At 39.1% G+C, this 72,089-nt stretch overlaps 2 protein-coding genes across 12 annotated transcripts in view; both read right to left on the minus strand.

The window, feature by feature from the left end:
- Positions 1 to 16,938: 16,938 nt before the first annotated feature.
- On the minus strand, positions 16,939 to 36,209 carry mdfic (MyoD family inhibitor domain containing). The gene is made up of 5 exons (XM_079622145.1): positions 35,766 to 36,209; positions 35,343 to 35,500; positions 33,361 to 33,495; positions 22,963 to 23,256; positions 16,939 to 18,937 (listed from the first exon to the last, which is right to left on the minus strand). Exons 2-5 carry the CDS (start codon positions 35,431 to 35,433, stop codon positions 18,687 to 18,689), a joined length of 771 nt encoding a protein of 256 aa, XP_079478271.1. The 5' UTR covers positions 35,434 to 35,500; positions 35,766 to 36,209; the 3' UTR covers positions 16,939 to 18,686.
- Positions 36,210 to 59,702: 23,493 nt separating this feature from the next.
- Positions 59,703 to 72,089, minus strand: part of foxp2 (forkhead box P2) — a 101,975-nt gene continuing 89,588 nt past the window's right edge. For 6 of the 11 annotated variants that reach the window (XM_079622316.1, XM_079622310.1, XM_079622312.1 and 3 more), the window contains 8 exons: positions 71,941 to 72,089; positions 71,355 to 71,431; positions 71,125 to 71,226; positions 68,968 to 69,089; positions 68,796 to 68,865; positions 67,975 to 68,186; positions 67,580 to 67,609; positions 59,703 to 62,941 (listed from right to left, as the gene is read on the minus strand). The exon at positions 71,941 to 72,089 is cut by the window's right edge and continues 62 nt beyond it. In XM_079622316.1, coding sequence (XP_079478442.1) covers positions 62,797 to 62,941; positions 67,580 to 67,609; positions 67,975 to 68,186; positions 68,796 to 68,865; positions 68,968 to 69,089; positions 71,125 to 71,226; positions 71,355 to 71,431; positions 71,941 to 72,089 — 907 coding nt within the window. In that variant the 3' untranslated portion in view covers positions 59,703 to 62,796. The remainder of the gene's footprint in view (positions 62,942 to 67,579; positions 67,610 to 67,974; positions 68,187 to 68,795; positions 68,866 to 68,967; positions 69,090 to 71,124; positions 71,227 to 71,354; positions 71,432 to 71,940) is intronic. The other 5 variants (XM_079622308.1, XM_079622314.1, XM_079622313.1 and 2 more) reach the window with 1 other exon arrangement.

Below are 72,089 nucleotides of genomic sequence, written 5' to 3' on the forward strand. Positions count from 1 at the left end.
ACGTGCGGTGCGGTCCTCTGCGGACTGTGCTCGGCTCCTTGGGTTCAGGGTGAAGCCAACGGGAGCTCTCCGGTTCTCGCGTAATGGGAGGTGACAGTGAAACGAAGGGGGGAGATGGTGGGGAAAAATTTGGAACCAAGCGCAAAAGAACCTGATCCAGAACCCGGCAAAGTCACCCAAAAACATTTGAGAGCACAGCAGCCGTTTCTGCACGGCTGTCGTGCACGTTTTATCCCAGACTGCATCTGTCTTACATAAGCCGTATGCTATATATATTGCCTGACGGGGCAACTCCCTCTTTTCCCCGCCGTATACCCTCGACAGAGCCATCCAACATCAACATCCCCTCTCCGAATAGGAGCGCCGAGCCTCCTCTGGTCCTCGGAGTATTGCGGTGGAGTAAATCTCCACACACTGGGCACTATTCTTCTAGAAAGGGCTTCAGGGTGAGGAATTTGGACACAGCCACAATGGCTTCATTATTCTTCTGTTGCCTGGCCCACTGAGAGTCTAAAACAGCTCTCTCCAGACTGCTGTCAGCCTTCCCCGTCTGCCTCGACAGACACAGAGAGAGCGAGAGAGAGAAAAGGGAGGGAAAGAGAGCAAGCACACTGATATGACGGCATGTCCGAGACACAAACATTTTGACTTGGGAAAAAAAAAAACGAGAATCAAACCAGGAAGTCTCAGCAGAGGGCCAGTGTTTGACAACTAGGTCACCTAAAGGTTTGCTGGCATATCTCTGCTTAGTGTTTTCCATTAATAAAACCAAAGAATATTAAAGCTTCGACTGAAAACTACAGCATCAACTATCTCTGAGTTTTTTGGCGCTGTGGGAATTGCTTCGGTTGAGGAGCCGTGGTTGTGATTTCAGCGATACGGTCATGTGTGGCCTCGGCGGTCGTATTGAACTGGAATCTACTGAACCTCGGCGAATCTGAAATAGCCGCCCGTCTTTGATTGCTTTGTGGCGTGTGGTCTCATATCTCACCGTATCATGAGCTCCTTCAGCCTAGGATCAAACGTGAAACACCAGGCTAGGCCACAAACTGAGAACTGCATAAACTCGCCTGTGTTAAAGGTAGACCTGCACACCTTCTCTTCTATTTCAGTGTGTACCTTTTCTTTTCTTTTTTTTATGGCTGTCACCTTTGACAATAAGCCATGGCACTGCAGTGATCAGAGACATTAGCGCACAAGTTGCACCTAAATGTAAATTTGTGCCATCAAATTGCAAACAAATAAAACTAATCACATTTTTTCCCTTCGTTCTCTCATTCTATGCTATATTAAGTCCCACGGGGTGTTTGAATTTAAAGCAAGCATGAAATCCAAACCCTTCAAGGAGATTAAATTCAGAATCAAGCAGCCCATGTAAATGCTGTGACAACAGGGGGCTCCGTGCAATTAGTATGCTGGCTACTGCTAGTGCAATTAGGCAAACCAGACAGCAAGAGCTGGGGGCCGGGGACATCGAGGAAGGCCTGTATTTACATTTTATTCAAGAAGACACAAGCGTGTGTATCCGAACAAGAGGAATACATGTTCCTGTCTTAACTTCATACACTGTATTTTTGCGCATTTTTTTCTTGGTTTATTTTTTGTTGCTATGGGGACATTTGTCAGTAAACAAGCCCAGACAGAGACTGTTGGGAGAAAGACCCATTTACAGGAATCTCTCAGGTGGATCCATCAAGGTGGCAAGCTGTTGCATGAGGAACACAGTGGAAGGACCACCTAGAGGAATAAAATGCTCTCATTTGAGGGTACATTACATAAACAAGCATGACAGGCAAATTCTGTCCCAATGGAGATGCATGCAAACACTTTAGATGCAAGCAAGAGTTAAAATTAACATCTGTAAACAAAACCTGAATTCAGTGGGATGCAGAACGTAAGATGAAAAGTACTTGAACTACTAAAAGAAAATGAAATGCAGCGGGAGAAATGCATTACATTTTTCAAAAGTGACAGTAAAGACATTTATAATGCTAAAAAAAGTTTTCTATTTCAAATAAATGCTGTTCTTCGTTTCTATTCATCGAAGACTGATAGATAATTTCTTGAGCACCAAATCAGCATATTTCTAAAGAATCATGTGACACTGAAGACTGGCTGCTGAAAATCTAGCTTTATATTTTGTTTATGTTTACTAACAGTTATACATGTATGTGATTGTTTATAAATATTTGTACATTAACATTAAGAGATATTAAAATACATAAAGTTTGTTTTTTTCTTTTGTCATTGTACCTTTTCTTTTGTCGTTGAACATGTTGATTAGAAATATACAATAAAAACAGAGGCTATGGGCCTGATATGTGATCACTCACTTGAGATGTTGTGTTTGGGGAATATAATACCATCTGACTTTTTCATTGGTTATTCGCAAGTTTGAAATTAAATGAGCTTTTGTACACATGTAATCTTTAAACCCTGATGAAAACATGTGTGCCGAAACATGTTGGCAAAATAAAGAGCAATATCTTTTCAGCTCTATTTTGATCTCTCCATTTTGCAAGTGTTGCTGGTATTGTCCCAACATTCGAAAATGGACTTTGCCATCACATATATTCATGTAAAAACTGTTATTTTAAATGACTGTTTTTAATGTATTTTTGATCAAATAAATGCAGCCTTGTTGAGCAGAAGAGACTTTTAAAAATGGCATCGACCCTAAACTTTTGAAAGGCAGTGCACAGCGTGATCAATCCGCTAAACATCTGCAAAAAAAAGAAAGAAAGCCAAACAGGTTTGGTGTGACATAAGAGCGAGTGACAATTTTGAACTAACCAGGGTTTGAAACGAACACCCACCAACACGACAAATGCGGGTAAAAATCAACTGTGGCGGGCAACACTGTAAAATCACGAACCAATTTGGCGTGTTACTTATTATGTTACTCACTTTGCTGTTCTTGTAGTCAAATCTGCACAGATTTAGTGCAAATACTCGTGAGTCCTCATGATATATTAAATACAGCATATTGCACAGAATCTGCTCATATCTGGCTTACTTGAACACACACGTGTTCATATGCACGCTTGTTCGTTTGCATTAAAGCAATAGTGAAGATTAAAAAGCATTTGGTGAACAGAAAAGACATTATTTACCAACATCCTGCATGTTTTTGATGTTCTTTGTACTGTATTGGTCTGTCCTCCTAAAACACAGTTATGGGGAAAAGGATGAAGAGAGGAGATGCTGGATGACAGGATTTTGTTTGAATAAGAAATATGAAATCCAAATTGTATAATATATATATATATATATGTATCTCTAAGCTGTGATGCAGTTCATCTGGTTCATTTCTCTTTTTTTCCGGCTAGTAGAAGTTCTGAATGGCCGGTAACTTAAAAATTTAGTAGCCAAATTGGCAGGTGAGTGAAAAAGTTCAATTCAAACCCTGGAGCTAACACTTTAAAAACATACAATTGTGTGGAGATTCGAATCTGGAATGGAGAACAATACTTTTTTTTTTTCCTGGGTTGTCGGTCGATTGATCCCTGATAGGTTAAAACTCTTGGCTCCGTTTTGTTATCACATTCATGCATCTTGCCAGTGTGTTTACGTGTCATATTGATGTGGACAGCTGCCACGAGCGATAGTTCCAGTACGATGTGCCGAACCCAGACTGCTGATTTTGGAGAGCTCTGTGATCTCCCATTGGGTTGAGTGTCTTTAGCCCAAGGGCTTAAACTCATCTCACACTCCCAAAGCCCAACTCTGGACACATGACTACCTGTCAGGGGAGAGGCAATTGGGCTGCTCGACTGCAGCTGGGGTCCAGTACACACACACACACACAGTCATTTAATGGAGCATGGCAAGGTGATGGCAGACTTCTCCTGCATGTCTAACCCTTGCTGCTCATTTTCTCCCTCAGTCAGTCTGGTGGGACTTATTGGACATCTATTATAATGTGGTATAGACGCCACCATACACACAGCATAGCGAGACTGGAGATTCAAACACTGTGGTGAATATTATGCTTTACTCACATAGACTTTAGTCAGAGCAGATGCCATATTCAATTCGACAAATTAAAATGAGGCTTTAGGATAAAAGTACAGCTTGTTCAATGTGACGTACCGTTCAGCCAAAAACACTGAAAACACTTTCCACAAATTTCCAGTGGTCATAAACTCTGGAAAAAAGGTTGCGTGAATTAAACAGGATCTAAGACCTTAAGACAACATGACATAATAAACAGACCATACATCTGTCCATCACAACCTCATTTTCATTTTTGATATGACATCTACTGGAAGGAAAATATTTAATATACATATAGTTTGATCAAGATAAAGGATGACAACTTTTAAGAAACTAAAATCAGTGTTTTGATTTGTCTAATATGCTTTTAGTTACTTCATAATATGTACTACCATCCACTTTACTATTATTTCAAACATGGACAATAGCAATAGTGTGTAGATGTGGTAGTGAAAAAGAGACTAAATTCAAATATTTCTTCAATTACAGTGCAGGCCCATTACTCATCCACAGCTCCTCTACAAACTGCCGTTGCAGGGAGAAAAAGTAAAGAGGATGAACGCAGGTTCCTGTTGCATGTGGTTCTCTCTTCCTCTCTCTTCTCTCTATTGGTACTTCCTCCTTTTTAGGAGCACATGGGCGGCAGCAGAGAAAACTTAAAAAAAACTGAAACTGAAGCAACCACAAAACAACATCTGTGCAGAAAACTGCAATAATATATTTTAAACTTTGGTACAATAGACATCTTATTAGCAGTAACATGCTTTAGTAGTGGTACTGTATTAGATAATACTTTTGCTTTTATGGTAATACCATGGTACTTTTTAGCCAGGGTACATACATTAAACTAAAAAAAAATCTGCAATAACAGGGCTATTTTCTCTTCAAATTAGATAACATATGCTCAATGACTCATGTGGCTCATAATCATGTTTTTCTTGGCAGTTATTCTAGGTCACTGAAAATGCACTGATCACAATGGGAAAAATACAGGAAGCGTTGGAACGGGTCCAATTTGCACATGTGCAAATGCAAAGAATTAATCACGGAGTTGGTCTATAGAAATCTTAAGAGGAAGAGTCACTGACCTTTGCAGGACGTACTTCTGATCCCTGATCATACAGAGATAAGAAAGACATTTAATGCAGCATGTGTCCTGGTTTATGCTATTGTGCTCAGGTGGTGGTTTGACAGAGATGGGACTTCAATTCTGTATAATAATAATAATGCTGCACTTAAGAACAAGTGACGTTAAAGAAATGATTATTGTCGAGGTGAATCACAGCACAGTTTAGAGCCGCTGCTGAAGACACCTTACAATCTAAATATATTTCAGAATTATATCATTGAAAATGAACCATATTTTGAAACTTTTACACAGATTTGTTTGAAAAAAATATATACAGTATAAATAAATAATATAAAATGAATAGGTTTTCAAACCAAAATAAATTTCAAACATTATTTTCAGGACAAATTAAGAATAATTAATTATGTATTATAAATTCTCAATACCGTAATACAGACATGCATTTAAAAATATAAGAATAAAGTAGTAAAATTATATAATATAATTAATATTACACACACACACATACCGGTATATACATTTCCTCCAGGACAATAAAGAATTAATCTTGATACGTACGTACGTGTGTGTGTGTGTGTGTGTGTGTGTGTGTGTGTGTGTGTGTGTGTGTGTGTGTGTTACATAAAATATGATAAATAATATTAATAATAATTTCTATGCCTAATTGTGAAAATAAATACATTCAAATATTTAAATATAAATATATATAATTCTTATAGAAATAAATACCAATATGGATATACATAATATAGAGACATACATCAAATATTATGGGTTCAAATATACAAAAGTGGCCATTTGTGGGGGGTTTTCTTTTTCTGAAGAACAGTGGGCAGTTTATGTAACTGCTCAGAGCAAACAAGGGACTCATGAACTATCGCAAAAATAAAAATTGAATAATAAATAAATAGTTGTTGATTAAGAAACAAGCGTATGTAAAATTGTATTGGGTCATTTAGATAAATTCAGCTATTATTTTGTATAGTGGACGTCATGTGAAATAGATTGTTCAGAACAGTACTAATTAAAAAGTCTTTTTTTTATGATCCCTAAAACATTTAGCAGATTCTACATTTGTTCAGTACCATGGAACTAAATATAATATTACATCACATTATTATCTGATGCCATTCACGGTACCTCCTTGACATTCTTCTCGACTGCAAATTTCAATAGAGCTACATAACAGATCTAGAAGAAGAAAAAAATCCAGATGAATGAAGACAGCGAGAGAAAGGTAGAGATGGAGCTTGTGCCATGAAACTCATGTGGGTCCATAAACATTAAGGCCATGGAATGGAAAAGAGCATATTTGAGTGTAAACTGATGATCATATTAAAGCTCTGTGGGCTCACTCTGCGGCCGTTACTGCTTTAAAACACGGACTTCCACGTTTTACAGAGGGGGTTTTCTACTCGAGGTTTGGCTGCTCAGAGTGGTCTTTGGACAACGGCCCCTCGCTGGCACGGACAGACACTCGGCACAGACCAGGATGTTTCAATTACAGTCCACGTGAGCGAGGGAATTCAGTACCACTGCCAAAAATGACAAAACAGACGCAAAAGCGAAGCAAAGAATGCGGCAAACTGCAAAACTGGTAGACATATTGCTCGAAAGCAAAGAGGCAAAAGCTATTTTCATCTGCAATATCACAGAAAGCAGTGAAACAAAAGGCTTCACTAACAAAGCTTTCCATAGAGACTTGACACTGGTGTTAGTATCTATTTACATACTGAGAATGCGCTTGCAGCAATTTGCATAATGTTTTTCTGTAGCCGAGTGCTCAGGGGAGCTGCATTGTAACATATTGGTGCTTAATGAACTCTGAAAAAATTGATTTTCCACAGAGTAAATTAAGAAATGCATTATAGCTGTTAAAGCAATCTTGGGGGAAATCTGAGACTTCCACGGCAAAAGTATGCTTAGAAAGTAATAAATTACACGTTACACTTATTTGCTTTAATTCATGCTAATTTCACCCAATTAATGTATCACAGAATCTTTGTGCGCTGTCACAAGAGATTTAATTATTTATCCAGGGATTTTGTTTTTCTTCTTGTATGTTTGGTGCATACGTGTGAAAGCGTCTACCTCACAGCACGCATATTCGTTGAAGTGTTTATGCTAATAAATGTCTGATGTATTTGCACTGCTGTCTTAATGACTGTGTTTACTTTATACCCTGATACTCTGTTATATTTATTGAAGCTTTAAGCGTGGCTGTGTTCCAAATCACACTAATAGTATGTACTTCTCTGATGAATATAGTAAGACAATGCAACAGTAGTGAGACATAATAAACTCCCTCGTCACATTCTGTTTGAGTTCAAGCATTAAAATTTAGCTAACCCGAGTCATTTAACTTGTAGGTTTAGAAGTCAACACTAAAGCAGCTTTCCCACTTTGCATCCATAATATGACATATTTCAGACAAAATAGGCATTCAACAAGGAAGAAAAAAAAAAACTCAGGAACTGTGGCCTCTTTTATTCTTTCATCTGAAAGAATCGAAACAGAACAATTATGCTATAAAACCTCTTTAATAACTCAAAGAGCTGTGAGTAACATAAGAAACTGCACATACAGAAAATAATCTGGTTTGACATAATATGATTATGAGATGCACTAAGTCTTATTTTGCATAGCACGTGAACTGGGATGCATCGTATCTCATGCACTTCAGAAAATGTCTTTGTGTGCTGAAAAAGAAAGAGAGAGCAAAATTGAGTAGGGAATCCCCTCCTGAAAATCCCACAAAACAGCATGGCTGGCCTACAGGCGGCTTCTGAATCCCTGTATGTCGCTGTGATTTTCAGAGTGCAAGTCTAAAACAGAGTGTGTCTGTGTCCAGGCCACAGCGCACTTCCCGTGAACGGCATGGACAGGAGATCTGCCTTCCTTCCTTTTCACTCTGGCACATGCTGATGAGTCACTGTTTACAGTCTTTTCAGATCTGCTGCCCTCAAAGCAACCTTCCTGACAGGACTTTTCCATTCACTCAGAATCCGAGCATGTCGAAGCCTGACACTGTGAAGCCGAACAAACCCTTTTTACAATCTAAGGTTAAACTCTTCTTCTTCTGGGGCATGTCACCATGAAATCAAAGCTAGCAGTCTATAAACACACTCACACACAATTTGCTTGCGACTCACTAAAAGTCCTACATTAGGCATGGACAGTTTCAAACACTACACAAGCCAGTTTTGATGTCCTAAAGGCATCGATACACATCATTAAATTCCACAAATTCTGTTGCACATGCTGGAAAACATTTCTTTTGAATTAGAGCTTTGTTTACCGCCTAGGCTATAGTGAACAAAAACCTTTTTTACAGTCTACTTTAATGCACTACTTACAGTAGGAGTCTTAGCAGTGCATGCAAACCAAACCATTCCTGCATCCGAAATAGAGTAGGTACTACATTTGATTCGAAACTTACTTTGCAACTGTTAAAAAGAATGTTCTATATGGCTGAAATTCAGACGTACTACATCCGCCATGGTCATGTGACCCAAGGCGTTCACTTCTATACACAAACGGGATGGTAGTGTCCATCGCATGCACACTTCAGAATCTTGCCGGAAGTAGAGGTCATCCAGGTATGTTTCGCCTACTGTTTTATGAATACATACTGCTCGGCTCACATACTGTATTTTATGTATTTGTATCTCTGACTTGAAAAATATTGAACTAAATAGCTTTTATAAAAATATAACTTTTCAACTAAATGCATTTTTTCATACATTTGGGACATGGGCATGTTTTTCTTGAACATCATGGGATACATTTGATACATTGATGCTTTATTTGAAAATAGTTGTTGCAATATTTAGATTTTGTGTTAAAAAAAAAAATTTTGGGCCAAATGACCATTTTTCTTTCTTGAAAACATGGGATGGAAATGCTGCTAATATTATATATATATATTTCACTGCTATTCAAAAATATACATTACATTAAGAACATGTAAACAAAGCTAACTCCTGATGGATATAATCAAGCAAGTTCCTACTTTTTGTCATTGCATATCCTTTTTCTCTCTGAATTATAACATTATGGAAAATGGGTTACAAAAGCAGTTCTATTAGGACAAACAAAAACAATTGGCCCACAATTGACACACAGTAGCACTGTCAAAGAGTTTTTAGTTGCAGACTAAATGAAGGATAAAAAAGAAGCTCTGCCCAACATCCCCCTTCCCTAGCGACTACTTCAATTTCTGCGGCAGCTGTGACTGTCCCATTCTCCTCGTATTGATATTAAAAAGCTCCTGTGCTGCTGGTTTTTCCAGTAAATTAGAGAAAACAAAATCTCCTGATTAGTCAATTAAGTGGCACATTAGTCTGGGACTTCATTAAAAGATAGGGCAGCCTCTTTAAGGATATGCTACAATGTGTATGGAATGTTTAAACAGGAAATTGAACAAATGGAGCTTGTTAAAACTCGCTTGAGTCACTTGACATCTTACACGACTGCAACTACGGCTTCACAAATAGAATGTCAGGCGGCGGCGCTTCCCAGATCTCGCTATGCTAATCTGGGACGGGCGAGAAGTAGTGCCACGCAACACCAGCTGGCACAACAAGATGTAAACACTCATGAAATCACAGGCTTAGCGGCCCGAAGAGCTGACGCAAGCACACTAGGTGCAGACGTGCATGGTCAGGCACATAGGTAACCCTGCTTGGATTGCACTTTAAAAGATTGAGGGAACCTGAAGACATAATATAGGGAAGAAAAATCACAAATGAGATCTCTTTGAAATCACAATAGTTTATCTTAGACAGTAATGAAAGCAAATGGTGATTTTATTGCTCAAATCTCAGATGATTCTGCTCTAGGTTAATGGTTAGAGAGTCGGACTTGTAACCCGAAGGTCTCAGGTTCGATTCTCAATACCGGCAGGAAATGACTGAAGTGCTCGAGTAAGGCAACAACTGTAACCTCCAATCGCTCCCACTGCTCTGGGTGTGTCCACAGTTTGCAGTGTGTGTGTGTTTACTACTCATAAAGTGTGCGCACTAACTTGGATGGGTTAAATGCAGAAGACAAATTCAGAGTATGGGTTACCGCTTGGCATTCATGTCACTTCACTTCTTAACAATGGTCTCAAACTGTAGTCAAATTTGCTAAGACACAAAAGTGTGCAATCAAAATTCAGATCTCAATTTAAACAAACATTTCTCAAATTTCTCGCAATCCACAATAAAAGCTATAGTTATTACCTTGTCTCATTTCATCTAATTTCTTTTCAGAAACATCTGAGAAGTAGGAGACTAACAGTAAGTCTCTGTTTGCTCTGCATTTCATTTCTCTCCAGGAAAAACAAGATACTGAAGTTGTTACTTAAAAAGTTTCCTGTAAGCAACACCAATTTAGCTTTTAATTATTACTGCATGTCAACAATTGCATCATTTTCTTCCTCTTAAAACTTAGGGGAGACATCTAAGACCAATTTGATATTAAAACATAACTAAAATCCTATGATAAAGCAACCACTGAATAATAAAATGTCCCTCTGGGTAGACGTATAACTGCTCATTGACTTCCTCAGCAGTTGTGAAAATAATAATAGCAATCAGGTATGTCGCGTCATCTTCAGGAAATGGCGACAGTAAATTCACAGAAGATGGTCCAGTCGCGGCGCTACCAAATTCATATCCGTAATTTAAGAGACGAGAAAAAGGCGGATATTTCCTTTTGAGGTGGAATAAATTATGCATCATTTCATTCCAAAGAGAGGTAATATTATACTGGCTTTGTCTGTCCTACTTCATAAATCCTGAGCTTTAAAACACTCACGAATGCACGCACACCAACACGATCCCTTTCACGCTAACACACACACACAAAAGACACAATTTTTGCCAGTGCCCTGAGATTTAGGAGCCGGTACACTAAAACATCACAGTTCACTGGCTGCGTTGCCGTCTCAGCGTCACATTCTATCCAGAACAATGCGACAGCTGACAGCTTGCACAGAGATTCATCACGCTAAGCAGAATTATTTCTGCCACGTGCTAATTTATTAACAACCTGTGCATGCTCTAATGTAGTAAATTTGCATATACATTTTTAACCTGGAAGCAAGATCATGAATATTCCTCAGGCAGAGGAGTATTTCTCTTTGTTAGTCACTTTCGATTCTTAGAAGAGGAACTGAGATGGGGAAAGAGAAGCCACAATTGCTCCAATCTTGTGCAAGGCACGTTTCCTTCCAGGGCAGTATTCCAGTCCTTCCTTAACCTTTTACTCAGAACACAGCAGAATCTGACATTAAACCTTTTATGCTGCAATTTACTGCATCCACATGCGTTTGACCTGAAATAACATAATAATGCAAGAAATATCTCATATTCAGTAATGCAGAAGTACTGAGAGCACAGTGGAATGAAGATGGAGATTATTTGAATGAATGAACAAGTCTAGGTCGGGGTGGCGGATTTACAAGAAAGACCACAGGATGTGCAGCTATTATAAGAGGTGGTTACATGGCGTCGGGGCACAAGCCCTGCGAGAGAAGGCTGCAGGTGCACATTTCACACACCTGTGATGTTTCCCTGTATTCCCTTGCGTTACCCAGGGATGCAACGATCAGATGCAGGCATAAACACCACGCGGCGGCTGCAATGCAACAAATCCTACCTGTCAGACTGACAGGTTGCCTCTATATTGTGAATAAACAAGTATAACAGAGACATAAACAGGTGTAGCTATTGTCTGAGGAGCCTGACAAACAAATCAAGAGCATATGTAATGGTGTAATTACAGCAGCAAACAGATTTAATCGGTTTAATTATCTAACCTTGTTCTGACTGATGATGTATAGCGCATCCGAAGAAAAGAAAAAAAACGAGATGAATTAGTGTTGGTTGCTCATCATTGATGTAAAAACTGTTAAGCTGATCAAAGAGTGGAAGCTGTTTTGTTGGTTTATTTAAAGAATACCATTCAAATATGAAAGGTTTGTTTGCCGTTCTACAAATGATAGCCTCTCGTGTCATTCAAACAAACTTAATGAGAAGAGGCTTCTAATATTACCTCATGAAAACATGTCCAGGCCCCAGATCCACTCCTAAAGCAAAAAACAACAATAATAAATAAACAATGTATTTTTTATACATTTATTTATTAACATTTTTAAAACAAAAAAACATATGTATATATATTTTTTCTACTTTCATTTTAATTTTAGTTAAAATATTAGTCATTTAGTTATGTTTTTTGTAATTCTTTAGGTTTTCAGTTGTTTCTTAATGTCTATATAGTTATTAATTTTAGTTATTTTAGTACATGTACAAATTAGTACAAGTTAAACTAAATAAAAAAAGATAAATGTTATTTAAAACCAAAAAAACATGTTTTGTTTATGGTTTTAGTTTGACTTTCTGTTAACTATAATAAACCTGATATAGGGTAATTATAGCAATGAGAACCTTGGAGAAAGTCATCATGAAAAATACACAACGTAAAAATCTTCATGGTTCTAAAATAGGCTTTTTTATTTATTTTTTATACAATTTCTTTTCTCAGTTCATTTGGGGGTTAAATACAGGTTTCGTGAGATTCATACTTATAATTTTTTGATGTCAGTGCCAAAATAACATCAGATCTTCACACTGAAAAGCTTCAGTAAATATGCTTTGACATGCCACTGACTCTACCACAAGATATCAGACTGAAAAAACAAAGTGATTAAACGGTTTATCTTTCATAAACCATGCCTGCCACGGCTGATTGACAAAACCATAAATAGCAAAGTACGCTGCAAGTTCAGACGTATATTTAAAAGGCCAGAAGAAAACCGATAGCATGTTTTTTTCTTAACGTAATTACCGCCAAACGCTGTGGATTGTAGCAGCGGTTGAATCGCGACACACAAGCTCAAAGCATCATGGTAAACAAAACAGCCAATCATGGAGAATGACTACGGGCTATTGAGGCCTTTCATTTAAGTGATGTTAAGAGCAAACAATCAACTCCCAGCTTTGGTTCCTACAACACATCCATATCAAAGAATGACAAGTAGCAAAGGTGACATCTAATTTATAGCTCAAGGTCTGCGGACAAGCAAATAAACAGGCATTTCCGGACCACGCGTCAAACTCAATTTGCCTCTCCCATGGTTCAATGCATTTAGGGGGCGCAGAAAAAAAGAAAGTTGAAGGTGCAGAACTTTAATGCCTTACTAATAGGCTAGACAAGCCCAGTCATTTACGTTCACAGGGAACCCACAGGCAATCCCATAGTCTTGATACACGGTTGAAAAAGTTGCACAAATGCGTATGAAAAGTTAAGACATATGTTCAAAATACGTCTCAATGTGTCTCTTTCATTTTAAATCCAAAGCCGGTGTTGTCAGCGTTCGACTTCAAAAAGGCGAACCGTAGAAACTTTGAACCACTCCGTGCCCCGTCTGTGGCTGTGGGCTTGTTTTCCTGATCTCGCTAACTACCGCTTGCTGTCGTTACATTGCTGTTGCTTCGCCTGCAGGTAAAGAGAGATTAAACAGCATGCGGTGCCCTTGTAAAGCAGCAAAGGTTTTATGGAGGGGGTCTTTAAATATTTAAGGTGTGAGTACAATGAGGCAGAGCTGAAATACAAAATACAAACCTGCAAATCATTTACATTTCATTCGCTGTGTCTATTTTACACTTAATACAATTTTTTAAGAACAAAATTCCAAAAAGGAAGATAAATGCACAATATGACAAGCTGTTTGCCGTGAGGTGATTGTCGTAGGTTAGAAAATAGATGCTTTTTCCCCCACATCATATCTGGAATAATAATAATACACAAAAGAATTAGAATAAACCATCTCCCGCTACATAAAATAGTAGCTTTTCATGTTGCCATTTTTTGCCACTTCTCAGCTGTATTTCAGTAAACAACCACTTTGATCAGCAAATTCAAGATCTAAATCTTGAGCAAAATTATAAGAAAACAAAAATACTGAATGCAAAACATCCCCAGCCAATGTCACAGTCAATTAAGTGTGGCTAGGTAATGAGGCCATTTGCATTGTAAAGCATCCCCCATGTGTTAGGGTTTTAATGGGGACAGGACCTGAGGAGATTAATTGAGAGTGACATTTCTTGAACTCTATTTTTCCCCCTCCGTGTCTTCCACGTCTTGCCTTTGCTTACCTGACTGACAGATCTACCTTTCAAACTCAAATATCTGAAAGACTGTCCACTCAAACCCCTCATTGACTCTGATGTTTAAAAAGGGCAGGATGGTACATTATGCATATGGCTCTGGCGATGAACAGAAGTGCTTGACTTCAAGACAAGGGGTGGATTTGGTCCACAAAGTGCCTGTGAACATTAAGGAAATGGAAAACATCAGAAGAATGATGCACTGCCGTGGATCTACAGTCCTTATGTCATTATTAGCACTTAAGAAGCCATAACGTTGGGTTAGCTGAGGGCCAGGTGCCAGTAATTATCATCTTCAAAGGGGATAAAATTCATATTATACTTTTGTATATTTTCAACTGTCTTTAGTGTGTAATGTTGCTGTTTGAGCATGAAAAATGTCTGCAAAGTTACAAAGCTCAAAGTCACTCCAAAGAGAGTTATTTTCTTTATCAGTGCGCAGTTTCTGAACTTCCTGAAACGCCGCGATTGTAGTCTTGAGTTTTCTTCTGGTATCACACACACACACACGTCACAATATTACACATTTAAATAATTCCCGCCCACGACATACGCGAAGAAAAGGGATGAGGCCTAGTTGAGTTAATAGCGTGTTGAAACTCGTGGTTATGGTAAGTGATGTGACATTTCCCAAACACACTCAAAACTGTTGACCAATCACAACACACTCATCCAACCGACCAATCAGAGCACAATGTGCTTTTCAGAAGGATGGGACTTCATAGAAACAGAAACTAAACAGAGATGCTGCAATGTAAAATATGTGAACATTCAAGCATGAAAACCTGTTTTAGTAAACCCTAAAAACAAAATCAAGACTGTAAAAAAGGGCATAATAGATCCCCATTATCTTTGTTCTTTATCATTCAATATCATAATACACACTTGCACAAATCAAACCGCATATTTGTGTCCTCTTATGATGCAAGCACGATGCAACTAGAACTTTGAATATGCGCTACATAAGGTGGCAGGTAAAAGCAGATAGTCATTTTCCACTATCTAAGGTGGGGGTGGTGGTCACGGGTCTCTAATGACTTATTTAATATTGCAAGAGAAATGACCCAGGGTCCAAGAAGCGCTACGTCTCTCCAGCCTGAAAACAGAAACAATGGAGCAACCTTAATTGTGACATTACAAGCAGTGGCACAGCGAGGAACAGAGGGGGTTTGATTAAAAGGAGAAGAGGTGGGTGACTTTGTGAAAAGGTCACTGCACACTTACCTGGACTTCTCAACTCCCCCTCTTACTGAACAAGAAAAAAAGTGGAAGAATATGGAGAAAGAAAAGAGAAAAAAAATCTCCCATGTGATTAGAGACGACTTCCAATATTTCCAGCAATGCCATTAGTGAAATAAGATGGTAATTTTCAGGCAGGCGGTATCTGGGCAGAAACCGACAGAAGGAAGTGAGAAGGGGGGGCCGCAGGTTGTGGGTGGGAACAGAAGGCAGCACAGGTGGGGTGGTGTCGAGGTTAATTGAGAGGTTAACAGGGACAAAGGTTTGTCAAAGGTCAGGGAAGACCACCATCCAGAGGGAAAGGCACAGGTTCCTCCTGACTTATGCATGTTCCTGATGTAGCGGCACAAATGGGAGATTGTTTAGAGAATGAGTTTTATCAAAGGCAGATTTCAATATCTAGAAACCAAGGTGGCTGATGGCTATTATAATAATAAAATATATAAAATATATACTACGGTTTAAAAGTTTGGAGCCAGTAAGATTTCATTTAAGAAATACTTTCATTCAAAAAGGACAAATTAAACTGATCTATATATAAAATCTTACTAAAATAAATGCTGTTCTTTTAAACTTTCATCAAATAATCCTGATTTTTTTTTCTACGTTTTTCACAGAAATATTAAGTTTTCAACATTGATAATAAAAATTAATTTTGTTGACCACCAAATCAGCATTAGAATGATGAACCTGAAAACTGGAGTAATGGCTGCTGAAAATTCAGCTTTGCCATCACTTGAATAAATTATTTTTGAAATTCTATTTAAAACAGAAAACTGTAATGATATTTCACAATATTATGGTTTACCTGCATTTTTGATCAGAGAGACAGAGACTTCTTTCAAAAACATTTAAAAAATCTTACCAAATTGAACAGAATTAACAGTAGCGTAAATATAAACAAATGCACACAAATTAAATGGTAGCAAAAGGGATGGTTATTTTTACTCAAAACTTATTCAAAATTATCCAAGAAAAGTTTAATTGCAAATAATGATGGTATATTATATTACTGACGAAAGGGAAACAATTCTGTAAATTGACAAAAGGGCACAAAGTCACATCTTTTGGAAGCATTATCAGTCACCTTCCAAAACTCCTCAGCCAATTTAATAGAACGTACAACTCCTCCAACCTTTAATTCAGTGTGACATACCGTCCTGAATCTATCACAAACCTTCAAAATCTCTCTGGAGACATTACAATTTGATACGCCGACTATGATGCTAACGATTTACATTATATCCATCTCTGAACCTTGTACAGGTGAGTCAATTACCGCATGCCTGAATGCGATGGGAAACAGCCCAGCTGCACTGATGCATGTCATGCACCTGATAAACATTCAGACCACGGGCGGCTTTCTGAGAAAAAAAAAAAAGAAAAACGTGTAGACGATTTTCAGTGAATAATCACACAATTCTGCATCACAAAACAGGTACAGATGTCTTAGTCTCCAGTTTAAGATTTTATTTTTAGAAAATTGTAATGTTGATGGTCCACTAACAAAACAACGCTTGGTACATAATGCAGATAGATATTTAAAAAGTGATTTGAGGACAAAGAAGAAACATAAAACCACCAAACTGTGCTGAATACAGTATGCTGGACAGATAAAAATGCTAAGCTCTATTCACATTCCTTTAATAAAAAAATAACAATAATCATGGAACCTGCATTTTTAATTGTGGAAAGCATGATTTTTATAGACTATTACATCTTTGTCTGGTCCTCTGACATTGCAATTACCGTAGCAACAGATTTGCAATAAAAAAAATTGTTTCAAAAAATTATCATCTCAATCTTTTTTAACTACCGTAGTTAGTTCTTTTTCTCTGAGATTTTACACCAATGTATTTATGTCAATGTATATATTTTTTATCAATGTATTTGTGCATTGTCATTCAAATTCATTTGAAAATCTCAAGAAAATGACTTGAGTTGTAGTTTGCATACTATTAAAAAGCCTTTACAGTAACAACAAACTTCTATAGTATCTTAAGTCAACTATAATTTTTCCAGATTTTCAGTGTTAAAGAGCCAGTCCTAGTCAGTTTGGTCTTAAAGTGGGTCTCGTCAAAAGACAGTCCTTCTGGAGAGGTAAAGTCTGTAGAGGTAAAGTTGTTTGTTTTGAAGCGGGTTCAGTTGAATGTTTCAGGTCAGTTCTGTCACACTATGTGTTTCTGAAGTGCAGTTTGGCAAGACTGTCGTAAGTAGTTTTGACGAGATGAGTCAGATGAATCACATACACACGACGTACCGAAGGCTTTACGCACTTTGAACAAAAAACAACCGTGTTAATGTTATGATGCTAACATAAGCTTACGTAATGCCGACAAATGCCAGCTTTGTACAATTCACAAGAAGGTCTCAGGCAATGCAATCTGAACTACACTTTTCAATAATGTGTTCAGTTTTCACCGAAGTACTAAAGCAAAAAGATGCTTTTATAGAGTATCTTTAGCAGAGGCTTAATAAAAGAAAAACAAAGTCAAGTTTACACGTAATTCGCAAGATGCATAAAGTGAATTTCTGCACACTATTTGGTGTATCCAGTTCTTTTGTGCATCTTTATAGCACCAGCAAGCTTACTGCTACTGTTGTTTCAAGAACTTAGGGACATTTAATTAAATGAGCTACAGTAGACACAGTTTAAATAAAGACTTACAAAATTGGCTATCATTTAAACAGCCCTCTCTGTTTTTCAGAAACAGTTCAAAATAAGAATTCCACTTAACACCCACAAAGGCTTGACCTCTGACAGTGTGAAAGCTCTGTTTCCACTCAAATTACAGCGATGTGCAGTGCGACCTCAAGTCATGTGATGTCTACGGTTTTAATTTAAAATTATAAAGTGTGAAATGTCTTTGGAAACAAAAGAATCAATGTTCAAAACCTCTGCAAAGAGATGAAATTGTTAAAACAGTCAATAGAACAAGCTCTGATACATTAAAGCATTGAATATAAAGCGCTGAATATGCTTTTGTGTACTTTTAGTCTACGAGGATATGTGAAGTACATAATGTATTTTTGTCCTTTTGTATGACCTTTATGGTCATTTTGAGCTCAGGAACAGATTTTTCACAAGTGTGAAAAGAACACACTCAGTAGCTCTCATTCACACACGCACACACACACACGCACACACACACTCACTCCTGCTCAACATCTGTCCTGGCTGTCGCCTGCATGCATCTGGGCTTTTATGTTGGGAAACAGATTCCGCAGCACTCCATGCAGATCTCCAGGCAGTCCGAGGACTCACAGCACGCATCCATAATGCCACAGTCCATGTCACAGGGGCAGTTGCAGTCATCTCCCAGGTCGTCTCCGCAGCAGCAGCAGCAACAGGCTTCTGACGTGCAGGTGCCGCACGAGGCCTGAGCCACCACCATATTGCACAGAGTGACAAATTCACAAAACAGGCAGGCCAGGATGCAGTGGACACAGCAGTCTGCTCTCAGAGAGTTGCAGCAGGCAGAACAAAACAAAACAAAAACATCGAATAAACATACACAATTATTTTGAAGTATTTAAAGTAGTGTCACCTTTCTTCAGTGATCATTTTTGCCATTTTGTTTTCATTTTGCCAGTGGCTCAAACATTACGCACTACATTTTTTAAATCAAATGTAGGCTTAAAAACTAAATTTAGCTTAATATGAAATATATAAAAATAATAGAAACAAACTTTTAAATATTTATATAGTCTGTCTGTATTGTTTTTTGTTTTTTTTTGCTTGTTTTGATCATACTGGCTGACAAGACTAGCGTAGATTTGTCTATATGCGTGTGTGTGTGTGTGTGTGTGTGTGTGTGTGTGTGTGTGTGTGTGTGCAAGACGGTGGTTCAGCAGCGGTGAGAGCAAAAGAGGAATCAGAGAAATTCAAAAGGAACAAATTCCACTTTTGGGTTGATTAGTAGCTTTGTGAATAATGGGGTTATTATCATGCAAAAGCACAGGGTCGGTCACGTAAAGCTGATTAACAGCGTCCAACATTTTCACCAGCAAATTGGCGTGTTAATGCTGTCGTTTCTCTTATCTCTGATTAACATTTAACCTTCCTCTCGCAGGTGCGCCACATACGATGCCAAATTACAGTTGTTTAAGGTGACATGGATACACAGTTTTACAGAAGCATTGACAGGACAACAGGTAATCTGTAATCTATATTGATATCTATACATCCCTCTCCCTTTACTCATATATAGCAAAATAAATTATATTAAAAATAAAATTATTTGTCAGACTACTGTTCAGCCATCAGTTGAGATATTTCCATGCACAAACAAACAGGTTACTTTGGTATTTATTCTGGTAGATAATTGACTTATCAAGAGCTGAATCCTCAAATCGCTTAGTAGAGTGATTGCACTACAACTCATATTTAATGAATGGTATACAACCAAACTACAGTGTGCTAATAGATACAAGGCATACAAAAGCTATTACAAAAAAAAAATGCAACTATAACAAACAGCACCAACGTGAAAAGAGAACATCTTTCACTCAAACTAAGCTTCAATAATCGGCACGGCGCTCACACTGTGCTCCTGCATAAACAGTGCCGTAGAGAATAACAGTGAACCCCTACCAGCCGGACGTGCCGCTCGGACCTCTAATCAACTGCATTGGAGAAATCACTGCAATGTGGTGTGTATCGTTATCAGTTTAAAATGTGAATTTGCATGGCTTTCATCAGTCCAGGGTGAGCTGTCAGAGAGATTGCTGGGTTTGATTGGGGCTCTGGTGGTGGTGGTGGGGGGGGGGGAGCAAGGACGAGGCCTGAAGACCACTGGATGTTCATGTTTGTTTGATCAAAGTGATTTTTTTGTAGGCGGTGGAGCTGACCAGCGGTGGTGCTGTGCAGCCTGGACAGTGTTTGAACATGAAACAAGTTTGCATGCAGGCCCACCAAAGGCTTAAAACATCAGCTTTCTGAAAGGTCAAACGGGCATACTTTTAGATTTCGCCTGTGCCGACTACATCATCTACATCAACTGTTTGCTTAATTCATCTGCTTAAAGTACTCTTATACAATACATGCTTATCAAAAACACATACTTGCTACTTGATTACCAATTCATTTAATAATGATTTGATTTGGGGCATCCTATTAAACAAGTGAGAAAAATTACACGTGTCCACACGGATTCTTTCGCTCTATTTTTCTTGCCCTTTTTTTAACTAACAATTTCTTTCTAGAAACGGGTTTAAAAGCAACAGTACATAATGAATTCCCTTGGATGTATAATTTATCAGCAGCGATTAGTGTGAATCTTAAGGAATGAGAGTCTGTGTAATGTACACAGGAGACAGGCTGCCTTATCTCAGCCGCAAAACCGGCATCGCCCCAATGAGAGGGTTCATGTTTAATGTCAGCCCGAGCGAGTATGCCCAGATTTCGCGAGGCCAAAAACAGCCCCAGCGCCTTGGAGGAAATAGTTTGAGACATCTGGAAAACTCCAAAGGCTAACATCAAAAAGAAAGGCAGCGTGACATAAAACAAGTGAGCGGTGCAAGAACGTTCAAATGAAGAAAGACTGACTGCTGCATGGGTTGTACATGGCGGCTTTAGAGACCAAATGAGAGGGAGATAAAAAAATAAAATAAAAAGTTGGCATTGAGCAGTTAATTTGCAGTCAATAAGGAAGTGAGTGCTGTAAACTTTCTCAAAGAGAACTCTGGATACGCTGGGGAAGCTGCAAAGACGGGGAAAACATGGCATTACGATGCACTGCTAATGACCGCGCTAGCTTTCTGCGTACATCCCGCAGCCTTAATTGAATTTGTCAGAGGGATTTTAGACTACTGCGTACTTGCAACACAACACAATCACAAACACGCCATCACTCAAGGTCCTAACCCACCCGCAACTGAACAAAAGATCTCTCAATTAGTTGATTTTCTGCTGGGGTTGCTGTTATCGCAGCTTGCGACGGCAGCCAAGAACACGAGGAATCGCAATCCCCTGAGCAGAGATCTTGTAAAGCTTTATTCTTCAGCTTCCCAGGCTGTTTAGAGGCTAATTTCACAGGCAAACAGATTATGGTAATCCGTGTAAACATTAAAACACAACAGCTTGCTGTTTTCCAGGGGGAAATTACTACTTGAGAGAGAACATATTGATTCAAAACACAGTTCTACAAATAACACACGCACTCACACAAGCTGTAATGAGACAGACTTATTGAACTGTTCACGCAGTCCCCCACCCCCTCCTCTCCAATTAAGATGTGAAAACTATGACGCCTTTTAAGATACATATTTCCGTTAAATCCGTAGGGAGATGATAGTGTTTGTTACATGCACTTCGTAGTAGGCACCTACTCGCAAATCACCTGAGTGATAAATCTAATCTAAAACTTTCCAGTGTTCGCATTGAAAATGTTTGCATTCTTTCCTGACTTTTCACACACAGGATCAAGTGTCCCTAATAAGTGCGGGCCTAACCTTTGTGCAAATAAATCGTAAAATAAAACTAACAAACCAAGCAAATAAATAAATCCTGCATGCAAGGCTGTATTATTAAAATTATTATTTATAAATCCATAAAAAACGTTTCCATAGTACAAGAAAGTCCCCTCTTACTTAAACCAACAATTGTAGCAACAGCAAACACCAATGATGTACTTTGAATAGAGCATTACATTTTTAACCAATAAATGAATAAAAAATAAAATAATATAATATATATATCAAGTTCTAACTTCCTGTTTCCAAACTACTTGAAGCCATTTCATGAAAACACATTTGGGCCAAGTCACTTGTGGAATCCCACCAAGTTGTGAATGATAATTCCCAAATTATCCCTTCTAATTTAGCTAAATGCCATGGCATGATGTATGAAACATACAAAACATACAAACTGCTTTACAGAGAATCTGAAGCTCTCAGCAGGTGCAAGACTTTGCTTGATTTAAAAGGGTTACGGTATCAGACAAGCATGATTGAACATCACGCTGTAAAGAAAACGCAATACATGAGCCAGGAAAGTGGCGCTGGTACACAGAAGCAAGGCAGAGAGCCGGTCTTAATGAGAGGACACTGTGAGAGAGGCTAGCGATAGCCCCTGCTGAGGTGGGGTTGACACATGGCAGACCCCCGCTTTCCGCAGTCTTGTTAAAAGGTCACACCTTGGTGACCATTACTAATGCACCAGCGATCTCCTTCATTACTGCCCTCTCCTTACCATCACACCTGACAATGTGCAAGCTGCTTTTTTCAGATCGGCCTTCTGTTTTTCCTTCCCATTTGCGAGACAATACAACACCACAGAAATAAAGAGAACAATCTAGTTGGGAGTTATGAAAGATGAAATAAAGCAGTGCATTTACAGGACACAGAACAGAAAAGTCTCAGATTAGTTGCGGTTAAGCGGAGGGAGGGGAAGACCAGAGATTCACAAGAGCAGAGGAAATCTGCAAGCACATACGAGTTTGTGTGCGAGTGTATATTTGCGTGTGAGATGTCATGTACCCTCTGGAGTAGAGCCGGGTTTATGGGAACCCGTCGAGCTGCTTTTGCTCCTTCTGCTGCTGTTGCTGTTGACCGACAGGCTAGAGCGAAGCTTTCTCTGCACACGGTGTGAGACAGGCGATGGGTGTTTCTTGGGCTCGGAGGTGTGGCCGGCGGAGGGCGGTTGTGTGACCCCGCGGGGCGTGCCATGGCCATTACTTAGCACTGTGTGCAGACCGTTCTGCTGCCTGCCAGCCTCTCCATCAATGGCATTGTGCAGGGATGTTGCTGGCTGGGGCAGAGGCTGAGGTTGAGCTACACAGAGAGAGAGACAGACAGAATTTTTTGATCAGAAAGACTTCAATGTGTCTGGATGTTATTACTGACCCAAATGACATAACCTTTATAGCATTTATTCTAATGTAAAATGCAAAACAGGAAAAGTTTTAATTGAGTACATTTTCAAGTAAGAAAAAAACCAGGAAATGTGCATTTAGCAAATATTCACCCAATTTTAAACTTCAAGTTTACACAACAGTTTTGCATCATTCCCTGTAAAAATAGAAATAAAGATTCTGGCTCCTATTCCAATTCCAGTTAACGATTATGGTTTATTAATCATCCAATTATCAATATTTTTAAGTAATTTTAAGGAAGAAAGAATTAGGGGGCGGGATGCAAATCACCCGTTCACATTTAAGCTGGCTCAGACTACTACAGGCGTTTTTTGGGCAATTTATCCCTATTTACCCCTCCCGGCAAACTGAGGAAAAAAATCTTCTCCAGGACCTTGGTTGGCCACGATGTTTGGCACTAATGTGAGGCGCTTCCAGATCAAATCTTAAACCTCCCGATCTGCTCACAGACACATCGGGGGCTGCCCCGATAATAACAAACATGTTTGATATTTAGGATTCTAAACCGGGATGATTATGACTACGATTACATCAGTACTTTCACAATAGCCAATGAGAAACAAGTTTGCAAGGAGATGGAGGTGAAACAAGCTGCTTTATGGCTCTGTTGGACAGCAGAGGTGGCTTGTGGAAGAGTTACTGCCTGTATAAATGTGTCTTATGGGCAAAGAGAAGACCTGGGGAGAAATCATGTCCGTTTTGAACATACTGGGTAAGTGTAGAAAACTGCTAGCGCTATAAACTAACATGCTGACGGTGTTGCACAACAACGGTAAACATTTTATCCCTTGAGCGTGATGCAACCAGATTTCATAATCGGTAAAGATTTTAAAACTCCTGTAGTCTGAGCCCAGATTTAGTGCATCAAGGAACCGGGTTTGAATAAGAACCACTTCACAATTCCCAACCCTAACCCCCTGTGATCCATAACCTGAATACAGTCTACCTCAAACCTAGGCCCACGTAAGACAGAAACCCAGTAATTGCGGTCTTCATACAAGTAACAAACGTGAGGAGGTGGTCATGGCCTGAACCGAGAGGCTCTATATGATGCAACAGTAGTGATGGCAAAGTGAGCAAGTGACACTAGTGTGCATTCAGCTCTGCTGGGAGTTTTATTGTACTTTCTTTCAGGATATGCGCCTCATGTTTATTGGGCTCCTTTGAATTATTCATAATTTTCCTGCATTTTTAGAAATATATATATATATTTATTTACCTTATTCTTGCTTTGTGCAGAGATCTCTGCATTTTGTCTGGTGAGCTGTAAGGTACAGAGCCTGAATTTCCCAATGAAATCCCAGTGAAATTAGTTCTCTTAATTACTTTGTTCTTTTGGTGGGAGGTCCACACTGACTGTGCCATTATTGTTAACAAGAGAAGAAATCCAGCCCACCTCTTTATAACATCATATCACCCTGGGAGGATGCTGACGCGAATGTAAAATTACAACAATTAAAAACAGGCCATGGCCAATTCTCAAACACATGTAAGGAGTCGACAGGATACTTCATTGGCTACCTTTGTTTAATTATGATCAAATTGTTTTGAGCAAATTTGACTATCCATATATCCCACAAATTGTGCAAAGCTCAGGGCTGGTGACTAGAAGGTTGCTTGTCAGTGATCTTATTGTTAAGTAAAACTATTTAAAAACAGTTTTTGTTCATTGAAATGAAGCTGAAATAAAGTAAAATATAAATGTTAAATGGAAAAACTTCAACTGAAAATTATTTTAGTTAGTTAGGCAACATTTCTAGTTTTCGTATAGTCAAGTACTAAAATGACTAAAACTGATATAAAAATAAATATACACTAAACAAAAAGCGCATTAAAATGAATAAAACCAACTAAAATACAAACTGAAAGAATAAAATGTTGATGCAATACTCTTGAGCGCAAGTAGTGGAAGTTCAAAACAAGTAGCCTAGTTTATGCAGCTCAGTTTCAATAATGTTCTGATGTTACTCCAGGAGTCACTACTCCATGAATTTACTGTAAGATGCTTTAGATAACTGATTTTTTTGCACATCAACAGGCTTCAAGGTCACAAAATCCTCAAAACAAAAGCTTTCCATTGTCACTGCCTGCCTTACGCACAGGGAAAGTTGAGCTTTTAAAATGTATAAAAGCAACAGCAGTTAGAAGAAAGCAATAATTTATTAACTGATGTTTGTACATCAGGATAGCCCACCCAGAGCAGCCTGGTGTTAAGTGTCTTGCTCTAGGGCACAACGGTGATGGTTTATGGATCCCCCCCTTGAAGTGTTTTGAACCAGACCTGATCTTTAACCACAACACTACATTTGCCTTCTGCTTCACCACACAGCCTCAAAAGCAGCCCAGTCAAGAAACAGGTTGCACATGCATCTTGCAATACATTGCTAGAACGGCAAAACAGAGAATGTTGCGGGCATTTGGTGCACACTGATAGGATCGCACGGGCCCGACGAAAGCCCAAAGGCCAACGCAACCCAGAAGAAAAGTTACCCCTCCATAAAATATAAATGTTGCTTTCAACCCAAGGCATGATAGGTGATAAAAATTGAATAGCGTAAAAACAAGCATTGTCTCGCAAACGGTGATTGTACACAAGCTGACAGGTCGCATTAAAACACCATGTTATGGTGCGGAATGGAAGGAGGGGGGAAAGAAAACAGTTAAAATTGGTCTTCTAACCGCTCTGCTTCCAACATATCAACAACTGTTGAGAGTGTACATTTGTAGTTGAATAATACATGGTATTCCTCTACACACGCTGTCAAACACATCACAGGCAAACAGGGGGTGAGTGCTTCTTGACTGTCTAAGCAGCATCCCAATTTGGTCCCCTGGATCTGACAGCCTCAAATATCCTGGGAGCATTTTTAAAAGGCCAGTGTTTGATGGATTCATGAAGAACACACAAATATAATTGCCATTTGTCACCGCACGTTCGGCGCACGCCCCACGCGGGGACGGCGGGCTGGGACGCCCAGGAGAGACGCCGTGCCACCGTGGAGTCGCTCTCTATGTAAAACTGTGGATAAACACCCCTTTGCCTCGGTGTCACAGAAAATAGCTCCGCTGGAAGAATTCGAAATTGTACCCCAAAGACATGGAAGCAGAGCATGGCGGACCTCCCAAGAACGAATATGTATGAACGTCAATGGCATGGAGCGGCATAAACAAGACGGCGAAAATTCGGTCAAGCAGGAGAGATGTCGGAAAGGAGGTGAGACGGGGCAGGATATTCTCTCATTTGCGCTGATCTCTATGGAGACCGAAAGGTAGAGAGAGAGGTAGAAAGAGAGAGAAAGAAAAGTAGGTCCCTGTATTTTTGCGGCTCGAGGCCTTTTAATATTTCATCCTGAGAGTGGAGCTGTTTGCTGTGCCCCATTAGGACGCCCATCAAACGGAACATACATTAATTCACTTGTCAACTCATGTCATCCAGCTAAACAGCCCCATCCATTTCTTATCATCATCTGCTAATGGCGAACAATCATTACCTGTGCAAAAGAGTTGGCCGGTTGAAAATATGTATTTTCAATAAAGTAATGTACAAAAATAAATTGTGGTGATGGTGAAAAACCACTATCTTAAGTTAAAATGGTCAAGTTAGTGGACATTTCTCTTTAAACGGCTTGATCTTTTGTAGGTTTACTTGATATAGGGGAAAAGTTACATAGATTACGTTTTAATACAAATGATAAAATCTGTGGACAGCTCATTTTGAACCTACATACACAGTATGAGTAATATATATATTATAAATAAAATAAAAATGTATTTATTAACAAAAATTAATATATTAAAATTATCAGTAATATTACTATGAATAAAAGATAAAGCAAAAAAAAAATTAAGACAGAAAAAAAAAATAATAATTTAAAATCCCCCCAAAAAGATTTAAAAATAATTCAGGCTAGGGTTGCTGCATTAGAATTTGTTTAGCTTTGTGTATATAATATGAATGCAACACAAATAACTGTTTAATGCTCCATGGGCCAGTCTCTCTGATTGAAATGCTAATTTGCAAATGTGCACTGGCCTACCAGGAGAGTTCCCACCATCTCCCAAAACAGCCCGGGGTGGCATTTCTCCTAACAAACACCTATGGTAAGCTTACACCTTTCAATCCAAAGCAATACTCTTTCAGTTGAAATGATGTCCCCGTATTTATAGAAACAAAACCATGGGAATTTGGTTGGAGGGGAGGAAGTAGAATGAATATTATTAAAAAAGGGCTGTGACAGAAAAAAAAAACTTCAGCATTTTAAAAATCGTTTACTGCTTGACCTTCCGACTCAGTGGCAAGGTCTTACTTCCCAAGAAGAGAAGTAAAGAATTAAAATTTTCACTTGGGTGATCTATTGCCTGAGCTTGATCTATTATGTACATAAAATGAATCTGAACCTACCAAATAAAGTGTAAAACGAAAGGTGTCTGGTACACCCAGAACTTTCTTGATATTGTCTTATGTATATTTTTTAGTTATCTTATTTAAACTTTTGTCCAATTGTGTCTTTAATACATTTATTTGAGACTACAGTGTGTCTTGAGCACAGTAATTGCCCTGTTCTTTGAAGCCGCCCCAAATGTCACATGCCAGAACTATTTTAACTCCATTACAGCACCTCCTCCGGTTTGCTGGCACCCTACAATATCTAATTTCTGAGAGACACCGTAGCTCACATCTTATTTTATACTCATTTCTAGCAGAAGATGAATAGGTAGTCACTATTACTCAGCTTTTTTTGTGCTACAGCACACTTTTAATTCTTTCTGACAATCATTTAAATTTGGCTGTTCGAATGAAACCTGCCGTAGAGATGTGACACCTGAGAAGGCGTTTAATATTCCAGGGCTACCCTCTTTCGCAGTCATTCACTGTCTGTCCCGCTCTCACTCGGCTATTCTTTTACTCCATCTCTCTGTAACAATGACAAGCCGAGCCAGGCGTCTGGGATTTACTAATTTCAAATTTAGTAATTTGGCTGCTGATTGAGTGGAAAAAAATAACCCCTTCGGACCTTGTTCTGCTTAATTACATTTTATAAGGCAGCCGGCAACTCCAAAGACAAGGAGAGAGATTGTGAAGGCTTAAGCTTTTCATCTATTATACTCCTATTTCAAATCTACATTTGCATTATGTGGCATGCTAGCCATCAAAATCATTAAAACCCACCAGAAAACCTTATGATAGTGTGGAGCAGACACAATCCATCTGAAGTGGGGATATGCTAAACTACATATTTTTAAATTGATCCTAATCGATTAACTAATATCACGGATGTTTTGCATTAAGTTGGTTTTGGATTACCCTGACTCTAATTAGACATTTCAACATAGAAACATATCAAAAAAACACTTAAAAAAAAAAGTTTGATCTACATAACCTGGATAAACTATTCAAAATGACCAATTAGTCAACCACTGTGAACATACTAACAATGAAGGTATTTTTTGTTTCCATTTAGATGCATGAATTTGGCAGACTCTTTTATCCAAAACAACTAATCTCTGAAAATAGGACCTATGAAGTTGCCGTTGCTAGCACAATGCTCTTCTGAATGAGCTACAGGAGCTTGTGGTTGTTGCTGCTAAAGTAGGCCGAAACTGCAGTTTTCATACTTTCACCTCGTTTCGAAACCTGAAACAACATTCAAGCAATCCATATCTGCACCTCCTTCCCTTCCATCAGTTTCCATCACGGTGGAATGGAAGAATCCCATAAACGCAGAAGTTCTACACAAACGCGGTTATAAAACGCACATCTTGCACAGATTTAGCCGTTTTACACAGCTACCACATTTTCTCGAAAGATCAATTATGACGTGACTCAGACCGAGCCTAAGGGAGCTGCCAGACTTCATACGTCGAGTGCTCCACCCTCCCTCCCGACAACTGCAAACAAAAAAACCCAGCAACACAGATGTGAGGAGTCTGGCGGTGTATTTTCTGTTTCAGTTACATCGGTGACTCAATGATTCCACCAATCTGAGAAAAAAACAATCAAGCACATAAAAATTATCCTTGCATAAGGATCAAGAGGCAGCAGGCATCTCTTGGAGACCTTACAGAGGGACTCCAGGGGCAGCAACTAAAGCCAGCCAGGAGAGTTTATTAAAAATATATATATCTATGGACAAGGTTCCTTTATTTGCTCCGTTTCAATCTCAGCATTAACTGCACTAATGTGACAGCTGTGGGTCACTGGACTCTGTCTTCGGAGAGCCAATCAAGACCTTAAGCCCGGGAATCAGGCTTAAGGACAGGGGTGCTCGTCTGTTTCTGAGAGGCTTTTTAAAGGGAGATGGCCATATCGATTTTAGCCGTGGCAGGGAGCACTGTCTGAATGGAGTCAGTCGGTGGCTCCCCGGTCACCCCCCAGTGATCAGAGGCCTGACGGAATGACCTAGCAGAGGTGCGGTGAACCTGCAAACATGCAGGGCAGGATGGGAGCACATCACCAGAGATCACTGTAATAGAAAAGGGGTTTAACCTTAATGTTGAAGCCAAAACCCTGTTAGAGGGCCAGTAATCCCTCCCGCTCAACTCTCATTTCAAGTGCTTTTCTGGCTGGAAAAGGCAGCGTTGTGTTGGGGTTGCTGCAGCGGGAGCGTTCACGCTCTCGAAGACGCAGCGCTGTGCCGTTAATCAAAGCGTGGGCCTCAAATCTACATCTTATTAACAGACAGACTCCACTTTCCAATCTATTATTCCTTGCATAGTTCAAACCCCAGCGCCGTTTCCCATAATGCCCACCCTGCGAAAGAAATAACACAGAGATGATAGTCAATGAGTACAATCAGAAATGCTAATGGTGTGCTAAACCTATAGCTCACAGATGTGTAGATCACCTCTTATCTGAGGTAATTTAAATAAATTTTACACTCATAAATCTGCAGAGCTCCAAAAGGGCTTCGGCACTTTGCGAGGACGCTAATTGAAATGCTGGGAATTTTTACATATGAAATATGTCTACACCAAGACAATGAGGAAATAATTAGCACAGAGGTAGAATCACAATGGCCATTTTAATCAACCCCTGCGCTAGCATTTCACCCTATTTATTCCAGTTTTGATTCCATGACCCACGGCTAAGTAATCACTTGAAAATTACTCCCGTGTTCTAATGGGCTCTTGCTTCGGAGGAACACGTGTTCTGAAAAATTAGCATCTTGAATCAATCAACTCTTTCCGCCCCAAAATGATCGAAAAAAAGGCACTCTTCAAAAGTGAATGCAGGTGAAATGCATGTGTGCTCTCTTAGAAGCAATGATTTGATTTTGAGGATTAACAGCAAAGCTAAATTATGAACGTCAACAATAAATACCTGATCCTGAACCTAATGTAACCCCTGAGTGAGAGCACAAAAATTCCAGACATAACGCCAAGGCGTTGTCATCGTACAGAATGATATACATAAAAAATGACTGACATTCAAGTGAATTTTTCAGTGATTAAACACCTCTTGATCATTACAACATTACCCTGAAATTCTTACAGGCCAGAACAAGTTTTTCTGTCGTTCAGCTGTGAGTATCGCCACATCCCACACATATGAGACTCAATGTGTAATGCGTTTGTTCTTTGTGTCTCTACTGGACTGTCTTTTTTGCAGCCTAATAGAGAAGTATGCGATTAAAAATGACACCGATAACTCAAGCAGAGTATATTCAACCATAGTCCATTTTTATCTCCACATGCAAGTCAACGGACAGTGCTGAATAAGTGCGATTCATCTTTAGACAGTGAATTCTGCTAGCAAATTAAAATGGAAATATGATAATAAGAAATAAAAAAAGATAAACTGTTGTAAAGTGGCCAGTCAAGTTGATTTCCTATCGATTTCCCGCTCTAGACTCTAAATATCACATCATACTTCCCAATCCAATTAGTGCACTGCCTTACAGCCCTGCTCTATCCATACTTGGCCAGACAGCCCCTTGTACTAGACATGTTATAGTCGCATATTCTGGAGCCTTATGCAGATATCCAATCACTTATAATTATTTTAGATGTAAAACAAGTCAAACGTGGACCAAGCTACTCGGGTTCGGTAAGATTTTTTAAGTCTTTTATGCTCACCAAGTCTGCATTTATTTGAACAAAAAGTACTGTTGTGAAATATTAATAGAGTTTAAAATAACCGTTTTCTATTTTAATATATTTTTGAAATATAACTTATTTTGTGCTGGTAAATCAGAGATTTCAGCCTTACTGATGAGGTTCATGTTGTAAACACACACTTCCGGGTTCTATACGTCAGAACGCTGGCTCAGTATTGGCCGGCTCCTGCATAAGCACCACACACGTGTCATAGTGCTCACGGGAACAGCGTTGTTGACTGACAAGGAAGAGAAGAAATTGTTGAATAAAGTCGTTATTTTTGTGCACAAAAAGTATTCTCGTCGCTGTAGTCACATGGACAAACGATGTCTTTACTACCTTTCTGGGTCTTGAAAGTGGTTATGACGTTGCTGTCAGAAAGCTCTCGGATTTCATCAAAAATATCTTAATTTGTTTTCTGAAGATGAACGAATGTCTTAATGGTTTGGAAAGACATGAGGGTGAGCAGCCTAAATAATGACAGAATTGAAATTTTTGGGTGAACTAACCCTTTAATTTGAAATAGAAATGTAACATTATAATAAATGTCTTTACTGTTACTTTTGATCAATTGAATGTGTTCTAGCTGAATAAATGTATTAAATAAAAAGTTGATAGGGGAGAATTCTTTTGTGGCAAACTTGCATCTTCCGTGGAACGAGTTTCTTGCACGGTCCACCAGATTTCTACACAAAGAGACTGTGGGAAGTGGGTGTGTCAGGACTTTTTCCCCCTCCAAGAACAAGTGGTGAGAATTTTCCAAACACATCCTTTGTTTAAAATCTTTGTTTCCCTAATTATTTCCAACCGACCTAGTAGTGATGAGTGAGATTTTCCATCACTCCTCATGCATTTGACATCATTTGCCTAAAACAATGCCCTGACTTAGTTCAACAACTGAGCTGATCCACCATTGATCTCACATGCAGAGGAACAACCTCCAAGATGTTATCAAGCTCAACATTTTTAGGGTACACAAACCCACATGAGCAGAACAAGAAAAGTCTCTATGATGCAACTCCATGCTTTACTAGGTAAGAGAGATACTATTTCAGTACATTCTAGTGCTCAGCCGTGATTTCCAGATCCAGGCCAACCAAGGCCAAACCTCAATGGGATATCCTTGCTCACTAAGCTTTCAAGACTTTGGCAGGAGAACAACTGAAAGTAACAACTTCACTGCAACAGAAAGACGCTGGTTCAAATCCAGAACATTTTCTTTTAATCAACACTTCACTAAAACTAATGTTTAAGACTCCGTGCTACTGCACCTATAGCATTATCTTACCAATGAAAATAACAGAGCAAAGCGCTTACTGTGTATAGATTACGCATTATCATAATCTCAAATCAAAGCTACACCCAAAGGCAAAGAATATCAGCGCAGCAGTAAATAATGAAATCAATTATCATCACAGTAAACGTTTTAAAATCACATCAGTGTTTTCCAGATGTAAGCTTCAGTTTTCAGTAGCGCAGAACTGTAGAAAATGCTGACAAAGGTTGATGTCAGTTGATAATCCAAATGAGATTGGATCACAAACGCTTTGAAGTTTATGGTAAAGTATAGACTGGTAACAAATGAAATGCTTTATATGGAAACAGATCAGTTTCACATATACATCACTGACTGATAAAAAAAAAAAAAGGTTCAAGACTAGATATTTCTGATTGGATAAAACTGTTAAGAAAACCGTTTTTTTCTGTCGACATGGCATCTGCTACACTGCATTGGTTTTGAAAGTGAAAGCTATGAATCATACTCATTCGAGTGAAGACGAAACTCGCAGGCAACATTTGCCAAAAATAAGCAAAAACAACAGTTACTTGAGTCTAGCCAATGAAGTCAAGCATGTTTGACTAACATGTGTTTGTAGACATGACTAACACATTTGTCAGCACTTACTTCTAACAAGACCATCATGGGTGTGGTTCTCCCCTGTCATGTGACCCTGCTCGTCTGAAGTGTGATCTCCTGGTATCGGAGTTCGGGATGTTTCCGTAGCATCTGAGGATTCATCAGAGCAGCGGTTGCATTTATCTGAAGAAAAAAAAACAAAAAAAAACAAAGAACAAAACAAAACAGTCATATTTTAAATCTCTGAGTTGTGCATTACTTCATAGCTGCCAGAAGCCAAGCATGCAAAAGGCCAATATTGACTCGTCTAAGCCTCAAGAATAGAAAGACGAGCTCTAATTTGCCAGATAAAACAGATTCCTTTGGTGAACAGTTGCAAAAGCGTGTGGGCGGATCAGGTAGGCCCAGGCCAGAACTCTGGATCTCATTTTCTCGATTCTGCTCCCGGGTACACAACACCTGCCAAGGTTTTTACAGCTATAAAGAGCGCATTCATCTAAATTGGAAAATGGATGTGGGCAAAACCTGCCTGATAGGCATACAAAGAGATAGGCAACCTTTAAACGCTGCACTTAAACTTATTCAGCTCCCAATTCCATAGAGTAAACGAGACGGTATGCTTCTCCGATTCATGCTATTTGTGGCGGCCCTCGATGTGGCCGCACACGTACAGAGGCAGCAGGCAACTGCTCATTTATTTAGTATTGTCAAAGCAGTTCTGTTGCACAAACCTGTACTTTTCCATCACTCGCGTGCATTCTGGGAAAAAAGCATGTGACTCAGCAAACAGAAGCTTGTTTTCACTTTTGGTGAGCATAGACTGTTTGGTTTAGTTAGGTTTTTTTTTTTTTCTACAAGCCCTCGTTACAGCGTATTATGGGACAAGATCAATACAATACAGTAGCTCTAGATACAGAGATTGATATCACTTCATCTGGGCTTGAGGCTGATGAATGGAAACCCTTTATTCCAGCCATGACTCCTCAAATGCACATACAGTACCAGCAGCCTTGTGATGCATCGCTGTATTTAGTGATTACAGTTTGAAATAAATTGCTCTATTCTCTAAGCATACACAGTCCCCGGGGAGGGAAATCCAGTCTTAACGGAGAGACTTTGAAGGCCCTACAAAAATCCATTTGTCACCGGAGCCTGTGATTGCTTACTTTGTCCTACTTTGCCATTTTTTGACAGTGCTATAATGATGCTTGGTATAAATAGGATGGTTAACGGTTCAGTGCCTAAGAAAAAAAAGAAGAAGAGGGGGGCCAAGCTTATTTTACATGTGATAATCTCACAAGCAACTAGAAAGTTAATTAAAAACTATAATTGGCAGTGGTTCCTGCTAATAGTTACCAAGGCGCTCCTTCAATCTTTATTGGAAAATAATGAAAACATTATCATGCCTACTGGCGCAACATACATTTGGGGAATCTGTTTGCTAGTTGTCATTTATGCAAGTCAGTTACTGGTGGGACACCAGGTAAAAATCAAATGAGTCAACATTATTAATGATTGTCAATAACGTCATTCAGCAAATATTTGTAATTGCCTGAAATAATCACAGTGGATGTGGTCAAGAGATTTAAAATGTTAAAAAATAATTAAAGAAAACTGCTCTAAAGATTTTAAATGCAGCAAACATAACAGTTATTTGCTACATTCAAAATCAGTGTCACGTTTTTGCAGATGATCTGTCACAGTTTTAAGTAAAGTGCAATGACTAACGTTAACTGTTTTTCAAAGACCTAAAATTCTCAAAATTAATTGTTTAAAAGGCACACACCAGCAATACTGTCAGTCATGGCATCAATATAAATAAAAACTCAAGTGTGAAGCTTCTATGTTGCTTTATTGTGCAAAAACTCCCACTTTTTTTCATAGACCATCCGACTACTACTAGCCTACTAGCCAATACAAACATAAATCACCATTTTATGCTATTAAAAAAACGCATCAAATACTTTAGTCAGTGCATCCATGGTATACAACTGAATCTGAATCTCACAAATAGAAAATCAAACTCTTACCTCTTTTTGACAGAAGTTGGTTTGTCTCCTCATGAAGCTGCTTCTTTGGCCCTTCAGGCCCCTCCGGAGGTAAAATAGTCTCCGAGGACATGAGCCAGATGTTTAGATACTAAACACACCCAAAAACAACACTGCCCTCACGCAATTAGCCCTCAAACCTGTAAGATAACAACAAACTATTATAATATCAATCGCTGATTCACTGCGTCAAAGTAAACAAACGCGACCAATATCTTTCCTATGGACTGACGTCATCCGGCGAAATGTCGTTAAACTCGCGGTGGAAAGTTTTTCTTAGGTTTGTTCTTCTCAAACGAAATTAAAAATGTCGCAAACACACTCCTAAACATCTTATCAACTTGTTAAGTCAATATTATTTGTTTGCCAAGCATGTAAGAGATCATTTCAAAGTTTGTTGATTACCTTTCACACATGTCAACTGAGAAACTCCTTTATTCGCATCCTTTCTTCAGGCAAAACCGGCGTGCCGTTTGGAAAAGTTTCCTTAAACCCTGCTTAGAATCAAAACTCCGTAAAAACTATCTGATACCTCCCCAAAATAGTACAAAAAATCCCTGCAAGCAGACGCTGGGTAATGAGTTTGTGCGCGAGAGTCCCGCGCGCTCGAGCTCCTGCTCCTGGAGAAACTTTGAGCTGAAACATTTTCATCACATCCGGATTCCGATGATCACAACCAGCTGCATTCATACATTCAGATGTTCCAGCGAGGCTGTGTGAATTGTTCGTGAAGTGAGACTGTTTATAAAAGAGTATGTGTGTCAGACATGCAGGGGTGTTGTTTACTTAGCGATCTGAAGGAGCATGTCAGATTGACTTCTGTTGTTCCCAAAAATGTGCTTTTGAAAGCGTCAGTTGTTGATGTAGCCTATATTTATAAGATTAAAACTTCTTGATTTCTTTTTTTTCTTTTTTGGCTATTAAAAATATTGCAGCCTCGGCAATTGATTGCCTGATATCAAATAAATAAATAGGCCTACTGTACATGTAGCCTACATCATATTGTGTCTCTTCAGAAAATTTGTACTAAACTGCTCAATTCATGATTCGTTTTACAATCTCTTTATGAACGTTTTAAAGCGTCAAGGTAGTTGCGTAGTTGTCAATGGAATTTTATTTTTATTTTTGGGTGAACTATAATAAAAAGTTTTCCCTTAACCATAAAACACAAGACAATGCAATGCATAATCAAAAAAATTTCATACTGTGTAGGCTATTTTCTGTGAACTCTTCTTTGAGTGTAGATGTATTAAAGATATAGGGTAGCCTACTGTTAATATTTACCATACAAGGAATCCTTTTCACAACTGAAAAGGGTCAGAAATTGCTCAGTCTATTATTAGACTAGAAAACTTTACAATAAAAGAAGCGATTTATGCATTTAAAAAGGCAAGCTATATGGACAGGATTTTATTCACATATAAATTCATCAACTCACACATCAGTTAAACGGAAGCTCAAGCATGTTCGCTTTAAGTGTGAGAACCAATGAGGTTAATTTTTATGTGTTACGCAGCACGTTTGCGCTTCCACAAGAACCAATGAGGTTCATTCTCGTGTTACGCAGCATGTTTGAGATTCCTCAAGAACCAATGAGGTTCATTTTCATGCTACGCAGCACTTTTAGCTTCCACAAGAGGTTTGTTCTTGTGCGTCTAGCAGGTTCGATTGAATTTCTGTTTATGTTCTCTGATCAATGTTTATGTGGATAAAAGCCTAAATTCAATCTGATCTCTTCAGAATTGTTTTACTAAATCGCCCAATTCATATGGATTTGTTAAATACTTTCTGTTGTGATTGCATCAATGCTTACTCAGTGTCTTTAAAACCTTTACATTCTCAGCTGTCTAAAATCTGCACGCATACATACACAAAGAGCCCTCCACTGATTCAGTCCATTCTCGGTGTGGCCTTGCTGGTGGATAAAGCCTATGAGCATGGAAGTGATTGATGTGAAATATGCCCTCCTCATTGACTGGGTGAACTCCATTTTCTGCTCCTAATACAGAAATCACTCCAGGTCTGTGGCATAATGATTTACGATGAATCTGTGTCAATGTTGAACTCACAAACCCCACCTAATCCATCTTGCAAAGACCCTCCTCGCTGTGAAGAAATGCTGCATTCTCCATTTATAAGTGTTGAATCTATTACCCCACTGATTGGTAATAACTTTCGGCCTTTGCGCCCCTTAGACAGTGATTACTCGGATACTGATGCTCTTTGAGACCCGGCACCAAAGGTAAAACTCAGTATCAGCAGGGCTTAGTTGACCCAGCTTGCTTTCAATCACTTTAAAAGTTACAACTATTTTTAAGGAATAGTTGACTGGAAAATGCTGTCATTATGTAAACCAAGAAAGTATTCAATTTGACTTATAAGCCATATAATCGTGTGAGAAACAGAAGATGAATGTGAAATCGTTATTTCCTTACAATATTCTCCAAATCTAAGTTATAAGGACTACTTTCATAATCTTTCATGATGGAAAAGTGCACCGTACTGCCATGAGACATGATTAAATAATGGCAGAATTTTATTTTTTGGGTGCGAACAATTCCTTTAATATATAAAAAGAATGTTTCCATGAAGAACCTTTAACATCCATGGAGGCTTTCCATTGCACAAAAGGTTATTTATAGTGGAAAAAGGTTCTTTAGATTATTAAAATGTTCTTCACACTTCTTTTGGGAACCAAGAATGATTCTTCTGTGGCATTTACTGTGAAAACTACCTTTTGGAACCTAGTTTCCTGAGAGCCAAAATCAGACATTCCCATTTGAATATTTCATTGTGTTTTGTTCACACGGGACAGCGGTTCTATGATTTCCTGTGTATTCCACGGTGACACCCCTGACAAACATTTATCTTGTGCTAAATCATGCGCTTCTGAGCCGGAATAAGGAACTGAAGTCACAGAGAGTGCGTGAAGCCGTCATGTCGTGTCACTGTTGTGTCAGCAAAGCATCTGTCAGAGTCACATTTCAGAGGAAAGGGGAAACGTCTCTATTGACTTCATGTGTTTGTGTGGCAGGATGCCTGATTGCTGAAACACTGCCAAATCACCCTGGGTAATCCCGCTCGATGGAGTCCCGCCGAACGCTGGGGTTCGCAGTGCATGCATGCAAGAAAACCGCCTGTCACCACAACAACATTGCTGACAAAAAGCCACCTACCGTGATTTAGTAAATATTGGAGCTATCACAGCAGGCGTGGTGGAGGAGGAACACTCAGCGAGGAAAAAAACTCTAAACTTGACCATTTTTTAAGAAGCTACACTGACCCAAGCCAACTTAAAATTGTGCTTTGAGTAATTCTCACACTGCAAAGTAATTAGCATATGAATAACTCAGAGATCCTACGAGTGCGGGAAGTGATATGCATTGGAGATCCGCCTACTGAAGTGTCGATGTAAGGTACCCACTTTGAAGTTGGCGATTTCCTCAACTTCTAGATTGGCTTTGCAGAGAAAACTGTGCCACTCAATTATACCTGTTATTCATCAAGGAGAACAAATTGCCGGAAGCAGCGAGCGGGCAGGGAGGGAGGGTTACCTGTAGCTAGCAAAAAGTCGCAGAAGGCCCCTTGTGGAGCGCCGCGACTCGGCTCTCTGTGTTCTTACCATTTGGTTTTTGTTATGGAATTAAAATTTCACACCAAATGGGTAGAAGGAAGCGTGGTGGAATAGGAAACCTGTAATTAGCACTAATGAGCTTATTCTTGGGGTCTGTGATTGGAATAAAAATGGGAGACTTACTGATTCTTTTCCCATCTCGACTTTAATGGCCAGCAAAAGAAAGGTGTCACTTTGAACCACGGCGCAGCCACAATGCACATCAGTAACTGATCAAATCTTCAAAGAAAGCTCGCAGCAGCCTCAGCTGAATATAAAAAAAACGCAATAAGTCCCTCTTTGAAGCCGAGAGAAAGCCCCCCTACTTCTCAAGCGGACCGTGAAAACTGGACGAACCCTGGCGACCTGGATGATTAATGGCGTTTGGGTTATTTTTGACGATTTTTGGACTTTTTTAGCTCACTCTCTGATCAACATGCTAACGGCGCTTGTCGTCTGTTTTATCAGCAGGGAGATGTTGTTTCAGTCGTGCTAAGTCAAGGGACATTATCAGGGCAGCGCGAAGGTGGCACGGATAAATAAACTCATTAAAACAACAGGCCTCGTGATTAACGATGTGTAATTGCTTTGATAGAAATGAAAACAAACATCATTTATAGCACGGCGAGAGAGAGAGAGAGAGAGAGAGAGAGAGGGGTTGAAAACAGTGGGGTGGCTATACGCTAATGCACATCTGGAAGGAACTGTTCAACCTCTGAAATATGCAGGTATAATCAGTAGCAAATGTCCACACCGACATGTTTCAAGTTCATAAATATGTATCTCTCAAATAAAAGGAATGTTGTTTTCTCTGGGCCTGGGAGTTATTAGGTAACTAATAACATATTTTGAAGTAAAAGGCCATCGCAGTGTCTGCTGGGAAGACTGGAGCGTGCAGTCGCGCAGCCGAACACGTGAACAGCTGCAAAAGAACTTGTGATCAAAGCACTAAGCCATATGCAGCCGATCTGACCCAGTTGACATTTCACTAACAACCTAAAATATATGTCAAATTATCCAGTCTGTCGCAATACCGCAGGTTTGCTTTTAAGGACGTGGGTGTTCATGTATATTTGAAGAGAGAAATCTTGGAAAGGAAGACTACACTTTCTGTAAAGTCTGTAAAGAAATCAAAAACCATTCCATTTACTTTCTTAATACGCATTCCTGATCTTACTGTACCAGATTTATCAGTACACATTATCCCATTTAACATTTATACTTTATTTAAGTCATTTATTTGAGCAAGTTCATGCAGAATCGAACCCATGACCTTTATGGTAATATTTTACTGTCTGAGTTACAGGAACTCTTCAAAATGTTAATGAAAAACTCTCTCAACTTGCACACATGCAGCTTTACTTCACAATGACTTCATAAGGATAGTTTGCACTGCTTTTCCATTGTTTTTGTAAGCATATCACGTCTTTTGCCGTGTCTCGCTCATGACACAGAATTCTAAAAACGCTCAAGTTAAAAGAACATTAAAAAAACACCCACTGCCCTGTGACCGTGTTTTTAAATGCAAATATGTGTTCTGTGAATAGTCCTTATCTCAACCCACATAAGCAAATGTGAATGCTTGGTGAACACATCACAAGCGTTCTGTCACTCTGCACATATTTAGTGCAATAAACTATGCATTATTATGGTAGTAACAAACCTTGTTGATCAATCCTGTGAACACCACAATTCACAAAAGAAATGCAAAAATAAATATGAAAGGAAAAACAGTAATTAGAGAAGTAAACATGTTTATACATAGGGATATTTAAACACAGAGTATCAATTATTCCAAGTACAGAAGTCTCTGGGATGTATAAATATTCAAGGCCTTTTACTTTGTTTTTGCTTCTGACATCATCCTTGTGCCACTCTACAGTTTGAGCTTTAGCAATGTGTTCTGATTCACCTTAATATCTCTGTACATTTGTATTATAACCTATAAGGCACTTGTTTATTGGTATGATAATATTATTGTTCTAATCTCAGTTGTTTATTGTGACTCACAGATGTGGATTTAACATAAACATTAGTTGGTATCACGGGTCGCGTACAGACAGGGGGGGTGGGCGGCATTTATTCCAGGCATACGTGACGCCCCATATTCACACTGTTCTGTAAGTAAGCCACCTCACGCTGAGCATACATACCCTTGAGTCCTGTTAACCCACCCCTGGGTAACCGCAGATCAGTCGGGACACACACCCGCATGCACGCGCGCTCCATGCATTATTGAAACACAGAGAGAGAACACTAGCATTTCCACCCACTCTGATTAATTTAATGCTCTCCCTAAGTCCAAGATTAGGCTCTGGCATAGGTCGTTATTAAATATTGAAAATACGAAAGTGCAGGAATATTCAATCCTTTTTTAAAAATCAGAGTTTTAATTTACCTCATGTGGCGGCAGGCTCGGTCACCTGCCGAGAGAGAATCCACACCGCATCACCACACGCATGAAGCCGGGTTTGGCCAGGCCGTTCCAATTTATGGAACGGGAGTCAAATATTTATCCAGTTGATGAGGCAAACGCAGCGTGCCGCGCTGACAATAATTAAAATCCGGCCCAGACAAAGGTGAACACCTGATCATTTCTAATAGTGTGTATTCGTGTGGTCAGGCCTGACGCTGCTGATTTCAGAAGTGTGAAGCAGTCTGAAGTGTATTTACAATACGCTAAACACAGCATGTTGGGCCCGACATTTGTCAGAGCGAATGTTTCTGTGTGCTGCGCCGTTATTAAACTGTTTAAATCACGTCGTACAGGCTATTTTACAAACTCAAGCCACCCACTTCAGAGCAGAGCTTTGAGTAAGAGGAGGACAGCTCTTTCATTTTATTGCTCTTTTCATTTCGTCTCCTCCTCTTCAGAATGTGAAGAACAGCTTTGACTTCAGTGCGGCTGGTGGACTGGTGCTGTGTGTGTGTGTGTGTGTGTGTGTGTGTGTGTGTGTGTGTGTGTGTGTGTGTGTGTGTGTGTGTGTGAAGAGAGAAAACCTGTAGGACATTCGACAAGATTTTGTAGCTTTGTAACTACATAATCTGCCAACTGTCTCACAAAATAGAAGAGGATAGTCAATCAATCAATCAATCAATCAATCAATCAATCAATCAATCAATCAATCAATCAATCAATCAATCAATCAATCAATCAATCAATCAATCAATCAATCAATCAATCAATCAATCAATCAATCAATCAACCAATCAATCAATCAGTCAATCAATCAATCAATCCTCTTGAAAGACAGACAGACAGACACACATATGTCTGTTCTGCATGTGTGTGTTGTACTAAGTCCTGCTGAGCGTCCCTGCTTTCTTTGAGTGAGAATCACAGTCTGACGCTTGTGTCTGCAACTCAAACCCTCTGAGAACAAAATCAATAAGACACCACATTGCTCTCACTCGTATCATATACATCATATATGACACTGTCTAGGTTCTAAAATGGGAAATTTTAATTTCCTCTGATTTCTGAAATATTCCTCAATCTGGATGGATAATTGTGAGTGTTTCCTCTTCAAATAAACATTTGAAAAGTCAGGCTGCGTGTCTTAAATACACTTCTGAACTTTTTGGTGTCGTACAGTTAAACATGTCCTTCTAAATGTCATCTCTAAGCCAGGGACTAGCCGCATCATGGCACGGCACGAGAGATGCGTGTTAAAACGAGGATTCCACAAATCACAGATCAAAGTTGTCTAATTATGTAAATCATGAATTCTCCAAATGTCAGCATTAGGAAAGAGGATTAGGATTTGCTATGGTAAATGATAAATTACCTATCAAGCAGACGAATCAACAAAAAATGCAGTTATTTGGTCTCCACAGTTGGAGTGAGGTGGGTAACTGATCAAATAAACACAATGAAACGTCTTTAGTCACAGTTTAATGGTGCAAAAGCAAATACCATCAGTCAAATGAAAGGGGTTCTGTTAACATTTGAGAAAGATACCAACAAAACAGACAAAACCTGTGAAATCTTAACCACAAAAAGATGCTCTACAGTTCCTTCACACAAAAACTACACATGACAGTGCAGCTGTTGAGATGTTGTCAGATTGTGCGCGGTCATGATGACAGCGGGATGTACATTCGGAGACACATTCTCCACAGATGGCATCAGCAGCCAAGAATCTGACTCATTTTCCCAGTCTCTCTGAAAGACACGGAGCGCTGGGCTTATGAGACCGTACTGCATGTTCATTGATTTCTTGTATTGATGTCCAGCCAACAACAAATAAAACACAATCACATCACACACTCATGACTGCTTACCATGACACTAAGGGTCTGTCAGATTTATGAGGGCATATGATACCACCCTTTTAGATGAGTGTGTGTGTGTGTGTGTGTGTGTTGTGGTTTTAGAGTCAACTGATCATGTTTATGAATTCTATTAAGAAGAAAACTGATGCCATTGATGTCTATACTATACTGATGCCAGTTACTGTTTTGAAAGCAAGTTACTTCAGGGGTCAATAATATGCATAAATAAATGTAATTAGCAAATGTTATACTGTCTGTATTTATGCACGTGAGTTTTGGATGAATGAATAAATAAGGTAAATGGATTGATTGGCTGAATAAATAACTTGAACAGGTAAATTAATACTAAACACAACAACTAATTAATGAATCAAATACAGGGGAATCGGATCGGTGAATCATTTTTGTGATTCGGTTTATTCACGCACCGTCTGAAAGAGCAGATTTGGACTTTTCAAAGCTACATAAAGGATATATTCTCCAATAGCTCTACAGAAGTCTGTACTTTAGTGTTAGCAAACCCGGGCCTGTGTGAATGCACCGGGTCTGTCTGTTGTTATTCCTGAGATCCACTGTAGCATCATGCATAAAAAAACATCCCTGTTGCCTGCAGGTCTGTGGTGTTACTCACCTTCACGCAAAACACACCGGAATAAACTTGAGACAGAACAAAACATTTGATATTACACCCCATTTGCATATCATTAGCAGAGCAGGGACCACCACCCCCTATGGGTTACTCGCTTATAAATATATTTAAATATATAAATATCATGAATACATTAATTGATATTGCCCTCACATCCTCGAAAATGCATTGCCATCATTGTATAGCTATTTCTCCCGGGAATAAAATGACATATGTGGAGAATCTCAGTCAGACACCCACACACACACACACACACAAGATGCTGTTGGTGTGTTTTTCTACTTTTATCATCCTCATGCTGGAGTCGGACTGAAAGCACACTACTTTTTCTATTTCTGCGGTTCACAGGACAGAGCGATTACATCAGCGTCTTCAAGCCTGAAGACGTGAGCATGGCTCGGGGCGAACACCTGGCTGTGGTTACAGCGGTGTTTGAAGGGCAAGGCCTGTATGTGTGTGTAGCGGAGAGATACACAGCCACTCTGATGAACTCCCTCACAACCTCAGAGAAACTCTTATCACATTCCATTAATATTACAACCCTTCAGTTATGAGACAAGAGGCCACCCAAGTTTCCCATAAGGCCTCTGGTTTAGCGCTGCTGGCCCGTGTCTCGCTGTGTGTGTGTGTCTGAGGAGCGAGAGTGAGATGTGTCACCCGACCCTGTTTCAGATTCAACCGCTTGCACAATGTCCTGGAGATTTAAGAACAAGTCAACAGTGACCTTTATAAAAATTAAAAATAAAAACTTTTTTTTTTTTTAAGTATAGAATTTGTCGGTGAACAGTATTATTGCAAAACATGTGTAAATAATAATATGAATCAATATTGTACAATATTTACATTAAAATATTATTGCTTAAAGATTTAACAAAACATGGTTTTATGTTAATGTTTTCATGTCTTTTATTTTGAAGTTCTCATAGTCATGTTTCCCGTCATGTGATTCCCTTGCCCATCATGTGATTAGTCATGTGCTTCCTTTTTTGTGCTGATTGATTCATTGTTTGATTTCTCACAGGTCCATCTTGTTAATCATGTATTTATAGCTCTCTTGCTTCCTTTGTCTTTTGTCCAGCTTTGTTTGTTGAAATCCACTTTTGCTGAGTCGTGGACTGTTTGTGGTGGCCGTTTTTTTAAAGACATTTTTAGATGTTGACTGCCCCTGGTTGCTAAATGCATTTATTGTATGGAAAAAGCATTGTTTCCAGTTCAATTCCATGGAAGAAAGTCATTTGTAAGGTAAACTTCTCCTTTAAGGACAGCTTACACTCTTGTAAGTGACAAGAAAAAAAGTGACAAGTTTGTTGACCCCTGTGCGACCTCACTATCTAAGCCTGTCATGTGACCGTGATTCATCCAATCCCCTGTCCTCTTTCGTTGTTACTTGTTGCTAGCGCATTGCTGCCGAGCTCCACTTAGCCAATTAACAGTAAAATAAAGCCAAACAGATTTGAGCTGATAAATCTTTAATGGTACGAGGGATTTTACACAAATGCACACTTGACAGTGCTAATTTAAAATAAATACTGAGCTTGATTAAAAATTCCCCCGGCTGATGGAAGATAAATGTTTAAATAATTTATCAGATTTAATTGACATGACTGTGATGATGTAAACAGAAATGTTTTGATGTTCTTAATGTATTTTGACACCATGGCTTCTTGGGCTGAATCCAAGAGAGAAACACAGCAAAAAAAAAAAAAAGAAAAGAAAAGTGAGAAAGCCGGGAAAGCGGTGAAGGGACGTTTGTGTGTGTATGCATGCAAATGTGTGTGTGTGTGTCTAGCTGTCTGTTCATAAGATGGCTATGCACTGTGTAAATGAACTTTTTCTCATCTGTATTTACATATTACAGAGTTTGAGTATAAGCTGTACCGTTGGGCATTTTATAATGAGTAATTATGAGAAAAAAGATGAAAGGATAGGGAGAAGACAAACGAGGAAAGGAGGGTGGGTAAATGAGATGAAATGAGAAGAGAATTGCATTCTTGCAGCTCAAAGAGTAAAGCATGGCTTGCAATGCCAAGGTTATAGGTTCGATTCCCAGGGAACATGTAAACTGATAGAATGTCAACTTTAAATGGACTATGAGTTTCTTTGGATAAAAGTGCCTGCTAAATGCATACATGTAAACAAAAAACACACAAAAAAAGTATATTTGAAAATGGCATCTTACAAAACGCTTTCTCTCCACACTTTTCTAAAAGTTCCTCATCCACACTGAAACTCTCTTACTGCACATGCATAAAATGCAAATGCTCACTCAGATGATACCGAGACCATTCATAATAAAGTTCTCATGTATTCTATACAGGCCGCAGGCAGTCTGGGCCAACACTACGTTGCTGTCAGGGGGCATGATCATTTTATTAGCTAAATATTTCACCACTCGCTGGTGCATCCAGGATTCACTTAAAATAAACCTAAAACACAATTGCCCTCATGTTTTGATGCAGGACAGACATTTTCTCTCATCTTTACAGGAATGGAATATGAAGATTTTACAAAACACTATGAACACTACTATGAAAATGAATAGGATACCTGCAAAAATGGCGGTATTACCATTGATATCTCTGGATATGTGTGTGTCATGACTAAGCATGAATCATTCATTTCAAATGCCTTCATTTTCTCAGGTCACACGACAGCGTGAAAATGGTATTTTCAAATTTACCCAATTGAGAGAACTTCAAAAAGCATAAAACCACCATCTCAGAATGGATGGAAGGCCAAAACAGAGAAAAAGATGCATTTTAAATGTATTAATGTAGACGTATAGCCTTAAACACCCCAAATAACAAAAATATCTTCTAAGAATATTCTGCTAACGTTCCCATTAAATTATGAAAATGTTCTGAATGTTCTCTGAATGTTCAAAACGTCCAGTGTTTTAAATGTTTATTTTTCTTGGTTATGCGAACGTTCTGCAAACATTCCGTAACTTTTAAAACATTTAAAATGTTAGATGAAAATACAATTAAAACATTTCAGAAAAAAAAAAGTTTCACACTGTAAAACATTATTTACATGATTTGTTATCACAATTGTTTTATCTAAGATAATGAATGTGGTTCAGATAACAATATTTTGAGTTTCTATTTATTAAACCAATCTCCATTGTATTTTACTTTCAATAAACTTAAAATTTAAAGGCAACCAACTTACTTTTTTAATTTGAACCAACAATAACTTTTAACAGTTCATAAACATTATTAAAGACCAGATAACTTTTAATGAACCTTCTATTAATGGAAGAACGTTTATTCGTAACGTTCTGAGAAGGTTCCCTGTTAGCTGGGACAACATGAGCGTGCTTTATGCAGGCAAACGGCCTTCAGCTTGACTGGACACTGAACAAACATGTACGTGAGCACATCTACTCACTCACCGGCATCCAGCAGGGCAGGCCACGAGGGACACCAAACTTCCTGAGACGCTGTGGCGTGTCAACCAGCTTCCATCCCAGATAAGACTCATCAGAACGCCGGTGGACGGGCCGCCGATATCCGCCAAGCAAACATCTCATCTATAAACAAACACTCTCACTCACCACTATAAATGAATACATCAAAATTTGATGGAGCGGCCATGTTGCAGATCCACGACCCACAGCGAGACATGCCATGATACAATGTACACCAGCATACATGAATAGCAAACAAGAGGCTTGCGTTCGCCAGACTCTGTTGACTGAATTTTTAAAGATGTTTTTTGGGATTTAACACATGCAGGTGTGACAGGGAAGCACGGAGGCATACATCCCAACCCAAGCGTTCTGACCTGGTAAACAGAGAAGATTAGGAGCACAAAATCTCACTTTCAAAGCCATGTGAATCACATTGAGTTTACTGAAAACGCAGCGTTTTCGTACACAGTACCTGCAGAAAACAGGGTCTGCTTTGTGCTGACATTACAACGCAAGACAGTTTATTGTGCCCCGCCGTCCCGCACATCAAAGGCAGACGATGCCTTTAAATGAAGTCGCCCAAGTGGCGGAGCGTTTTATTAACTTCCAATCAATAAACATGCAGTCGGGGCGAGAGGTAATCAGGAAACACTGCCAAATAAGCTGACAATGAATCAAAGCCTCCGCTCGCAGGCAACAGCTAAATCCTAACAAGCAGTTTATTACCGGTAGCTGTTACTGACATTAGTCAAAACCAAGAAAGATAAAATAGAATAAGGAATGTGATGCTGGGAAAGCGCCCACGGGCTGCGGGTTCCTCGCACGCTTTTGATAACTGCACGCCTCCTCTTTGATATGATAACAAATATAAATTGTTTAAAAACATCAAATGCGTGGGAAGTCGAGGCCTATGCTTCTGTGAAACACTGCGGAAAACTCAAGGTGCTGAAAGTTCCTCTATATGGGTCTATAGCGGCTTATCTGCTAAAGTTTACCAATGCAACCGTGATGCAGGGTGTTGTGGGCTGCAGATAGGGAGTTGGTTTAATGCTTAAGTTTCAGGGGTTTGATCAGAAGTCCAGAACTTCTCAGAACATTGGCATGATGTATCAGGATCTCTGCTGGTGCGTCAGACAGTGTGAAGAGCCGGTGAAACTCACTCCAGCTTTAACCTCAGCGCTTGAAATACAGCCTGCTCCTGCTCAGGGGTGTGTTGTTTCAATCCTGGGATAAACTCAAGCAGGAGTTATTTATTAAAGCCTTGTATGGTGGATGGTGTGTGTGTGTGAGAGAGAGAGAGAGAGAGAGAGAGAGAGAGAGAGAGAGAGAGAGAGAGAGAGAGAGAGACCCATATGCCTCTGGTATACTAAGAAGATGCTACTGAGAAGAAAAAAATCTCATCCAAATAATTTTCTTGCCCCACAGGCAGTTACATGCAAATAAGAGATCAAAAGCGTGTTGGATGAAAAAAAAAAAGGCAGATTGGTGTGAATATCATCAGGCAGTGGACTACATGCACTGGAGAAAAATGATGCTGACGCTCACTGACCAGAGAGAGAGAGAGAGAGGGAGAGGGAGAGGGAGAGGGAGAGAGAGAGAGAGAGAGAGAGAGAGAGAGAGAGAGAGAGAGAGAGAGAGAGAGAGAGAGAGAGAGAGAGAGAGAGAGAGAGAGAGAGAGAGAGAGAGAGAGAACTCTTCACATGAAACCACAGCATCTTTGATCAGGACACACACTCACACACATTTCCTCTTTCCTCCATGTAGTTCAGCATCCCAAAGTAAGGATGTGACTGTAGGATAGATGTACAGTTATTTGCTGTTGATGGGTTATACATAGGGATAGCACCTATATATATATGTATGTATATATACTCTCTGTTTCATTACACCTTCCAAAATTTGTTTGGATATTTGAACATTATCATGCTGAAGGGAGGACAGAAGTTAAAAAAGGATTTTCACAATATTACATCCAGTCAGAATGAAAAAAGGTGTAGTGTTTGTAATATTCTCTAGTTATGACTATTAAAATGTTAAGGCAGTAATATCTTAATCTCTCTATAAAAGGTCTATTATAACGTCTAAAGACAAAATAAATATTACGTTTTTTTTTAAATAAAAACAAATATTATGAATTATTTTTTACAATTAAGATACATCAGAGAATATAATTTATTATATGATCACCACTTTAAATGTTTGCAGTGATGGTCCATAATACACGACCTTGACCAGAGGTCACTATAAACTCATTACAGCATCTTTAAAGAAGAAATAGAGTTCCTAATATTTGCATATTTAACATCCGTTAAATATTTACACATTTAAATGGCCAAATATATATGAAAACTACAAATGATAAAAAACTATTTTATTCAGCTCCAAAAGTAATGTGATTAATTGTGCTCTAAGAGTATTTTTAATTGAAAGATTTCCGCATGTATAATTTAATAAGATGTACATTTGAAATCTTATTAATGTGATGTTCTAGGGCACAGGCAAACCCTGTGTATGCATTGAGACACCCGGAAAAAAAGCGAGTTAATTTCGCTGGAGAAAAGATATTTGCTTTAATCTCTACGGAGTCATGCCATTTAAATCCTGCAGTCATGGCGCGTGCATGCCAGCTATCCGGAGCAGCGCGAGAGGCTTCATCTGGCCGGATTACACACACACACACACACACACACACACACACACACAGCGGCGTTTTAACACTGGTCAGCAGAAGCACAATACTTTTCCATTCACCATAAACCTTTAATCCATCTCCTCCTCCTGTCTTTCCACCCTCTCGTCCCATGCCTCATTATTGCCAATCATCTGAACGCGAGTGCCCACTGTCACCTGCTCGGTAATCTGATTACTTCATGCAAGAATTAGTATGTATATTTAATGCAGGATTTTCTGTTTTTACCCCTCTCTTCTCAATCTTGATGAATGCAGTGACGAGGAGCGCGCGCGCCCGCCAGCGCCATGTTAATAAATGACAGCTGATTTATGCATCTGTATTCTTTTATTTATAAAAAATAGCAAGCCGTCCGATATTCCGATATTAATAATACAAGTGGATCCACTTTGATTAGGCCAGCGCGGCGAGCTGTGCATATTCAGCATTACAATTAAATCTTCTGATGTGAAATAGGAATGACACGCTAATGAAGCGAGCCAGCGAGCCTGAACCAAGACTGTCCAACATCATTATGGGATATCTTAGATGAAGAGTAATTACGCGCGGAACACTGAAATGTCATTAAAAATCTTCAGTAAGTGATTTAACCCAGTATTCCTCACTAATGCCAGACTGTTTTTTCTCATGTCCCCCCCTCACTCCAGGCCGAGGCCGAACAGAAAGTTCATCTTCAGAAGTTGATGAAAAGGAAAAAAATACAAATGCATGGACTTATAGTGATACAATCGAGTGTCCTAATTTAATTTTAATTCGGTGCGTCAGTATAACTCTATACTGGTGGTAGGCTACGTAATTGAAATCATTCTTTAATGAATTCTGATGAATTGACAATTAGGTCGCGATCTGTTTCCCGAGGTCGGCCTGTGATTGATATTTCTGCAGGTCGAGAGCAATATTACTCAGGCATTTTTATAGGCTATCAAATCTCATATTTTGATTTGGGAAAGTGTTTAATGAATGTTCATTTATTTGATTAGACAGTTCATCTGATTTAATTTTGATTTGACAAAATCTATGAATTCTACCTAATCTAGCCTATATCTATGTCAAATTAAAATGATTTTTATTTAGAATTTGTATTATTTAGAACATAATGATCCAGGGGGATTGTCTGGTATCTTTTGAAAAAAAAAAAAAAGTATGATCCAGGAAATTATATATATATTTAGTATAGATATGTTGTATATACATAGGCTACAGTATATGTATATGTGTGTGTGTACAGTATATACATGTGTGTATCTATATGTGTGTGTATGTATGTATGTATGTATGTATATATATATATATATATGTATATATGTATGTATATGTGTGTGTGTGTAATCTGTATATATATATATATATATATATATATATATATATGGATATGTGTGTTTGTGTAATCTGTATGTATATATATATATATACATATAAATTATAAAAAAATATATACATTATAATTTTGATTTGATGTTAATAATAATATCAAACAATAATAATAATTTATTAATAGTAATTTACAATAACAATTTTAATGTATTTGATAAAAAAAGTATTTAACATAATTTAAATGATTCACTAACAATAGTGTATAGAATATGTATCTGATAGAAATCCCCAATAAGTAAATAAAAATATAGGAAAATGGATCAACGTCAGCAAGTATAACTTTAAAAAAAATATTTTTTTACTTGGAAGTCTAAAAAATTTACCTTACAAATTCACCTGCTTATGTAAAACACTTTGAATTATCATTGTGTATAAAATAATGTTCTATATAAATTAACTTCTCTCTCTTTGATGTTATATGATTATACTGAGCTCTCATAATTTCATCAATGCTTGTTATTAACCGCTTACATTAAAATACATTTCGTCATGCATAAACACAAAAAAAATCCTATTTATACCATAAACATCCACAATAATTCTTGCATTTTAATATAAATGGTCGTCTGCATCTTTAAGTGGCTCAGTGATCTGTAATATAATGTGTCAGTGGTTTTTGTGGCGGTGCAGAAAAGCAAATCAGTAATGGGGACATCCAGGAGACAGGGTGTACACCAGCAACCCTGAGGAGGAGAGACAGAGGGAGACAGATAGACAGAGAGAGAGAGAGAGAGAGAGAGAGAGAGAGAGAGAGAGAGCTGTCCAACCCAAACGTGCCTTGCAGCCATGCAATTATTTTTTGCAGTGTGTTCCAATATCAACTCGAGAGCAATGCAAATTATTTAAGACACACTTTTTTTTAGGAGCTGCAATTATAATAATGATGATCTCAATTAGCGTTGCCATTGCCTCGGACTATTTAGCAGGCGATTCTGCAGCCGCGGGCCAGTCCCCAATGGAGATCAGGAACACAGTGTCAGGCCTGAGTGGAGAGGGACACTTTTGGCCTCTCAATCTCTAAACCCAATGGATTTTTCCCTTCAAAATATAGCACATCATTATTGACACCTTTTGCTGAGCGACAACAAAATTAGGCTGTCGTATGTATACATACTGCCATATAAAAGATGCAGTCGACTATCATCATCTTTTCAACAGGCCTCTCGGTTTGTAGAAAAATCATGTGTAATGCATGGAAGTCAATGTGGCTTTATATGTTTAAATACACACTGTTTTAAAAGTACAGCTCTGCAAGAATAACAAATTTGTTAACATTATGATAAAAACCCTTACCGTTAAATGTCGGTATAAAGTTATATCACAGTTAGCAACTTATTTTTACAATTTTAACTTAGTAAACAGTAACTTTTTGCATTCACTTAGGCTACATGTTCATCCGCCTAGAAAAATAGTACTAAAGGGAAGACCTGAACAGTTTAAAGCTTGTATAATTTTTTTTTTTTGTACAGAATAATTAGACTAAATACAAAAACTAGGTGCAGAAGCAATTTCCACTCAAAGATTGCTAGTAAAGTTAAATCATTATGAGTAATTACAAAGAAACTGCACTGGCATTGCATTTTGAAGAAAGACTGATGCTTTTAAACGCTGCAGAATGTCTTGTCCCATAGACTTCAATTCTTAAGTGCTTCACTGTAAACACGATTTTTACTTGTTTATGGAATGAGGAACTAATATATTTATTTATTCTGTGACAATTCATAGCCTATATTTTGACTTATGACAAATCCCGACTACATTAAAGGGGCAATATTTCGCAAACCCCTTTTTTATTAGCGACACCGGTGGCCGTTAATTGAACTGCAGGCAGGAATTGATTGCTCGTGTTCGCGCTCGCGCACATTTCCTGAATGTGATTCGATAATATACTCACGGCTTATGTGCCACGCACGCGCTTTCCTCTCAGTAACAAAATAAACACAGCAAAAATGACAGCGGTGAGAAACCAGCCCTTATTTAAAAAAAATCATCTTATCATAGCGGTGGTGTGGATATGTTTGCACCAAACTGAAATTCACCATCATCATCTCGATAGGTAATGAAAATTACACTGTTATGATAGTTTGATAAGAATATAAGACTATAGACTATATGGCTATGTGAGACTGTAGTTTGAATTACTCCATTTTCTTTGCATGACACATTAATATTACACTTACAGTAGAATAGCTCCTTCGGCATTATCCTGAACAGCATTAATTCCATGTGTTATAGAACGGAAGAGAGGCTCTCGGGAGCGCGCGCAAACGTCACATCCTTTTGATTTTCCCGGCTAAAACGCCCCGAGTTCTTCACATAAAAATCAGCCTTTCTCATGGTGCGTTCACACCGGACGCGAATAGCGCGTCAGGAGCGAGCGATTTCAATGTTAAGTCAATGCAAAGACGCGTTACGCGCGTAAAAAATTCCTGCGGCGAGAATGAGGCGTAGAGTGCGGCGCGGTAGACGCGAATACGCCTCATTCGCGCGTCAAGGTCGCGCGAATGGCGCGAATTGAGCGTCTGGCGCGTTAATGCTGTGTTCACACTGGACTCGAATAGCGCGTCAAGTTCCCGCGAATGGCGCAAATTGAGCGTCTGGCGCGTTACGCGCGAATGATTTATGTAGTGCTTTTTGTGCATTCACGCGTTTGACGCGAATTCGCGTCTGCCGCCCGAGTTGAAAAATCTGAACTTCTGCGAAAATTCGCGCCTGGTCGAGGCCTGGATCGGAGAGGACAACCACCTCCAGGACCAGGGACACCCCAAAGAACAATCAGGGGAGACAGTGACAGGTGTGTTTCCAATAAAGACACATTACAAGGCATATTATATGTTATGTTTACAGATCAAGAAATGTAATCTCTCTTGAGTATTGTTACCAATGTGTCGTATTAATATTTTCTTGACAGAACCATATCAGAGATTTTGAACCATATCTCCTTCTCCTGTCTCCCCAGCCCCTTTTTATTCCTGTCTCTAAATTTTTTTTCTGTTCTTACTATTTCTTTTACAATTTTCCTTAATAAATTATTTTACAATCTGTTTAAATGCCTGGTGTGGTTCTATGCACAACAAAGCTAATATTTTATCACATAACTTGTTTTTTTTTAATATACGAGACGTATTCATTTTGTATTTAATGCTATTTATTCCATATCTAAATATAGATTATATGAAACATTGTAATGTGTGATGGCAATTTTATGATATTCATTGCTCTTTAGTAAAATATAGATGATTCAAAGAATGTCACATGTGTGTCTCTCACTTGTAGTTAGAGAAGATTCTGTTTATGAAATGAATGTATGTTTATACACCTGAAGTGAAGGAGTGAGACACTGAGAACGGCTGGGCAGAGGTCAGAGGTCATCTAGTTTGGGTGGGGGCTTAAGGGTCAACTAGTGATAAATTGAAGCTAGCAGTAATGAGTCCTTGGTCTGTGGAAAACTACTAGGAAGAGCAACTGAAGACCTTGAAATGGGTATAAAATGTGCGCAGCCCTCCACTTCTGGGTCTCACTCACTTCACAGTGTAACTTCTGTGTGGTGACGGCTGACGGGGAACTTCTTGCAAGAATAAATCATTTTATAAAATCTCATTTGATTCAGAGTGTCTCTTACGCAGTGATGATGTTTAAAAATACATTTTTGCCACAACAAATGTAGACAACCAACAACAACAAAAAAAGGTTAATTACTTTTGGAGGCTGGCTCCATTTATTTATTAAAAAAAAAAACTTGTATACAAACATGGAAAACCTGTAATTTTGAAAAGGTTAGTGACTCAGAGTTTAAACTTAATACATGTGCATGTTGTGTAAACTGCAAGTAGAACGATGGAGAACATTCCCTTGTAGTTGTGGAACTGGGATCCTGAGTTGGGGGGTGCCTTTATCACCACATGCTTCCCATCCACCGCTCCAACGCACAGAGGGAAGTTCCACCGCTCCTGAAACCCCTCTGCGATGGACCTCCAGTCATCGGTGGTGGGCACAGCCATGTAGCCCTCCACAAGGCAGTCCCAGATGGCAGTCACTACCTGGGCAACGATCTGGCACACTGTGGAGACACCAACCCTGTAGCTGGACGCTATCGTCCTGAATGAGTCCCCAGTGGCAAGAAACCTAGAAAACATTGTTATAAATATTATTACAAGTACACTTGTAGTTTCATATTCAACAAGTATACTATTAAATGCTTTATGGTATATTAAAATGCCAATAATCAAGCACTATTGCTTACAGATAGAGATATTTAATTTCTAGGTTATAGCAGTTAACTCTATGTCAGTATCACTAGAAAGATCACTGTGTTTATACAGAACAACATGATGTTGCAGGCCCCGTGCAGAAAACCTTTTTTACAGATTAGAAAGTCCTGTGAAAACAGGGAAAATTGAAGAGACAGAAGCAAACGTGTGTGCGTCGCACATAATCTCCAGCAACTGTCTATTTAATTGGGGTTTTTTCCACATTGTTTTCAAATAAAGTATTTTTTTTCTAATTAGTGCATAAGTGTCATTCTTTCATTTTCTCTATTATCACAACAATGCACATTTCACATTTACATTTTCCTTTTTTTTCTCCACACAAAATTATACATTATAGCTTTTCACATGGCTCCTTTAAATCTACTCAGAATGAGCCAAAGGGTATTTTATATAAAATCAACACATGACTAAACATGCAAGGCCTAGAAACTCGAGAAATATATGTAACCCATACGTAAACATTATAGTTACTGATTTTAAAATCAGCACTGCCATCATGTTACATTAGCATTAGTTTGTTACCTCTGAATTGCCAGGAAATAGAACAGTATTAACTTACAGTTTGCACTGAAATGGCTGTTTGAAACATTTGGCTGGAGAAATACATGGATATTTATACACATGAACTCTAATCAACCAATACACAAATTTAATACAAGTTAACTAATAAATGAACGCTATACCTGGTAACTGGAGCCTGTATGAATTGAATATAATGCATTACACGAGTTACATAAATATCACAGCGTCCACAAAATGGCGGACAATCTACACACATTCACTATTTTCACCAACCAGAACATTTATGCACAAAATATTTACACCATGAACATACACAAAGATCTCACATAACTCATATGCATATTGTTTAGTTGTTGCGAAAGGCATACCTGTGAAAACAGGAAAATTTTAAGAGACAGAAGCAAACGTGTAGCCTATGCGTCGCACATAATCTCCAGCAGCTGTGAGGGCGCCGGCGCAATGACGTTACAGCTCCTCCGTCACTGTCCTCAGTTCACTTTTTAAAATAAAAGTCCCGATCTCTCAGACCCAAATAGTGCTCTATTAAAATGAGCAAATAAAATAAATTTCACCCAGAACCACAAATTGACATATTTTAGGATGTCACAATGACAGTATCACGTCTGCCAAGAGAATATTTTAATGTCTAGGTTATAACGTTAGCAGTTAACTCAGTATCACTAGAAAGATCACTGTGTTTACAGAAAAACATGACAGTATTAACGTTACGTCTGCCAAGATAATATTTTAATTTCTAGGTTATGTCTAACGTTAGGTTATAGTTAACTGAGTATCACTAGAAAGAGCACCAACAGTGGTATCCGTAGCCTAACGTTACCACAGTTTTTAAAGAACATTGATAGCATAGCATATGTTAGCATATTGAATATACTGTATTTAAAGTATCATACATTTACTAACCGAAGACAGATGGACAGGCGCTCCGCAGCTGGGATAGATCGCCTGTAGTTGGTGTTCTGGAGGGTGATCCTCGCTCCGATGCGGGACAGCAGGTCATCAAACTGTGTGCGAGACAGGCGGAAGTACCGCTGAAAGCGGCCGTCATCCAGGCGCAGCTCCTGGAGCAAATGGTGAAACTCGCCAAACTGGGATCGCCTCCGAAGGGTCTGGTGGACCCAAATACGGCGACGATGATCCCCCTACGCCGCTGTTCTGCTCTCCAGAGCAAGTACAGAGCGGTGACTCTCTCGATAAATGATCTATCAAGATCTCACATCTTGTAAAAAGATGGCAGTCAATGGGTTTCGAAACTTTTGAAACTTTCGCCTCTGACGCGCGTAAATTTCGCCTCAAATTTGTTTTTACGCGCGTTCATTTCGCTCTTGACGCGCGAATGGACACAAAGTGATCAAGCGTCAAACTAGACGCGGCAGGCGCGAATTTGACGCGCTATTCGCGTCCGGTGTGAACGCACAGTCAGGCTTTCATAGACAACCTAGGAAGAAGGGAAGGTCTCGTTTTTTTAAGTTTTGGTAAGCTGTTCACACATTGGCAATACAAAAAGTGATTAATACATAATAATTCTTATATATATACCCCCTTTAAAGAGAACATGCAATTGTCATTAGTAGACTATTGCACCAGTGGATGTTTATGACAAGACCTTTACCTAAAGAACAAAATTTATGCTGACCTATTTCAGCTCTTTCAGTTCATGTGGAAAAGGCTTGCACCACTATCCCATTCTTTTATTCATTGCTCTGTAAATAACTCCGCTTTATGAAAAGCAGCGAATGTGACTCACGGATACCTCTAACCACAAGCCATTATTATTTCATGGCCTTTGAAAGAGGGGTCTGTAATGTGGCTCACACTTTAATGTCTGCGCTCGCTCTGATGTTGTGTGGTACACAGCGGCCCTTGTTGCACGTTGTGTGCCATCCCTCACTTGAATTCACAAACACTTCCAAGTGCATAAAAAGCACAGTAGAATAGCGTCCTGAGAGGCTCTGCAACGTGGAAACAGCCGGAGTAACTGCAGCAAACTGGGCGCAGGGGGGCGTTTTGATTGGGTGAAGCCTAAAAAAATCTGAATTCTTCTCAGTGACCAGTGGAGAACCTGCTAAAAGACATATTCTCAGGCGTCTGGTAGCTCAGTCTAAAGTCGAATCCCTTCAGAGTAAAAAGCCAGAGACGGAGCGGCCCATCAGTCAGGCTAAACCTGTTATGCATGAAAATGAGCGACGGGGTCACACCAGGGACTTGAGTTCAATCACGGCCCGCCTGAGCACCTGCCCGTGACTTTGACAAGTTTGCTTTTAGAATTTTACAATTTCTTGCAAATTTGTGGTCAACGCATTTCAATTTCAAAGGCAGAAATGAGGTTAAATCGCATCTGTCTGCGCTGACCTCAAATAAAACGTGCCGTTTCCTTGGGAAAAGGGTTCATTTGTTTGATCAGAGTAAAACCAGGATAAGAAATAAGATAATTTAACACCCACAAGCATGCTTTTCTTAAAGGCACAGTGTGCAATTTTTTACAATCTTAATCTTGAGCTAAATTTAAATTGAGAGACCATTGAAAGTTTGACATCTGTTGGATTAAACATCGATCTGTATGTATTAGTGTCCTGAAACAGCAAGATTGGCTCAGCAAATAGCGTGAGTTTGGGGCGTGACTATCTGTTTTAAAACAATCCACTTTTGTTTGCTTAGAAAGTGCAGAAAAGTCAATAACAAAGAATCTCAGCGAATCGACTACATGCAGGCTACGCAGAAGGCCCGGCTCTATGCATTATTGCTTGCAAATAAACCGATCCTCTACATCGTGCTTTCAGTGTTCATGTAAACACATAACACACGCTGCAACTCAACTAGGGGCCTCAGATCGAAAGAAAGCAGCAAAAAATGCATGGAAGATGGGCCGTTTCCCCCACAGAGGCCCGACTGCATCCCAAATAGCCTTTTCAAGTAAGCTGTGCCGGGCCACGCTCTCTCTCTCCTCAGATCAAAGCCGGGGACGGAGAACACGGGCCGAGTCCATTACGAGCACCTCATCTAAACAACACTCGAGGTGCCGGGAGCCGGAACAAAGCCGTGTAAGTCCGCTATTAAAGTTTTATTGTTTTTCTTTTTCCCCGCCTCTCTTTTCAGAGATGTTTTTGAGTTCCTGCGACAAATTCCTCCACGTTGCATTTCCACATTGGCTTTATTCTACAAAGGCTGCGTCTTTGTAGAATAAAAGATATATGTGTACAAAAAAAAAAAGGAGAAAAAAAGTAAGAACTCCCTGATGTTGGAGGTAGACAGTTGCTTTTCAAATCCTAGTTTTGGTCCTTTATTTTATTCAGCAGTGAAAAGCCATGAATACAGAAAATAATAACGGCCGTTACAGTTCTCAATCGTGACCTCTACTCTCGCAGAAATCCGTAACATATGGACACAGTACACGGTAATGAAAAGTATCAAAAAGGAGTCTCGATTCGAAGGAAACGAAACCAAACTGAAAGGCAAAAACAACCAAAAGGTATTCACCAATTACATAAACATGTTTTTTTTTTGTTTTTTTTTGCTACAGTCCCAATTTACTGTATACATAGGGGATCATATTCCCGGAGAATGATAGTTATTAGAAAGGATACATGACTCAACTGCCAGACGTAATGCTTCAGAACGTATGCACAGAGGTACAAGCAATAAATACACACATTAGGAAAAGCCTTACAGCTACGCAACGCAGATGCAGGAAAAGCAGGTTTGCTATTCTTAGCAAGCAATGAGAGAACAGTAAAAATTCATGAAATTCAGGAAAGAAAAAGAAAAAAAAACACTTAGCTTTTTAGCTTAGAAAAAAATGTCTGGTAAATTCATGGGTCCACCAACATTTTTTTTTGTATCTTTTTACATAATATGCACAATTATCAAAATACAGACAAAATCATCCCAGAAAAAAACCCAGACAATCCTAAAATCTATTGGAGGAGATTGCCGATCTGGAGGTTCTTCTGGTATTATGTGCAAGCAACTATTTTAGACATTTTTTTAAAATGTTTTTACAAAACCCATGCAAACTCTACAGGAAATATGCATTCTGTGGCTGAGAGTTTCTTTTGTCCATCATCATCATCATCATCATCTCCCCCCGGAAACAGAATAGCTGAGGTATGCACACGTTATGCACTTAGTCCATCAACATCATCATCCTGACGCTTTATTATATGTGTTAATTAATTCTTATTTCCAGTCCACCAAATGAATTTAGACATGCATTTTTTAATAACACAATATCCCCTTACAGGTATTTTTACATATTCATTCTACAAATGTCTGAGGACAAACTAGTTCAATGCAAACCTTCCACATCTGCCTTTGGGAATGTAAACTGGCGCTTTTGGCGAAGTCCTGCGTGAATTAGGCGGAAAAATGTGTCGGTGGCGTTCTAACGACTCGTGCAATCTGCCATTTTTTCATGTTGTGAAGAGGTAGAAGCCTTTTTTGGATAAGTGGGAGAACCCTTTTTGTATCTTCTTATTCAAAGACGCTGTGTCCTTTTATTTGGTGCCATAAAATTATTATGAATGTCATCTTCAAGTCAATTTGCTGACTCCAGCAAAGGATAAGGGATACGCTTTGTTCCTGGATCCAGCTCCGCTGCCTTATTATTAGTGTGTGTGTGTGTGTGTGTGTGTGTTTGTGTGTGCTAAACTAGCAGCCAACCCCTCGGTTTGGCACGAAACGGGAACAACTGCACAGTATGTTTCACACAGACAGATACAAACTTTGACATTATCGGTTACAACACAAAGCAGTTATCCGTTTCAAATGGGTTTTCTGCATTAGAGAACAATCAAAGAAAGTGAAAGAAGAAAAGGAAACAGGCTTTGCGTTATTTTCATCTCCATCTGCTGTATAAGAAGAGGCAGAAATCTGTATAACTTTGGTTTGACTGAAAAAGAAACTTTTAACTTTAAAGCAACAACCGCTTTTCCTTGATGACATCGGCAACGTTTGAATAAAAGCGAGCGATCACTTCTGGTTTCACTTCAAATAACTGGTTGCTACTTATACACAAACCTTCCCATGATCCAACACCAGGTGTGTCTGTATAGCCATGAATTATACAATGAGTCTGAATCAATGGAGCAAAGCAAACGTCCTCTTCCTGTCATGGCTCTGTTATTTGCTTTTACAATATAACCAAGCCACATCATTTCATATCGACTTGAAATCATGACTTTTTTGGCTTCACTAGATATCTTAAAGTTTGGTTATTATATTTTTCGGTTTCGGCTCTGAAGAAATTGACGGATATAAGACATGACACGCTGGACAGTCACAATGAACAGTACATTTCACTAGTAAAAACGATGACAAGATGGCTTACGCAAATAATAATAAAGGAATACAAAAGTAAATGAAAAAAAAAGACGTTTTTTTCTGCACTTCCACATAGTTATTTTGGTCATGATCCATTTATAGCTGCTCTCTGGCCCTCATGACGGTAGTCGACTGGAGGTCTTCCCGTTTCACTGGCAAACAGGGCCGAGCGACATCACGAGGCCAGAGCGAGAGCTCCGTCTGCCGATCAAATTACATCTTTATCTTTGTACAGGGCTAAAGGAGACAATCCCAGAGGTTATTCGAAGGTAGTTAGTGGAAAAAAACAACCAAAAAACTTCTCTTTGTACTAGTTAAAGTCACAGAAGACTGACCAAAGAGTCTGGCGGCTTCTGTCTAAGCTATTGGCCGTTGATAGTGTTGGCTTTGGTTTCTAGCTGTTGCCTGTGACTCTTTGCAGGTAGACAAAGCTTTAGAACAAGGAGGTAAAGAGACTAGAAGAATTTTTTTTCTTTTTCTTGCGTGTTTTTCCTCTCAGCGGTCGAGTTGCCCCTGAATCACATTTCACGTTTTCAGCAGAAACAGAGCTAGTGAGACTCGAGACCTACTTTTTTGTGTACTTGTTTTTGGACGGCTGCAACAGTCTTGATACCACGGTTGTGTTATTGACGTGACTTTAGGAAATGCCATTTACAGTTGGTGGTGCCGCAAACATGACTTGAAATGAACATAAGCTTAGTCGCAGGAGGAACAAAATGACAACAATGAAAAAAAAAAATAACAACAACAAAAAAACTGCTTTTTTTTCTTCTTTTTTTAACATTTTGTCGACATACAGGCAGTGACACTAATTTTTGATACTACTCATGTGCAAAAAATAACAGAGCAACAACTTGAATTGAACCAGCAATTGCATCTAACACCGACGACTACTGTGGCTTGGATATTCACAAACGTAAAACTTCTTTTTTTTGGCAGTATATGTGGCCGTTGGCTTTCTACAGAACGGACTCGCTCCCGTTTCGCTTCTGTCTTTTTCGGTCCATGAGCCTCGTGTTCGTTGTGTGAGGTGGCCAAGCTGATTCGAATGAAGTCTTGTCCTTTTGTTCTTCCTTTTATGTTTGTTTTTAAAAAGCAGACGTCTCATGTCTGTCCATCTGTGGTCCCTAAAGATCTGCGGTATAGATTTTCTTCGGGCCAGTCTCCAGATGCATGCTAAATAAATACTCCCGCCTGCTGCGTCCAGTCTTTTTGCGTTTGCGGTGGTTGTGTGTTAGTTGAGGGGCGGGGCCTGAAAGGGGCAGAACCACTGCAGAGGGGTGGGGCAAAATAGTCATTCCAGGTCCTCCGATAGGTTGCCCTCCTCAAGCTCCCGGTCATCATCCAGCTCAGGACTGTGATTGGCTGTGGTCACCAATGACATCGGACAGTCCTCGTCGTCCATGTTTAGTGGCTCCTCCTTGACGTGAATTGGATGCCTGCGGAAAAGACAGATGATCAACATTTAGAGGAAGTCTCTTGCACTAACAAAGGCTGCAGTTATTTGAACAAAACTACAATAACAACAGTTTAACAACAATTTAAAATGTTTCTATTTTTATATTTTAAAAAGTAATTTATTCCTGTGATTTTCAGCAGTCATTACTTCAGTCTTCAGTGTAACATGATTTTCACAAATCATTATAAAATATGCTGATTTAGTGCTGAAAAAACTTTTCTTTAAATTTATTTTTATGAATCGTCAGATCAAAAGGAAAAGCATTTATTTGAAATATATATATATATATTTTGTAACTTAAAAATCTTTACAGTCACTTTTGATCAATTTAATGTGTATTTCCTGAATAAAGGTTTTTAGGTGAAAAACATTCTTACAGATCCCAAACTTTACAACAGTAGTTCATATAATAATAATAATAATAAGGGTAGGCTAATCATGATTTATATGACCATTTAAAAGATTTATTTAGCGATAATGATCATCTAACTGCACATAATCCCACTTATTACTTACTACATAGATAAAGAAATGTACATTACATATTATTAGAGTTCGAATGACTTTGTTATACTGGAATGAAAGAGACAACTTGCACAGCTACACAGTGACTGACCAATCACACTCAAGTATTCCAGGAAGCTGTCAAAGTAAGTCCTCCTTAAGCATTGTCAACATAAATGCAACTAAGATCTAATTACAAAACGGTAATGAAATAAGTGTAAACTCATCACTCACATCCAACATGGCATTGGAGAAAAACTTAACTCAAGATGTCTGTGTTTTTAAAGTTGCAAAAAAAGCGTTAACAGCAATTAAACCGCCGATTAATGAAGCGTGTGTGGAAACGTGAACGCGTTGACAGTAAAATATGCTCGCCGCTGAGAAGTTTACTGATGGCACCTGCTATTTAAAAGGGAAAAAAGAAGTAGCTGCAGCCCCATTATAAATAATGGAGAATTTCTCATCCTCTCGCCCCTGGAGCAAGGGGGGGTTTGTTGGGTGGGTGGGATAGAGTAGAGCTTTTTTTATTTTTTTATCTTGTTAATAGAAAGTGCAGGCCTTCGTTAATATGCAGGGGCCGTGGTGGCACTTCTCGAGTGAGGAGACAACCTGCAGCTAGACTCCGCCATTAATCAACTTCAGACTGCCAGTTGCCTCGGACACCATGATCCATGTTTTTAACTCCAAATGGATGAATATCTTTACCGACTGTCAATAAATGTAGGGAGGAGGGTAAAAAAAAAATCACGAAGCGGTTTAGCGAGGAGCGGCGAGATGCCGAAGAGAGGGCGGAAGTTAGGTTACTAACAAGAATAATAACTCTGTCATACACAAACAAGGCTTAACATGATCTCGGGCACTTGGCAGGGAGAGAGGTTTGTGCTACCATGATAAATCTGACAAAACCTAATTATTTCTGACACGTCGGATGCATCAGGAAATCCCGCTGGACTGGAGAGAGAGAGAGAGAGAGAGAGAGAGGGAGAGTGAGAGAGAGAGTGAGAGAGAGAGAGAGAGAGAGAGAGAGAGAGAGAGAGAGAGAGAGAGAGAGAGAGAGAGAGAGAGAGAGAGAGAGAGGAATCCTTATCAACTAGTCTCTGTATTAGGCCGTGTCTGGCTGCTCTCTCCTGGGTCGCGCTCATCAATGGCACGGGGAACTTTGAATATGAAAAGAATTTTAAAAGGTACAGATTACTTTAATATTTATAGCAAAATAGATTAATATTCAGATGTGGAAGTGGCAGGATGTTTCTGTCTCCTGTACTCGGCTACGTGAGCTGGAGAGAAATGGGGCGACTGTCGGACCACCACAGTGATATATTTCACAGCCTCAAGAAATACCTGCGAATTAAAAACTTCTCCCTCCTTTATTAAAGCAATTAATTCAAGCACAATAGTGTCTGGTTGTCACACAGTGTAATCTCGGGTAGATACAGCACCATCGGCCTTTAATATAGTTCTTTTTCGTTTGACTAATTTAACAGTTTTATATGATTTTCATAATTTTATGGAATTCATTATTGTAATGTTTGTAAACAGTTAACAATGTCTTTTATAGCACCATTTTGTTACAGTCGCTGCTTATTACTGAAGTTCTTTCCCGTTTTTTTTTTCATGCAATTGTGTGTAATCTCCGCTGCATTTATCGTACGATAACAAACTGATACACACTTGAGGAAATAATGCAGCAACAAATGGCAAAGCTTTAGTCTTCAAACTATGGCATTTTGGGTGGGAATATCCCATCATGCCTTGCTCTCATTGGTATATTCATCTGCAATTTTGTTATTTTAATTTGTCATCAATTTTATTAGTTTTTATCATTTAACAGGCATTACAGCCATACCAATGAATCTATAATGTTTACATCTATTTTGTCATCATACCGGTAGTTTTACTGTGTATCCTCTGCCATCATAGTCATAATAATGATGCTATAATGTTAAGAAACGTCTATTTGGGACCAAAAAAATGGGATAATGTTTTGTCCGCTGCATTTATCGCTCAATAACAAACTGATACATATTTATATTTACACAAATGATCAAGCTTTGGTCTTCAAAAAGTGTTGATTTAGACAAGAATATCCCATCATGCCATTCTCTCAGTATCTTCACCTGCAATTACATGTTTTAATGTTGTAATTTTTTTTTTTTTACTGCTCTTACAGCCATAACAATGAAGCTATAACGTTAGTAAACATCAACTTTGTCATAATGTTTGATGGGGCCACAAAAGACACCGTTGACCGTCAGCGCTCACCTAATGTTCCGCTGGCCACATTTATCGTACAATAACAAACAGATATACTTAAAGATATTACGGCGAGACAAATGATCCCGGTCGGTCCGACGTTCCACTGGCCATTAAGCTCGACACAGGCCTTTACTCCTAATGTGAAGAAGCATGGCTTACAGCTTTCATTTGCATTAATTATAAATCAGCGGCATGCTAGTGAGGTTGGAGGAGGAAGGAGAGAGGAAGAGAGAAATGATTAGTCCTCGCCGTCCCTTCTCCACTGTATTAAGATGTCAGGACGAGACATTTAGTGTTTAATGAGAGGCTGGCATGAGAAAGTCTGGCACAGCACTCAAGTAAGACACTTCCCTAAACCACAATGATCAGAGACGACTATTACGGCAAACACCACTATTTTCAAGTGTGTTTGTGCAAACGTGTGGGTTTAACCGCGTTTTATTACATTGTTCTCTGGAATGCTTGATTTTGATTGGTCAGTCACAGCAAATAGTGATTAAATATGTATATTTATTTATTACTGCAAAAAAAGTTTAGGCACTAAGCTTGCTTTTTTTAAATGACTGCACGTCATCCCTTAAAAACGAGGGTAAAGGAGCAGTTTGCAACCCATTTTACTTCCACGAAGTGAGTGAAACTGATAAACAATGAGCAAAAATGCAGGACCTGATTTTATCCATCGAGAATTCACTGGATAAAATGTGCATTAATAAAAAAACAATTTTTTTTTTACATTGAAGAGACTGTTAGATGATCATATTGTATTTTGCTTATATAAAAGCAAGCTTAAATTGTTCTCCTCTAAAGAGATATGGCAAAAATCCTATGTGTACGAGCGTGGTTATCTGGTCTGATGCCATTAATGCAACATGTTCAGAGAAAGGTTAGTCTAATTGTTCTGTTTCTCAGGAGACAAAATGTGAATGTGTTGTCCTCTTTAGCTTCTTCATTATTAAATGCAGCCCAGAAAAAGCCGCTCGCAAAACATACTTCTTCCATTTTGGGCATGTACAGGTCATGTAAGAGAGATTTCACCTTTTTTGAGCATTTATGTCTTAACGCTTCAGCCAGAAAGAGAGAAAATATGAAAGACCGAGAGGAGCGAAAGAGAGCGAGAGAGGGGTCTGAAAACACCAGACTTAACTGTCCATTATTAAAAGTTAAATAACCTGAGGGAGTGAATACACAGGGATTCTGTCTGGATCTCAGATTTGGCCCACTTCACACTACTGTCCCACTTCTGAATCAAACACACTCCCATTAACACACATTTCTGGAGCGTGCCGTGCGGTGTGTTTTTTAGCTAATAGTGTCTTTGGGTTAGCATTAGCAACTGAAAACGCATGAAACTCAAATGTGTGTGTGCGCACGAGTCTGACTGCGTATGACACACTTCTCGCTGCCCTTGTGCTACTATCTTTGGCTCGGTAAACACAGCCATCCAGCATGAGTGACATCACTGATTAGGGCGAGCACATGTTCTATATCACCATTCCTCCGACCGGCACCGCATTAATCTTTCATCAGCCCGTGCTCTCTCTCTCTCTCTCTCTCTCTCTCTGAGCCATTAAAAAAGATGGAAAGGCAAAGATTTTAAAGTAATTAATGATATAGTTAGCTTCTAAATATTAATAGGAACGGTCTTGCATAAAATATAACATCTAAACCTCTGCGATGTGGACAGTGGGGTAATTACAAGGGAATCTATAATTATGGCAGCCTTTCACTTCTTACCTATTTATAGGTAATCCAAGAACCAAATGTACACTTAACCCCAGGTCTAGATGATTTTGTGTGTTTCTTTTTTTTGAGCATATGAAATTTAAATGTAATTTAGGAACCTTGCAAATATACATACCACTGCAAGTTCAGTGCTAAAACTCCTGATCTGAAAGAACAAAATGTTTAAATATTTTATTATAAGTAATAATTTTATTTTTATAATAATGAATCATTTTGGGATCTTAAATACAAAACAAAACTGACCCCATATACTTAAAAAAATGCACTGGCCTTTTTTTTGCACAATTCATTTTTATAATTTTACATCATTTTTACATGTTTTTTTCTTTTCAGCTGGTGTAATTGCTGATTAAAATACAAGCAATATTAGCCAAAAAAAAAAAAAAAATCATAATATACTTTTCATGATCCAAGCAAATTTTGTTGGATAAAATCAAGCCCTGCCCATTACATCCCACTGAATATTTTCGAAATAACTTGAGATGTGTCCAAATGCACGAGTGAACTTACAGTTGGGTCTGCGGGGAGTATCCGGGACTGCTGTGTCCGTTAGTGTCCAGGTGATCTAACGTGCCGTTGAGGTCTTCATGCGTGCTGCCCTGCAATAGGCCGGTCGGGCTGCCGCTCATCAGTCCATGAGGACTCGCCCCCATCATACCTGACGCGCTATTCATCAAGCCTGGATTACCCAGCAACGGCAAAGAGGTCTCCGCCAACGCAGCCTATGAGAAAAAAAGAGAGAGAGGGAATAGTTACACTCAAGCATTTTCAGCAGGCGGTGTGTCGCAGCGCACGGCTTCCAGCTCGTTCAAGATGATCTCCTCTTTTTTATTGAGTTACTTCCGAATTATTGCTGAAGAATCAGTCTCTCCGTATGATAAAAACAGAAGAGAACTGCCAGGAAAAAACAACAACGGGAGAGTTTTGAAGTTAAGAGAACAATCTCTTCACCTTACAAGACAGGCCTCAAATGAACAGCGAATAAAGAAAGCACAAGCATCCACATGATAATGAAACCATCCCAAACTTTACCTCAAAACAGTTAAAGAAAAAAAAAAGACTCCTGACATTTTTGCCTCCTGCACATTAAAGTTAGATACAGTAATTAAATTTTAAAGTTTTTGCCACGAGCAGCTCGCTGGCCGACACTGCGAAGCCAAATCATTTATGACAGTTTGGATAAATATTAATGATTATGCCCTCGCATTTGCACAGGCTGCTATCAATCTGAGGCCAGGCTGGGGGAGAAGGTACCTGCCTCTACCACACGGTGTCCTTCTAGACTCTCACTGCCTGTGCCAACCTCACACACACACACACACACACGTTACCTGTAAGCTGGCGTTGAGAGCCGCTCCATAACCCAGACTGGATGGCAGGTTCTTGACCAGCGTCGGGCTCCTGAACACAACAACACAAATGTTGATTAACAACACAAATACTATTAATCTGACTGTAACAACATCTGAAAGACATGTATACTGTATTTGTGTGTGTGTGTACCCTGTTATCTTCTGAGATCTACGTTTCTGATATTCCATTTCATCCACGGTCCACACGGCACCCTTCACGTTCTCCACCCGGACAAAACACTTGTGCAGGCTGAGGTTGTGTCGCACTGCGTTCTGTTAAACATACAAATGTGGAATTACAGTTAGGCATATTTACTCCAATAGATGTGCATATTTACCAGTGCATATTATTCAAAAAATAATAATAATTTGTATATATAATATATATATTTTTTAAAGCTTTCTGTTGTCATAACCAAGGCCACATAGGTGGAGAACATATTAACCAATAATATCACAGCCACATTTTCACTATCCTAAAATAAAATCATTTTATGCCCCAATATCATCTACAGCAGACTATTTTTGTTGTAACATGTTATGGCAGATTCAACTAAATATGGGATATGGGATAAATATGGCAGATAAAACGAAATTATGGGACATTTTTCACCAGTTAGTTTTTTTTTAAGCAGAAGTAAATTATCTTACAATAATTAAGAACACAAAAATACATTTATTCCGTTTTTCAAAATGACCCATAAACACTCTTTCATAATCATGAAGCATTGTAAGAAATAATAATAAAATAAAGAAAATACGGCAAGTCTCCTATGTCGCCATAATAGAATCTAATTAAAACATGCAGCAAAGAAGCCAAATAATAACCTTTGCTCATATTACATTTTTTCATGTTTTATTTGAGGGGTGGGTGTTTTTTGCTCTAAGAAAAGGGAGAGAGAGGAATATAAAAAAAAAAACCCTCATAAGCAGATCTCGCATCTGACCTGAAAATCCCAGGATTTGATTGATCTTAATGCCCATGGCTCTGAATATGATAATTTTAATATTAATGAGCAAATGAGCAGTTTTATTATGCATGCTATATAGTTATAACTAATAAGCTGGCGGGGCTGAGAGCTCGATCCCCAAGCTGAGCTGATGAGACCAAGCACAGATATTAAATCACCTTTCATTCCTTTTTAAAAATTCTCTCTGTTAATCAAATGACAAGCCCGTCACCAGCCGGCCCTGCCTGGGCCCTCACAAAAGAGCAGGGAGGATCCAAATGGAAATTCCTGCTCCGCTATTGTAGAAGGAGGGACCCGAATATGCTGAAAGCCCCTGCTTTGCCTCTTTGTTCCAGTCGGGACTAGATTAAAATATTTCGGTTGATAAGGACAGAGGCAAAGAGAGCTGGAAACAGGGATGCATTTGCGGCTACAAGGCCATCAAATGCCTAAAAACGCTCATTCAAGCGTCTCCGAACAGGCGCTCCGGCAGTCAATGAGTCGTGGCCCAGCATGCATCTGTACGGGGAGCTATTGCACACCCTTGTGGAGCTGTAATCATACACCAGCATCATTAGCAATCCAAATCCAAATTAATTCACTTTGCTAAATCTAGTGCTGGGAAATGCTTCGCATGCTGATGAGAGCCGGAGAAACCTTTGAGAGGTTAAGAGAGGAAAAAACGGACGTGTACTGTATCTTATCGACACGCACCGCCACCCTGTCTAAAAATAGAGGATGGTTTTTATTGTATCCTCCTTTTCTTTTTATCCCCGTCTGACAATGTATTTGGTGGGACAGAGATACAAATGAGGCCTTTTGTCCTGGGAAATAAAGCGTGTTTCCTGGATGACAGAGGCATTAGCAGGTCTTAACCTCGCTCTCCATTTGTCTTGTTCTCCTTGGCTTTTTGTCTGGCCGCATGAGTTATAGTGTGTACGAAGCCTCGGCTGACATCAACAACAACAAGAAAAGGGATGTAGCGGTGTGCGTCGTCTACAAGGCAAACAGCCATCCTTCAACGTAATTAACCAATAATATGCAGGGTGGGGAAGGAGAAAAAATGAAAAGGAGACACTGAGAAAGCAGTAATACGCCACGTCTAACAAAAGGTGCTGATGATTGAGTGGCTGGTTAGTAATTAGCGCGTCAGAGCACACACCTCCCCGTCAAGACTAGGCTATTAATTGCACCAAATTAGAAAATGATATCAGAGGCTGAATTATTCTTTCACTTGTCACAGAGTGAGCGGGCGAGCGAGAGCTAGATAAAGAGAGAATTCGCCCTTTTCAGGAGGCAGGTTCAAAAGAGGCGCAATCGCTGCTAATCGGCCCTCACAGGCCACCGTAACACGTTACCTTCCAGGTGGCGGCGTTGCGTCTGAAGTAGGCGAAGGTGCGTGTGAACCAGCTGTAGATTTCGTTGAGCGTTAGCTGCATGTCACCTGACTCCATGATAGCCTGCGATGAGATGCCATTAAGCGGTGCGTTAGAGACTGGAGTGCGTCAAGGCTCTCTCACCCAGACTTAATTCAAGCAGCAATTAATTACAATCTAATCAGGCTAAAGCTAATTTATTTCCCACTCACCTGCCTGATGAGGGTTGCATAAGTAAACGGTGGCCTGACGTCAGCGTTCTTGTAAAACTCGTAGTTTGGGGCGATCTCTGCGGAGAAAAAGAAATAAAGAAAGCGTAAGAAGCAGCAGATAAATAAAAAAATAAACCAGTGTCGCCACCTGGGATAATTGCTAAACGCGCCTCCGCCAGGAATTCATTCAGGATTTTATCAAATTAAAACGGCAGAGGCGGAAGGAGTTGGGGGGGGGGGACACCTCAAATCAGCATTTTACATGTCCAACTAAATACATTTTTAATTAATCTCTCTCTGGAGAAATCTTAAACATTAACACGCTCATGAAATTAGAGCCCACGTCGATATTTTGTATGTGTTTGAATAATTCATGCCTTCCCGCTGCTCCGAACACTTGCACAAGACCAGTAAATATAAACATCAAACAAGAAGATGTTTTTACATGCATCGCCTTCTTGAATATTGCATTATTTTATATTTGCCTGTAATTAAAATGCATTGAATATTGATGATTTGATTTGAGCCAGATTTGCATAAAAAAAGCTCACTGGAACAAACAGGCACAAAAAAAGCTTCTACAAACCTGAGGACAAGGCCATGGAGTATTTGTCGGTGTGGCGTCTGCGCATGGCGCCCATGCTGGGCACGTTGGCTGGACTGAGAACGTTGGGCACCTGGGGCATCTGGGAAAGGGGCGTGACTGGAGCAGTGGGCGTGGTGGGTGTCTGAGGT

This window comes from Phoxinus phoxinus (assembly GCF_949152265.1).
Source record: "Phoxinus phoxinus genome assembly, chromosome: 9".
Classification (NCBI taxonomy): domain Eukaryota; kingdom Metazoa; phylum Chordata; class Actinopteri; order Cypriniformes; family Leuciscidae; genus Phoxinus; species Phoxinus phoxinus.

What these genes read in the sequence shown, in the direction of transcription:
- mdfic (XM_079622145.1), bottom strand. Translation starts at nt 35,433, where the DNA reads ATGTCCTCGGAGACTATTTTACCTCCGGAGGGGCCTGAAGGGCCAAAG. An exon ending in CCATGATGGTCTTGTTAGAA is followed by an intron (nt 23,257 to 33,360) that starts GTAAGTGCTGAC and finishes CTCTCTGTGTAG; the next exon opens with CTCAACCTCAGCCTCTGCCC. An exon ending in ACCCGGCTCTACTCCAGAGG is followed by an intron (nt 18,938 to 22,962) that starts GTACATGACATC and finishes CTCTGAGAGCAG; the next exon opens with ACTGCTGTGTCCACTGCATC.